Source organism: Aquarana catesbeiana, linkage group LG05, assembly GCF_042186555.1.
Source record: "Aquarana catesbeiana isolate 2022-GZ linkage group LG05, ASM4218655v1, whole genome shotgun sequence".
NCBI lineage: Eukaryota > Metazoa > Chordata > Amphibia > Anura > Ranidae > Aquarana > Aquarana catesbeiana.
The window spans coordinates 517,093,153-517,165,241 of NC_133328.1; the positions used below are offsets into that span (position 1 = coordinate 517,093,153).

A 72,089-nucleotide genomic window follows, 5' to 3' on the forward strand; every position below is an offset into this window, starting at 1 on the left:
TGTCTGTAAAGGACATCCCCCGGGCGGAGCAACGTACAGCGTCATCTCCACGATGCACTCCCTGGAGTGGAACCATCCACAACAGGGCGGAGATGGACCAATGCCGAGGCGCAGCGCTCGGCGGGGGGCGGAGCCAGCGCGACGTGGAGAGATCCCCCATACGTCTAAAGGTCCCGCAGCGCAAAGCTGGCGTGCCCGCTGTCATGGAAACCCATGCCATAGACTGCCAGAGAGAGGGGAGGCCGGGTGCGCTCAGAAGAGAGCGCATCTCAGTCTCCCCCGGGTGCGCTGAGTGAGCTGACACACAGCCCAAGCCTGGGAGAATTGAAGGGGAGAGTGAGGGTGATGGATTGTAAAGTAGGAAGGGGGAGGAGCAAACGACCGACAGTTAGAGAGTGCAGGCATGAAGGAAGGAATGAAGGGAGAGATGGAGATGACAGTAAGTGAAAAGAACAAAGGAAAGGGAAAGGGGAAAGAAAGAAGGAAACAAGTTGGGACTCAGAGGAAAAGAAGGGAGAAAAGCTGGTGTAAGTGCAGGAGAAAAGAAAAGGGAAAAGGGAGGGTGTGTGCAGAGGAGGAAAAGAAAAAAGAGGAAGAAAAGAACCGAAGAGAAAAGGGAAAGGAGAAGAAAGAATGAAAGTGCATGCTGTGAGGATTACCAACACTTGGTGAGTTTATCTGTGTAGTCGAGAGGGGCAGTCCCACTGAATTAGAAAAAGGTCCTAAAATCATAAAACAAGGTTATTGTGTCATACATTGAACAATGTGTTACATCAAGGGCCAGACAGGAACAAGCATATTCAAATTAAAGATACAGTCCTAGTGGTTCATGTGTCCTGTTGGTTTTAAGGACTATCCCCAAGAACCTGGGGTATATTGATAGTCCCGTATAGATACCCGATTGCTATATTCTGAATGAGGGGTACCAAAAGTCCAAGTGGGACAAAGGGCTGCATCAGTTTGATTGAGGGGGTGATTTTATTATAAGGACTCCCATTCGGATCCTCCTGAGGAGAATCCCTCCAGGAAGGGTCTGAAGGAAGTAGTAGCATTAAGGCCAGGTGGCATGGTCGCATTTAAGCGAAAAATCCACCTTTGTTCGGCCTGCATTAATGTTTTATTAGTGTCACCCCCTCTTATGCCAGGATGTATTCTGTCTAGGATCAGGAAGGAAATCTTTGGAGTGATTCCTTCATGTAGATCTCTCGCATGTCTACCCAAAGGGAGGCTTGGGTTACAAGCCTGCATGGATAAGATATGTCGATAGGCACGTTGCCAGAAGGGCTGAATAGTTTTGCCCACGTAAAAACAGAAGCAGTTACATAGAAGTAGGTACACTACATTAGCTGTTTGGCAATTCGCATAGTGTTTAGGGCGGTAGCGTTCGCCATTTGGGAGTGTTATGTTGCGCGTGGTGTTCATAAACCGGCAGTAGTTACACCCACCACAGGTGAATGTACCAGGATATTTGCATGGATCCTGGTGTCCGGAATCATGATATTCACTGGACACCAGGTAATCCTTGAGAGATCTCGCTCTTTTGAATGTGAAGACAGGGTGTTTACTCACATAGGGGCCTACAGTGGGGTCCATTGAGAGAAGATGCCAGTATTTGTTGGCAATTTTTTTAAAAATTTCATGTTGGTTACAATATTTTGTTATAATCGAGATTGGATTTTTTTTATTAGTGTTTTTAGAAGATGGATTGTAAAGCAGTTCTTTCCTAGGTCTCATAATTGCCCGATTGTAGGCCTTTTTAAGGCAAGATTTGGAGTAGCCCCGAAGTAATAGTCTCTCTCTCAGGAGATCTGCCTCTCTTTTGAAAATTGTGTCGTCTGTGCAATTTCTCCGTGTCCTCAAATACTGACTGAAAGGGATGGATGCGATTAAGGGTGATGGATGAAAGCTGCTGGCATGTAATATAGTATTGCCCGCTGTTGGCTTCCTATATAAACTGCTGCTAATACGCCCCCTGTCGTCTTTGTAGATAATTACATCTAAGAAGGTTATGGAAGAGTTGTCAAAAGTCATTGTAAAGCTCAAGTTAAAATTGTTTTTGTTTAGGCATTCTAGGAAAGGTTTGAGAAGATCCTGTGGGCCATCCCAGACAAGAAGGATATCATCGATGAATCTGAGCCATAGGCTCACATTCATCATGAAGGGGGCCATATCATCGGATTGGTTGATCATGCGCTCCCACTCCCCCAGGTACAGGTTGGCATACGATGGGGCACAGGAAGTCCCCATCGCTACCCCCTGCACCTGGAGGAAGTGGGAGCCATTGAAAGTGAAGTGATTGTGCCGTAGGATATAGTCCAATGAGTCCAACAAAAAATCGCCCATTTTAGGATTGAATCTATTGTCTTGTAAGATAGCCTGTCTGATACAGCTTAGACCCTTAGTGTGGGGAATTGAGCTGTATAAGGCCTCCACGTCGATTGCCACCAAGGTCGACGTGGGGGGGATGGCCATTCCGTCCAAGATCTGGAGTAAGTGGGGGGTATCACGAAGATAGCTGGGAAGGTTGGTCACAAAAGGGCGGAGATGCCCATCGATGAAGGAACTGAGGTTCTCTGTTATTGAGCCATTCCCCGACACTATGGGTCTTCCTGTAGGTCTTTTAACACATTTATGCAGTTTCGGTAGGGCATAAAAGGTAGGGATCTTGGGTTGTTTAGTTCTAATAAATTCCCATTCTGATTTGCTAATCACCTGTTGTTCAAAGGCTAGATCTACTAGGGAATAAAATTCCTGTTTGAACTTGGTAATCTTATTGGCTGCGATCTTACAATACCATTTTTTGTTTTCAAGAATTTTCATGCACATCTCCACATATTGTGTATTATCCATGATTACAATGTTGCCCCCCTTGTCGGAGGGCTTTATTGTTATGTGTGGATGATCACGTAGTTTTTTGAGGGCAGCCCTTTCATCGTTAGATAGATTGTCGCTTTCCTTGGTATTGGTTCTAATCCTACAGATTTCCTTTCCTACCAATTTAACAAACGCTAGGACGTTGGAATTGGTATTCAAGGAGGGAAATTTATCGGATTTCTTCTTAAATTTTGATATGGGGGGAGGTTCCGTATGGTCGAAACGACCTAACAGGTGTTCTAGGTCGATCTGGTCGATCAAATCAGGAGATTCGTTCTCCTCCAGTAGACTGACCAAAGTGTCTAGGGCCTTCAATTCCTGTGACTCAAAGTTAGGTTGAGCCGGGATTGACTTAGAGTACATCTGTTTAAGGATCAATTTGCGTGCAAACAATTGGAGATCTTTTATGGCTTCAAATTTGTTGATGTTATGATTGGGACAAAAACTCAATCCCCGTGAGAGGACTTACAGTTCTACATAAGAAAGTTCATATGTGGATAAATTTACCACATTTAGGACATTTAAACCTTGGTCCGACATCTTTAAGGCCCTATCATCTCCATTCCCATGTCATAGTGGGCCGGTATTGTTACCGCCCGTTGCTCCACCGCGCTCATGTGTTGTGCTTGGCTGTGTTGCAGTGGTGCCTGTGGTCGTCAATTTAGGGAAGAGGGAGGTGATCTCTTGTTGGGAGGTTGAGGGTACTGTGTGTCTCGTTATTGAATTTTTTTGGGTTCCCGCAGTGCCCTGATGTTGGGAGGGGGTATCATGGGTTTCCGTAATGCGTCTTTTAGGATATTTCCCGTTGGACCCACTTCCATTTGAGCCGCGTTTAGATTTTTGTGATCTATAAGGTCTATTTTGTCCTCCCACAGAGTGTGAGGATATTGAGGAGGCATCTGATAAATCAGACTCGTTAAAGCGTGGTTTGGTTTTAAAGTTAGACTTGGGTCTTGTTTGATTAGTTTTCCAATTGTAAGCTTTGTGTTCGGAGAAAGCTGTGCGGTCTCGTAGGAATTTGTTTTCCTTTTTTATCAGTATATTTCTGTTAAACTGTTCTAGATGTGCGTTTAGGTCATTGTCAAGTTGGATGAAGGAGGTATGAGTTTTGAAAGGTGTCAGAAGAGCATAGAGGGATTCCAGCTCCTTGTCCGTTTGTTTAATAATCCCTCTGTATTCCTCTATAAGGAGTACCATCATTTCCTGTGAGCAAGCTGATAATTTGCTTTCCCAGGCTTGTTTGAAGGACGGGTCCACATGTTCCATTGTGGGGAAGATCTGGATCCGCAAACCAAACGGATTAATATTGTTCCTTATGTACAGTTGAAAAAAATGTATGTGCCAATGATTTGTCGATTTTTTTTCCAGGAGTCTTCTGAGATTTGTGAAAATCTGAGATAGCTCCGACTCTTTCTGTTCCTTTTCAGAGAAATTTTTGTATAGCCCAGACATGGTGTTGTCCCAATTTTTCCCAGCATAGTTGGTCATGGTGAAAATTATCAGGTAAGGATAAAGTAGTTAGTGAAGTGGAGCAGCGTCTAAGGGAGACTACCAGGCGAGGAGATGGGTATTTTCTACCCTAATTATATAGAAAGAAAGGGAGGTGTCATCCCAGTAGGCACTGTAAGTTTCTAAAGGTGGGCCCCCATCCCAATTTCTAGCCAAACACACGCACCCCCTATCGGAGTGCAATACCTCTAACGGGACTTTATGGCGGGGTCACCTCTGGTAAAGTAGAAAATAGTAGGAAATTTTTAAATTTTGTATAAAAGTATTAAAGTTTATTCATTAAACATTTCTTAAAAAACATTACCATGACCTAACCGTATATACAGTAAAAATGGATGCGTATAATGGGAAGATACAATTGTAAAGGAAAATTGACCAATTGCAATGATACAGGTAAATAACCAATAATCATAGAAACCCAACGTTTCGAGGTATGTAAAAAAGTTGACCTCTTCTTCAGGGGTAACGATAATTAGTCAGAGTGGGTGTTTCATCTAAAAAGTTAACAAAAAAGCAGAACAGAAATAAGTGAAAGAAATTCTCAGATATTCATAACAGGAGGCAGTAGAAAGCATTTTGGTTTGCATTACAAGGTTCAGTTCACATATTCAACAGTTGTTAACATCATTGGTAAATTCTAGGCATCTATAAGCAAGAAATTCATACTGACCCCTTGAAAATTATGTAAAACTTCCTAAGGACATTTCCAGCATCCAGTGCGACTTAAACAAATTGCCGTCCGTCACGGCCACACAGAAATCGCAAGACCAAGGTTGAAGCAGATAGAGAAAAGACCAAGTAAACCGCAGGAGTGAAAGCCAGGGTGGGCTGAGGTTGCTTCACAAAGGATGTCCCCCAAAAGGCGGAACAGACACAGTCCTCCCCTTTTCCCCTATGAGGGCTGGAAAAACAGCCTGCTTGATGGAGTATGGAAGGTGGGGGGTAATAGCCCGCTGTAATAAAAATATACTTCAATGAGGATCTCAGAGAAGAAACTAGTATAAGTACAATATTCATCTCCAGAGTAGAGGTAATATTGGGGTAAGCAGATACAGACCACCCAGAATTGTACATATCAGACACATACCTAAAAAGATATAAAGGTGAGTGGAATCAGGTCACGGATTCCAGTATTGAGCCAAAAGGAGATATTTTGATAAACCTCAAATTAAAGTGGGCCGAGGTCCAGAGGGGTCTGCAGGTTCCCTGGTTAGGTATAGGCCCGCATAAGTCTGCAGATTGAAAGGCACAACAGGGAAATGTTGTAAGTAAATCAATAATCAGACCTCTGCATGGTTAGCAAGAATCCCAGTCAAAAATAGTCCTAAGGTTTACCTGCTTGTCTTAGCTTCCTCCAGGCACGTCTGTGTGGTATAGGAAACAGCTGATGAGTGCAGCGTCAGCAAGGTTTAAATCTGTGTGTGCTGGAGTGGGAGTTGGTGCCCAATCAGTAGCCTGATTGGCTGAGCCAGGGGTGGGGGGCGGTCTAGAGAAGGGAGGCCAGGACGTGTCTGTAAAGGACATCCCCCGGGCGGAGCGACGTACAGCGTCATCTCCACGATGCACTCCCTGGAGTGGAACCATCCACAACAGGGCGGAGATGGACCAATGCCGAGGCGCAGCGCTCGGCGGGGGGCGGAGCCAGCGCGACGTGGAGAGATCCCCCATACGTCTAAAGGTCCCGCAGCGCAAAGCTGGCGTGCCCGCTGTCATGGAAACCCATGCCATAGACTGCCAGAGAGAGGGGAGGCCGGGTGCGCTCAGAAGAGAGCGCATCTCAGTCTCCCCCGGGTGCGCTGAGTGAGCTGACACACAGCCCAAGCCTGGGAGAATTGCTTTCTACTGCCTCCTGTTATGAATATCTGAGAATTTCTTTCACTTATTTCTGTTCTGCTTTTTTGTTAACTTTTTAGATGAAACACCCACTCTGACTAATTATCGTTACCCCTGAAGAAGAGGTCAACTTTTTTACATACCTCGAAACGTTGGGTTTCTATGATTATTGGTTATTTACCTGTATCATTGCAATTGGTCAATTTTCCTTTACAATTGTATCTTCCCATTATACGCATCCATTTTTACTGTATATACGGTTAGGTCATGGTAATGTTTTTTAAGAAATGTTTAATGAATAAACTTTAATACTTTTATACAAAATTTAAAAATTTCCTACTATTTTCTACTTTACCAGAGGTGACCCCGCCATAAAGTCCCGTTAGAGGTATTGCACTCCGATAGGGGGTGCGTGTGTTTGGCTAGAAATTGGGATGGGGGCCCACCTTTAGAAACTTACAGTGCCTACTGGGATGACACCTCCCTTTCTATCACAGTTTGGAAGGCCATAAAATGCCAAGATAGCACAACCCCCCCCCCCAAATGACCCCATTTTGGAAAGTAGACACCCCAAGCTATTTGCTGAGAGGCATGGTGAGTATTTTGCAGCTCTCATTTGTTTTTGAAAATGAAGAAAGACAAGAAAAAATTTTTTTTTTTCTTTTTTCAATTTTCAAAACTTTGTGACAAAAAGTGAGGTCTGCAAAATACTCACTATACCTCTCAGCAAATAGCTAGGGGTGTCTACTTTCCAAAATAGGGTCATTTGGGGGGGTTGTGCCACCTGGGCATTCTATGGCCTCCGAAACTGTGATAGGCAGTGAAGAGTGAAATAAAAAATGTACGCCCTTATAAAGCCTGAAGGCGGTGCTTGGTTTTCGGGGTCCCGTGCGCGGCTAGGCTCCCAAAAAGTCTCGCACATGTGGTATCCCCGTACTCAGGAGAAGCAAAAGAATGTATTTTGGGGTATAATTTCACATATCCCCATGGCATATTTGAGCAATATATCATTTAGCGACAACTTTGTGCAAAAAAAAAAAAAAATTGTCTTTTTCCCACAACTTATGTCACAATATAAAATATTCCATGGACTCGACATGCCTCTCAGCAAATAGCTTGGGGTGTCTACTTTCCAAAATGGGGTAATTTGGGGGGGTTTGAACTGTCCTGGCATTTTATGCACAACATTTAGAAGCTTATGTCACACATCACCCACTCTTCTAACCATTTGAAGACAAAGCCCTTTCTGACACTTTTTGTTTACATGAAAAAATTATTTTTTTTGCAAGAAAATTACTTTGAACCCCCAAACATTATATTTTTTTTAAAGCAAATGCCCTACAGATTAAAATGGTGGGTGTTTCATTTTTTTTTTTTTTTTGCACAGTATTTGCGCAGCAATTTTTCAAACACATTTTTTTGGAAAAAACACACTTTTTTAAATTTTAATGCACTAAAGCACACTATATTGCCAAAATGTTTGATGAGTACATGGATACCGAACATGACATGCTTTAAAATTGCGCACAAACGTGCAGTGGCGACAAACTAAATACATTTTTAACCACTTCAATACAGGGCACTTAAACACCTTCCAGCCCAGACCAATTTTCAGCTTTTAGTACTCTCACACTTTGAATGACAATTACTCTGTCATGCTACACTGTATCCAAAAAAAATTTTTATAATTTTTTTTTCTCACAATTAGAGCTTTCTTTTGGTGGTATTTACTCACCGCTGGGTTTTTTCTTTTTTGTGATATAAGCGAAAAAAGAGAGAAAATTTTGAAAAAAAAACACTTTTTTTTAGTTTCTATTGTAAAATTTTGCAAATAAGTCATTTTTCTTCATAAATTTGGGCCAAAATTTATACTGCTACATATCTTTGGTAAAAATAACCCAAATTAGTGGATATTATTTAGTCTGTGTGAAAGTTCTAGAGTCTACAAGTTAGGGTGCAAATCACAGAAAATTGATCACATCTGATCACACCTGATGTACTAAAGGCCTATCTCATTTCCTGAGACACTAACAATCAAGGAAAGTACAAATACCCCCCAAATTACCCCTTTTTGGAAAGTAGACAGTCCAAGGTATTTAGTAAGAGGCATGGTGAGTTTTTTGAAGTTGTAATTTTTTCCCACAATTCTTGGGAAAATGAAGACTTTTTTTTTTACACAAACTTATTGTATTGACAGGTTATTTCTTGAACAAAGCATGCGCATACTTGCAACCACACCCAAAAATACATTCTACTACTCCTTCTGAGTATGGCAATACCACATGTGTGAGACTTGTACACAGCCTGGCCACATACAGAGGCCTAACATCCAAGTAGCACCTCCAGGCGTTCTAAGAGCAAAATTACACATATAATTTCATGACGACCTATCTCACTTTTGAAGGCTCTGGAGCACCAGGACAATGGAAACACCCACGAAATGAAGCCATTTTGGAAAGCAAACACCCCAAGGTATAATCTATGAGGCATAATGAGTCTTTTCAACGGTTCATTTTTTTCCAGAAGTTTTCGGAAAACGTGGGAAAAAAATGAAAACGCATTTTTTTAACACAAAGTTGTCCATTTATAAGATATTTCCAACACATAGCATGTACATAGCAAAGATGGCATCCCAAAATACATTCTACTACTTCTTCTGAGTATAGCGATACCACATGTGTGACACTTTTACACAGCCTGGCCACATATAGAGGCCTAACATCCAAGTAGCACCTCCAAGCATTTTAAGAGCAAAATTACACATATAATTTCATGACGACCTATCTCCCTTTTGAAGGCCCTGGAGCACCAGGACAATGGAAACGCCCACAAAATGACCCCATTTTGGAAAGCAAACACCCCAAGGTATAATCTATGAGGCATAATGAGTCTTTTGAACGGTTCATTTTTTTCCAGAAGTTTTCGGAAAACGTGGGAAAAAAATGAAAACGCATTTTTTTTACACAAAGTTGTCCATTTATAAGATATTTTTAACACATAGCATGTACATAGAAAAAATGACACCCCAAAATACATTCTACTACTCCTCCTGAGTATGGCGATACCACATGTGTGAGACTTTTAAACAGCCTGGCCACATACAGAGGCCTAACATCCAAGTATCACCTCCAGGCATTCTAAGAGCAAAATTACACATATAATTTCATGACGACCTATCTCCCTTTTGAAGGCCCTGGAGCACCAGGACAATGGAAACGCCCACAAAATGACCCCATTTTGGAAAGCAAACACCCCAAGGTGTAATCTATGAGGCATAATGAGTCTTTTGAACGGTTCATTTTTTTCCAGAGGTTTTCGGAAAACATGGGAAAAAAATGAAAACGCATTTTTTTTACACAAAGTTGTCAATTTATAAGATATTTTTAACACATAGCATGTACATAGAAAAAATGACACCCCAAAATACATTCTACTACTCCTCCTGAGTTTAACGATACCACATGTGTGACACTTTTACACAGCCTGGCCACATACAGAAGCCCAACATCCAAATAGCACCTCCAGTCGTTCTAGGAGCATAAATTACACATATAATTTCATGACTACCGATCGTATTTTTGAAGGCCCTTCATATTTCTAACACATAACATGTAAATACCAAATAACAAAAGATTACCTGTGGTTTTAGTAGTGTAGTGGTCCACAGAGGAGAGCATCGGTCCAGGCAGCAGGCAGGGATGTGGTCAGCAACAGCAAAAGCAATCGTCCAGGCAGCAATACTGTCCATAGTTAGTTCAGGCAAAGATACTGTCAGCACAGCCAAAGCATTGGTCCAGGTAGCAGGCAGAGATGTCCAGGCAGAAATACTGTCTATAGTCAGTAGAGGCAGCAGGCTGAGATATGGTCAACACAGCCAAAATATTGGTCCAGGCAGCAGAAATAAACACAGTCCATAAAGTCCTGGGTCATTACATGCAGCGATATGGTCAGCACAGCCAAAGTATTGGTCCAGGCAGCAGGAAGGACCATCAAGCTTAGGGCCAGGGGGACAGGAGTAGAGGCTTCTCCCACCCAAATCTCTTTGAAGCCTCCAGGCAACCAGACCCTGTTCTGGGAACACAGAAAACCAAAAACTGATTTTCTCTACTCACAACGCTATTCTGAAGCCCCTCACATATGTGAGACCCCTGTGTACTGAAGTAGAAGGGCAAAAGATCAGTCCAAGTGGCAGGCAAAAACATGGTCGATTTAACAGGCCGAGGTCGGTGGACGTGGAAGTCAGAAACGTGGTTAAAACGGCAGGCAAAGGCATCGTCGGTAAACAGGCTGAGGTTGGTGCACGTTAAAGTCAGAAACATGGTTAAAACGGCAGGCAAAGGCATCGTCGGTAAACAGGCTGAGGTTGGTGCACGTGGTAGTCAGAAACGTGGTTAAAACGGCAGGCAAAGACATTGTCGGTAAACAGGCCAGGGTCAGTTAACATGGAAGGCAAATGATGCACACAGGTAATTGAAATGGGGAAATGGCAGTCTGTTACTAATAAGGGGAACTAATATCTGATGGATGTGTGATCATTTTTGAAGCAATCACCGATACACAGGCCAGGTTGGGAGGGACAATCGGGACAATAATAAATTGTATCTCTTCTGGCTCCTCTACTTGAGCATACATGACATTTCTTTTGGCGTCTTCTTCCGGATTCTGCAGGGGGAATGGTATAGGGAAAATGTTGCTCATGAAGTCGACTCACACTATCAGAGCGAATGCTTCCTGGGGCGGGTCCTTGCTGGTAAATAAGGGCAGTGATAATATTTTCAAGATATTTGAGGTAGGTGATGGGTTGGTTTTCGGGTGATTTTTGATAGCAGACAAATGAATTGAACATGGCCATATGAAACAGATGAAATGCAACTTTTTTATACAAATATTTGGACTTGCGGGTTGACAAATATGGTTGCAGCATCTGATCATTTAAATCCACCCCCCCATATATAGATTGTAGTCATGGACACATTCAGGCTTTACTACAGGGCCACGTCTTCTCTGAACCTCCACCAAGGTGTCATTGTGAATGGTAGTCATCATGTGAACATCCTTCTTGTCCCGCCACTTCATGGCCAACACCTCCTCATTCCTCATGAATGCGGCTTCCCCCTTTTGTAGCCGTTTTGAAAGTAAGTTCTGTGGGAAGCCCTTCCTATTTTTTCGGAAGGTTCCACAGGCCAGGGTTTTTTCACGATACAGGTGACGGAAAAGGGGCAGGCTGCTGTACCGTGTCCTGGACATAACAGAAGAATATAGGGGTATGTGGTGGATGGGGTGGGTGGACCAGTAGGCATGCAGTTCGTTTTTCTTTGTAAGCCCCATATTAAAAGTAAGGCCCAGGAACAATTTGAATTCGTCTAGTGTGAGACGTCGCCAATGGAACATATGGGCGTAGGACGAACTGGGGTTGGCAGCAATAAATTGCTCTGCATAGAGATTTGTTTGGTCCACCATGTACTGCAACAAATCTTCCGGGAAAAATAAATAGAAATAGTTCAAATATAAAAAATTCGAAGTGTTGGGCTGCACATCTGGCTGTGCAGTAAAAGGGGGGATTGTAGCGGATCCTGAATTGGCAGGCAACCATAAGGGGTTTGCCAGGGCATCGGGAAGGTAGGACTGGGCCCAGATTCTTTGGGTTGGGTGTGCAATTCCAGTACTGGTACTGGGCTCCTCTTCCTGGGGTCTGGCGCTGCTGGTGGTAGGCAGGTGTTCTGATCTTGGTCCTGATCTCCTTACTCTTTTAGGAGGGGCGGTTTCCTCTGCTGACTCGGACTCCGATCCACTACCCTCCACTGGCTCGTATTCCGAACCAGAATCGGATAATGAGAGCTCCCCGCTGCTCTCATCATCCGACATGGCAAGGATGTTATATGCCTCTTCAACTGTGTAACCTCTTTGGGACATGATGGTGGTACTTTTGGCGGGCCTGTGTGACGGAACTGGTGGTGCTATTGACAGCTCACTGATGGTGGGCCTGTGTGACTGACTGACAGGTTACTGATGACCTGTGTGACGATACTTATGGCGGGACTGTGTGACGGTAGTGATGGCGGGCCTGTGTGACAGATGGGCAATGACAGATGGGCTGTCAGATCTAGATGGTATCGATGGTGGTACTGATGGTGGTACTAATAGCGGTACCGTTAGTGGTACTGATGGCGGCCTGTGTGACAGATGGGCTGTCAGATCCAGATGGTGGCGGTGGCTGTGCTAATGGCGGTGGCTGTGCTGATGGCGGTACCAATGGCGGTGCTGATGGCGGGCTGTGACAGGTTCTGATGGGCTGTGACAGGTTCTGATGGGCTGTGACAGGTTCTGATGGGCTGTGACAGATCCTGACGGGCTGTGACAGGTTCTCTTTATCGGTGGGGGGGCGTGTTTTGTAGACAGTAGACAAATGTTATAAAAGGTGTATCACTCACTGATGGGATCTCTCCTTCTCTCTCCTCACACGATCGGTGTGTGAGGAGAGAGAAGGAGAGATCCCTGGAAACCGCTACTTTGTTAATACTTGTGACTTGTGATTGGACACAGCTGATCACATGGGTAAACAGCCATTTCATTGGCTGTTTACCCTGATCGGGATGAGACTGTGTCCAAAGGACACTCGGCATCTCCGATCGGTGCGCTGAGCGCCCCCCGGCGGCGCGCATTGCGCGCGCACCCGATTTGTTATGTCATGTGACCGCTGTTATTGGACACAGCTGATCACATGGTAAACAGCCAATTTCATTGGCTGTTTACCCTGATCGGGGATGCGCTGTGTCCGAGGGACAAGCGTCATCCCCGATCGCCGTGGTGCGCGCCCCCGGGGGCGCGCAATAGCGGTGAATCCTGTGGACGTCTATTGACGTCCAGTCAGGGTTCTCAAACCACTTTGCCGACGTCAATTTGCAATAGGGAGGGCGGCAAGTGGTTAAAAGCCTTTGCAGGTTACCACTTTAGATTTACAGAGGAGGTCTACTGCTAAAATTACTGCCCTCGATCTGACCTTCACAGTGATACCTCACGTGCAGGGTGCAATTGCTGTTTACATTCGACGCCAGACCGACAGGGGTGCTTTTTTTTTTTTCTTTATTATTTTTTTGCTTTTTTATCTTATTTTTAAACTGTTCTTTTAATTTTGTTTAATCATTTTTATTGTTATCTCAGGGAATGTAAATATCCCCAATGATAGCAATAGGTAGTGACAGGTACTCTTTTTTGAAAAAATTGGGGTCTATTAGACCCTAGATCTCTCCTCTGCCCTCAAAGCATCTGACCACACCAAGATCGGTGTGATAAAATGCTTTCCCAATTTCCCAGTGGCCCTGTTTACATCTGGCGAAATCTAAGTCATTAAATGCTCGTAGATTCCAGTTTCTTAGGCCATAGAGCTATTTGGAGCCATTCTGGTCTCTGATCAGCTCTATGGTCAGCTGGCTGAATCACCGGCTGCATTCTCAGGTTCCCTGTTGGGACAGGAGAGCCAGAGAAAAACATGGAAGACGGTGGGGGGGTTGGGGGGATTCCCTTCCACTGCTTGTAAAAGCAGTCTAGAGGCTAATTAGCCACTAGGATTGCTTTCACATGAAAGCCGACCGCTGGCTGAAAAGAATGATACCAAGATAATACCTAAACCTGCAGGGATCCTTCTGGTATAACCATTCAAAGTCCAGCAACATACCAGTACATTGCTGGTCCTTGTTGGGCATATATTGTTAACTTTTTTTCATGCAGCCTGTGGGCTGCATGAAAAAAGAGATTGATCGGTGGGTATGCCCACCATTGGAATACCTCCCTTCATCCACCCACTTCTAATGATGGGCATACATGCACTGTATATATATGCCGAAACATGGGGGCATCAGCCCCAAAAGGTAGGAGCAAATCGCTCCTCCGCCCCTGCTGCCCCCATACTTTGGCATATATGCTCTTTTTTTTAACTGTGGTGGTGAAATCACCTCCGAAAGCACTGGAGTCACGGCTTCATGTATCGTGGGAGCAAACGCTGTTGCTGTCAAGATAAATAAATCTGCGTTGCAACTGAATGGCGTACCTCCTAAACAAATGATGGTTAACAATAAAACAAAGTAACATTACAGTATAACAGTAAGACTTACCATACCTGCAAAGCAAATACAAAAAAAAACATTTAACGAAACCTGTGCCTAAAATATATATATGCCAAAGCATGGGGGAATCCTCCCACAAGAGTTAGGATCAAATCACTCCTCCGCCCTCTGCTGCCCCCATGCTTTGGCATAAATGCTGAAGTATGTAACTGTGGTGGTGAAATCACCTCCGACAGCGCTGGAGTGATGGCTTTATGTATCGTGGGAGCAAACGCTGTTGCTGTCAAGATAGATAAATCCGCTCTGCAGCTGAATGGTGTACCTGAAAACAAAAAAATGGTTAACAATAAAACACAGTAAACAGCAAAAGTATAAAAAATTGCATACCTATAAAGCAAACATGATAAAAACATAATAACAATAAAACATTGCAGAATAGAATACAGTAAAAAAGAGCACAACAATAGAGAGAGAACAATAAAACTATTTTTGTTTTTTTTATTTTATTTTTTGTTTGTTTTTTTTTTTTCCTTTTTTTGTTTTTTGTTCTTTTTTACACTTTTTTTGTAACTGTAACTTTTGTAACTGTAACCATTTCCAGGTTGGGGTCTCTCAAAATGCAATGGCATCTTGGGAGACCCTGTGAAAGTGTGTCCTAGTCTGTGCAGTGCTGTACCCTGCGCTAATACTCAACTAGTGTATGGTAGCGTTCAAAACATTTACCAATGCAAAGACCAGGATTGTCAGGACAGGAGGGACAATAGCGGGTGTCACACCTATATCCGCGCTTGCTGCAGACATGACATCTTTTTTGGGGGGCTCGTTGGGTAGGGGTACTCGGGAGGACATAAAGAAAATGCCTCTCATGCAGCCGGCTTACTGCATTTGGTTGGGGAAGGTGAGGTCAGGCCCGGATTTACTCCCTTTGCCGCCCCAAGGCCGGGTCCTTCAATGCCACCCCCCATCAGTGTCATCTGCCCCTAAAGACACACATTAGACTGCCTTACCGAGAGCCATTTAGAGCCAGGAAATGTGGGAGCCAGAGTTTGGGGGCGGAGGGAAGCTGCTCTACTGTAATGCTATTTTCCTTCTTTCCTTCCATTGTGCAGAGGGGCTTGGAGAGAAGGCAAAGTAGAGGCAGGTGCTGCATCGCCGCTGTGCCTAGTGTTTTGGCAGTAAACACAGGAATCAAAACACATCCGAACTTGTGCACTCACTCACAGGGCCACTGTTAGGAATCATGGGGCCCTTTCCCCCTGAGGGGGAGAAGAGGTGGGAGAGGGAGGTGAGAAAGGGTGAGAAGAGGAGGTATGGGGGTGAGGAGGCAGAAGAGAGAGGGGGTGAGAAAGAGAGAGGGGGAGGGGATTTGGGTTGTGAGGAGGAGTGGGGTGAGAGAGAGGAGGGGTGGGAGAGAGAAGGGGGCTGAGAGGGAGGAGGGGTGAGAGAGAAAGTTGGTAAGAGAGGGGGGTAGCTGACAGAGAGAGGGGGGTAGCTGACAGAGGGGGAGGGTAGCTGACAGAGGGGGGGTGTAGCTGACAGAGGGGGGAATAGCTGACAGAGGGGGAGAGTAGCTGACAGAGGGGGGAGTAGCTGACAGAGAGGGGGAGTAGCTGATGGGGGGGTAACTAACAGAGGGGGGAGTAGCCGACAGAGGGGAGAGTAGCCGACAGAGGGGAGAGTAGCCGACAGAGAGGAGAGTAGCTGACAGAGGGGGGAGTAACTGACAGAGGGGAGAGTATCTGACAGAGGGGGGGAATAGCTGACAGGGGGGGAATAGCTGACAGAGGGGGGAATAGCTGACAGAGAGGGGGAGCAGCTGACAGAGGGTGAGAGTAGCTGACAGATGGGGGGAGTAGCTGACAGAGGGGAGAGTAGCTGACAAAGGAGATGTAGCTGACAGAGGGGGGGAGTAGCTGACAGAGAAGGTGTAGCTGACAGCAGAGGGGGGGTAACTGACAGAGGGGGGGTAACTGACACAGGGGGGGTAACTGACACAGGGGGATAACTGACGGGGGGGTAACTGACAGAGGCGGGTAACTGACAGAGGGGGGTAACTGACAGAGGGCGGATAACTGACAGAGGGGGCATAAATGACAGGGGGGTAACTGACAAAGGGGGGTAACTGACAGAGGGAGGTAACTGACAGAGGGGAGTAGCTGACAGGGGAGGGGAGCTGACAGACGGGGAGTGGCTTACAGAGGGGGAGTGGCTTACAGAGAGCAGGATGCTGACAGAGGGGAACGATAGGGCAGATGAGAAAGATACCTCAGTGAGGACTCCAGGAGACACAGCAGAGCACACACCAGGCAAGGAGGCGGGACTCCGGGCGGCCATGATCACACACAGTCCAGCCCCGCCTCCACATGTGAGCAATCACAGACTCTTGTGTCCGCCGCCCGCACATGACCTATTCAGCCAATCACAGGCTGAATAGGTACGCCCGCTGCCCATCGCTGAGCTTGGTTCGGATGCGGAGCGCACAGGCAGTAATAAATGTGTAACAGTGATGGCATGGGAATCGGGATGCTGAACTGCTGCTATATGTGCCCCGATTTCAGGCAGCTTAAAAACTGGGCACATGTGTCCAAAACCAGACAGGTGGCAATCCTAGCAGCGCCGCCCATGCACCACTGCCGCCCCGAGGCCTGGCCTCGGTGGCCTTATGGGAAATCCGGCCCTAGGTGAGGTGGAGCACTGTCTGGAAACAGAAGGGCTCTGATGATCTCTTCCTGGAATTTAGGGAAGGATCCAGTCCATCCTGAAGCTCTGTATAGCACATAAGCGTTCAGCAAAGCCAATTTAAATAAATAAACAGACACTTTTTTGAACCAGCGTCTGGCCTTATGGGCAACTAGGTACAGTGCCAGCAACTGGTCATTGAGGTCCACTCCTCCCATGTTAAGGTTATATTCGTGGACACAGAAGGGTTCCTCCACAACACCAGTCGCCGCAGTAATTTGGACCGTCGTGTCTGCATGAAGGGAGGTAAGAACGAAAACATTCTTATTATCCCTCCACTTCATAGCGAGCAAATTATTACACTGCAAGCAGGCTCTCTCCCCCAGCCTAAGACGGGAATCTACAAGCCGCTGGGGAAAGCCCCATGATTAGGTCGCATGGTGCCACATGCTCCAATCTGATGATCAAAAAGGTGACTAAAAAGTGGCACGCTCATGTAATAATTGTCCACGTACAAGTGGTACCTATTTCCGAATAAGGGTGACACCAAGTCCCACACAATCTTGCCAGTGCTTCCTATGTAGTCAGGGCGATTTGTCGGCTCTACATGACTATCTTTTCCCTCGTAAACCATAAAACTACATGTATAGCCTGTGGCCCTATCACAGAGCCTATACATCTTGACCCCGTATCTGGCACGCTTGCTGGGAAGGTAATGTTTGAATGACAAGCGGACAAAAAACTTAATCAGGGACTCATCAACGCAGACAACTTGATGGGGAGTAAACAAGTCTGCAAAACGTTGGTTGAAGTGGTTTACGAGGGGCCGAATTTTGGAGAGCCGATCGTGTCCAGGGTCTCCATGAGGAGGACAGAGTTCATTGTCATTGAAGTGCATGAACCGCAAAATCTGCTCGTATCGTGCCCTGGCCATGGAAGCAGAGAACATGGGCATATGGTGAATTGGGTCAGTGGACCAATATGACCGCAACTCACTCTTTTTGGTTATGCCCATGAGGAGGGAAAGGGCCAGAAAGATCTTAAATTCAGAAACCGTAATTGGTTTCCAATCTCTGGCAAGGGAGGACTGGGGAATAGTGGCGATGTGTTGACCAGCGTACAAATTGCTTTGGTCCACAATAGATCTATAGAGATCTTCGGTAAAAAACAGCGAATAAAAATCAAGTGACGTAAAATCAACTGTTTCCACCTGAATGCCGGGTTGGCCAGTGAATGGGGGAAGTACGGGTGCTGCAGAAGTGGTGGGTTCCCAATTAGGATTGGCGAATGCAGCAGGAAGGGCACTATGGGTACAACGAGCCTGTGTTCATCTTCTTGGTGGCAGCGGGACACTACTTGTGCTTGCCACCTCTCCAGCTTGAACTGCACTTATGGGACTCACCAGGTCACCACGTGATACTGCAGTGCTGGATGTATGACCAGGGTGTACTAGGCTGCTGGTGCTCTCCAGTTCACCAGATGGAATAGCGGCGCTAGTACTGCTCTGCTCCATACGAGGGACCTGCGGTTCTTGCACATCAAAGACAGAAGAAGTTCGGGGTCTGGTACACCTGACCTTGGCAGGGACCACAACTCCGTCGTCAGAGCTATCTGTCATGGAGCCGCTGTTGTCTACAGGATCGTATTCTGAGCCTGAATCTGACAGATGAGTGACTTCCTCTTCACTATCTGTCATGCTCAGAAACGTGTAGGCCTCTTCACTAGTGTACCTTTGATTTGCCATTTTGGGCTCCAAATTTAGTGGTACACTAGTGAGACTCACAGGCAAAAAAGCTTCTGACTGTTAGCGACTGTATCAAAATGCTACCAACAAAAACTGTTAGCGATCGCAGGGATCAGGCCTGACTCTGCGAACGCTGCAGTTATGTGTGTTTAGTGTTTTGTAAGTGACAGTGATCGATCAATACTTTACTTGGGTGGGCTGGGCAGGGCTGGGCCGAGGGGCAAAATGCAGGTGCTAGCAGGTAACTGGGCTGATCCCGCTAACACTGCGTTTTTGGGAACCCTAAACTGCTGGGGACGCTAGTATCAGATATAGATCTGTTCAGATACTATACTACTAAGGGAGGTGTATGGTGCGTGCGTGGGTGTTAGTGGTACTGGCGCTAACCTGACGCTGCCTGGGGCAACGCAGACCTTATCTGACCCTAAAACTTAACTTTTATCACCACTGGGCGATTAGAGGGTTAAACCTTTATTAGGTAATAAACGGCGGGTGCCCTGAAACTATAAAAAACAAACTAACCAACCAGCGTCACCCATAACAGTTATACGGTGATCACTGGTGAAAGGGTCAACTAGGGGGCAATCAGGGGGTTAAAACCTTTATTAGGTAGTATATGGGGGTCCCTGTCGCTATAAAAACACTGACGGCGAACCTATATACTTACCTCCCTAACTCGCGTCACCTGTGACACTAATACAGGCGATCAGAAAAACGATCGCTTAGTGACACTGGTGACGGGGGTGATCAAGGGGTTAAAACTTTATTGGGGGGTTAGGGGGGTATCCTAGACCTAAAGGGGGCTACCACTAACTGCCCTACCACTTATAACTGTCACAAACTGACACCAATGCAAAAAAAACTGCTATTGGTGTCACTGTGACAGGGGGTACAGGCGGGTGATCGGGGGGGTGATCGGGGGGGTGATGGGGGGTGAAAGTGTGCCTAGTGTGTTCTACTGTTAGTGTAGTGTTGTGCAACTCACATCGATGTCTTCTCTCCTCGGCGCCGGAACGAAAAGACCGGCTCGAGGAGAGATGACATCACTTCCTCTGCCGCTGTTTACATTACAGCAGCAGAGGAAGATTGTCATTTGTTGGGAGCGATCGCGAGGGGGCAGCCACGAATTAGTGGCCTCCCCCTCAGCCTGGATCGGTCCTCTAACGAAGCCGACCGCCTCGGGCACCGGGGGGGTTCGATGCACCCCCTGCCCGCGGAAGGCAGATCACGTACCAGGTACGTGATTTTGCCTGTCCGTGCCATTCTGCCACAGTATATCTGCATTAGGCAGTCGGCAAGTGGTTAAGGTTGTTGTCTTGCAGCAGAATACATTTGGGGCCAATTACATGCCACCCTGATGGTATGGCATGATGGTATCTGCCTGTATTTTTCAGCATTGAGGTCAAAATTGACCCTGACCAAATGTCCAACTCCTTTTACAGAAATACAGCCCCAAACTTGCAAAGAACCTACACCATGCTTTACTGTTGCCTGCAGACACTCATTATTGTACTGTTCTCCAGACTTTGGAAGTATAGTATCTGAACGGATACTGCTACAGCCAAATAATTCAAATTTTGACTGATCAGTCCAGAGCACCTGCTGCCATTTTTCTGCACTCCAGTTCCCATGTTTTCCTACATAGTTGAGTTACTGCGTAGCCTTGTTTCCACGTCAGAGGTATGGCTTTTTGGGCGCAATTCTTCCATGTTACAACCTACAGTGCCTTGAAAAAGTATTTATACCCCTTGAAATGTCCCACATGTTGTCATGTTACAACCAAAAACGTAAATGTATTTTATTGGGATTTTATATTTCACTCTCTAGACGTGCAAAGCTGGTAGAGACATACCCAAAAGGACTTGCAGCTGTAATTGCAGCGAAAGATAGTTTTACAAAGTATTGGCTCAGGGGGGCTGAATACAAATGCTTGCCACACTTTTCAGATATTTATTTGACAAATATTTTGAAAACCATTTATCATTTTCCTTTCAATTCACAATTATGTGCCACTTTATCTTGGTCTATCACATAAAATCCAATAAAGTACATTTATGTCTTTGGTTGTAATATGACAAAATGTGGAATATTTCAGGGGGTATGAATACTTTTTCAAGGCACTGTATTTATGAAATTGATGATCATGAGTGCCTACTTGGTATAACTGGTTAATCATACACCTGACTCTAATCCTTTAAAATACCTGACTTTGTGCAAGTTTACAAAGTTTGCATGTGTAGGAATTTATGCTGGTTTGAAGCCAAAGGGTAGCCGCACAAAATATTAATTTGATTTAGATTTTTCTTCTGTTCACTTACTTTGCATTTTGTAATTTGATAAAAAATAAACAATTAAAATATATATTTTTGAAAGTGCTCTTACTTTACAGCATTTCTTCACAACTGCCTAAAACTTTGCACAGTACTATATACTGTATATAAAATATTTTGTAGATAATTACACCATTTTATGTATTCCACAATGTAAGAGGTTAGATTGAATGAGATTTTTCTTAGAAGAGGTGGTATAATCTGTGCCATGTCTTGGAATAGCTTTAATTTTTACCATATTGGATGTTTGTAATACAAAGGAGATATAAATATACACTATATTGTCAAAAGTATTGGGACACCTGCCTTTACACGCACATGAACTTTAATGGCATCCCAGTCTTAGTCCGTAGGGTTCAATATTGAGTTGGCCCACCCTTTGTAGCTATAACAGCTTCAACTCTTCTGGGGAGGCTGTCCACAAGGTTTAGAAGTGTGTCTATGTGTCTAATGTTTGACCATTCTTCCAGAAGCGCATTTGTGACAAAAGGCAGTGATGTGAATGAGAAGGCCTGGCTCGCAGTCTCCACTCTAATTAATCCCAAAAGTGTTCTATCGGGTTGAGTTCATTACTGTGTGCAATCCAGTCAAGTTCCTCCACCCCAAATTCGCTCATCCATGTTTTTATGGACCTTGATTTGTGCACTGGTCCAAATCATTTGGTGGAGGGGGGATTATGGTGTAGGATTGTTAGTTAGTTAGTTAGTTCCAGTGAGGGTAACTCTTTTTTTTAATTTCAAATGTTATTCATTTCAAAAGAGAAAGGAAAACAAAAAGAGGAAAAAAGGAAAAAAAAACCTCCGTGCTAATACAATTAGCTATGGTAATACTAACAAAACAATATTCTCCTAACCAGAACAAAATTATACCCAATTTATTCACTACATATCAACTTGTTACTCAAGGTAATTTTCTCACCCCAGTCATGCACCCAGAAACCCCCAGCCCCATATTCAGGGTCCCCAAATGCAAACGTTTGTATGGAAATTCCCCCCCAAAAAATACTAACCACCGCCTCTCTCCCACGGAAAGAAAAAAAAAACAAAAAACAAAAAACGCAAACCACATAATAATAATTTTCCCTCCTCTCCTCTCCCTCTCCTCCCATCTGCCCCCAGCCTCCATGGGAGTAACGACCAAGGGCATTCCATCCCGAAATCTAACTGATTGAGGTGATAAGATACCCTCATTATTTCAACCATTCGAATTCCCATCAATGAGAGTCTTTCCCTCCTCTGAGTTGATAAAAGAGTTCTAGAGAGACCACGTTTCCTTATATTTCTCCCGTTTCTGCCTTTCTGTCCAGACCATTTTTTCCAGTTGATTCAATTCTTCCACCTTTCTAAGCCACATGCCCACTGTAGGTGGTTGTATCTTTTTCCATCTAAGAAGAATACAGGATCTTGCTGCATTCAAAAGATGGCACAAAATAACATTTTTGTATGTCTCAACTGATATTTTAAAGTCATGCAACAGAAAAAAGGCTGGGTCCTCGGGCATCTCACAATCACAAAACTTTTGAATAATCCTTTGAACGTCTCTCCAGTAACCCTTCATTCTATGGCATGACCGAAAATATGTAGTAGCATCCCATATTTCTCCTGACATTGCCAACATCTATCAGAGACACCTGGTAAGTATCTATGGAGAATGGCCGGGGTTTGACACTATTGAGAGAGAATCTTGTAGTTTGTTTCCTGTATTTTCATACAAACCGAGGATTCTAAGGTAAAATGTATTATATTGTTACGCTGTTCCACATAAAAAGTTCTGCCCAAATCCACTTCCCATTTTTGAAATAGCTGGAAAGCTGGAAATCCTCCCGAGGAACAACCAACAAAGCATACATCCTCGAGATTGTATGAGAGAGCAATCCTCTCTCAGCACAGTATTCTTCAAATGGAGATAGATTATGCTTAAAACTATCAGAGATGTTTAGAGTATATAAGAAATGCCTTAGTTGGGCTGCTCACCAAAAATCCAGTTGGAAAGGACCATTTTCAAATGTCAACACCTGTAGTGTGGGCCAGTCTCCTGATACTAAAAAATGAGATGCCTGGTATACCCCCTGTTTCATCAAAGCTCAAAAATTTCCCTGCCATAAACCTGGGGCAAATTGTGGATTCCCCAAAATTGGAAATAATGGGGATTCTAATTATGAAAGTTTTCCCTTGGAGAAAAGTCCAAAGCATTAACGCAGTGTGGGTCCAATCGATGGGTTTCTTTATACAAAATGGAAGTTCCCTATAGCAACAAGGGGCTCTATGTAACAAAACATTGCTCTGTGCCTGCCCCAGGCTCGGCCATATTTTTAAGTCTCCATGTCAATACCAGTCGATCAGGCATCCCAGATGGACTGCCTGATAATACCCATACAAATCTGCTACAGACAGCCCACCATGTTGTTTGGGGAGGGTCAACAGAAACCTGTTAATCCTTGGTTGTTTATATGCCCAAATAAACTCAATAAATAGTTATTGTATCTGCTTAAAGAACTGCATAGGTATATTAACCTGTTCCCGACCAGCCGCCACAGTTTTACTGCAGCAGAATGGCATGGGAAGGCGAATCACCGTTATGTTACGTTGCTTCCTTAGGCGGCCACTAGGGGCACGCGTGTGCACCCGCTGCTCACCCCCGAAGCCAATGTGAGTACCCAGCGGTCTCGGTGACTGCCAGGCTACTGCGATCACTCGTTACACGGCCAGAACCAGGATCTCTGTAAACACAGAGATCCTGGTTCTCTGAGGGGAGAAGTGACAGATCTTTGTTCATACAAAGTATGAACAGCGATCTGTCATCTCCCCTAGTCAGTCCCATCCCCCTTTAGTTAGAACACACTTGAGGGAACACAGTTAACCCCTTTATCACCCCCTAGTGTTAACCCCTTCACTGCCAGTGACATTTTTTACAGTAATCAATGCATTTTTATAGCACTGATCGCTGTATTAATGCCAATGGTCCCAAAAATGTGTCAAAATTGTCCGATGTGTCCGCCATAATGTACATGCTATAAATCTATCCCCTATTTTGTAGACGCTATAACTTTTGCGCAAACCAATCACTATACGCTTATTGCAATTTTTATTACCAAAAATATGTAGAGAATACATATTGGCCTAAACTGAGAAAAAATGTGCTTTTTTTAAAAAAAATGGGGACATTTATTATAGCAAAAAGTACAAAATATTGTGTTTTTTGTGTTTTTTTCAAAATTGTCGCTCTTTTTTTGTTTATAGAGCAAAAAATAAAAACCGCAGAGGCGATCAAATACTACCAAAAGAAAGCTCTATTGTGGAAAAAAAAAGGACGTCAATTTTGTTTGGGTACAACGTCGCACGACCGTGCAATTGTCAGGTAAAACAACGCAGTGCCGAATTGCAAAAAATTCTCTGGTTAGGAAGGGGGTAAAATCGTCCAGGGCTGAAGTGGTTAATGGGTAGGGCCTGGAACAGGTACAGAAACTTTGGTAGAATATTAATTTTAATAATATTACACCTCCCAAACCAAGAATGGAACCTTTGTGCCAATTCTCCAGAAGTATCTGCACCTTATATAAAAGTGATGGAAAGTTAAATTCAAATGTGCATGAAAGGTCTACTGGGATCATAGTCCCCAGATACTTCAGGGCTTCATCCGTCCATTTAAATGTATAGCTGTATTTTAGTGCCTTTATTATTTCAGAACTCCCAGCCAGCATCTCTCAGCCAATACAGTTTGTCAGGGGGCTGGGGCTTTAACAGACAGACAGAACTCAGAGGAAAGCAGAAGTTCACGTGGGTCAATGTCCCTTCCTCACATTTTTGTTCTGTTTTTATTCGCTAGCGAAAATTGGAATTGATTTGCGTAATAGTTTTCATCAATTGACTTAACAAAAAGAATGTGCGTATTTTTTTTTTTTTTTTTTCGAATTATCTTTTATCATAGACTTATATCATTGTAGATAACCATTCCCATTTCTGTCTGAAGAAGCAGAGTTCATCCGTGAAACATCCTTCAGCACTATCCACCATTGATAGTCCAAATGTTTGGTGCAGTCTGTGATACATAGTGGGCATATCTCTCAACACAAAATATTATCAGATAGATGGAGCATTGTTACTGATTTATACCCTGATTGAAAATCTTTTATGTAATGATGGTTTTAAATGAATATTATAAATAAAAAAAGTTTGGTTTCAGACAAACTATTGTGTACTGCTTTGAATGCAGCATTTGACACCTCCAAAGTGACATACTTTAGTGTTCATTTGGTTCCTTCCTAAAAACATGTCACACATAAAAGGAATTAAGTAAGTTACTCAGGACCCAATGAAAAAGAATAAAATAAAGACAAGCACATAAAGAAGCATGAATAATTATGCATGTAAAAATAAGTATAGAGATACAAGTGTGAAGATAAATGAGAATAATAAATTAACACCAATCTATTTATTTTATGTGAGCAACAACTGCAATTGCAGCTAAGCCCAGACACTGCTAACAATAGGACTTCAAGTTGAAGCAAAATATGTCAGACTCACAGCATCAGGAAAAAGTTGTTCCTCAATTTGATGGTTCCAGTCCCAATGCTACATAGCCTCTGACTTGAAGAGAAGGGGACAAATAGCTCATGAGCAGGATGGGAAAAGTTCCTGATAATATTATGGGCCAGCTTCCTTCACCTGCTCTTGTAAACATTATTGATGGTGGGCAGAAGATTGCTGCCAATAATGCTATGAGCAGTCTTTGCCACCTGCTGCAGTGCCTGCTTATCCACAGCAGAGCAATTATTGTATCAAACTGGAATGCAAGAAGTAAGGATCACCTCCCTTACACACACACCTATTAAACAAGATGAGGAGTGAAGTGCCAAGATGGGCATTCTTTACTAAGCTTTATTGGTGCTCTGTCAGGTTATCAGAGATGAACATTGCCAATTTTTTTTACACAAGAGACTATCTCAATAGCTTAAAACCTGATGTAGAGAGGAGTGGGGATATAATAGTTTGCCTACATTCTACAATTTCTTTCCTCTTTATTTTAATGCAGAAATTGTTACATTTACATCAGACTTTAAAATTCTCAACTTGCTGCATGTTGTGAGTATGGTATGGAATTTTAATGATAATAAATATGGGGAATTTTAATTAAATAGAATTTAGTTTTTTGACGAATGGTAAATTATAAATAAAAGGGTAGTGTCTGAATATAAGTACAGTGAATTTACAGTGCCTCCAGCCAGTTACGGCAATTAATAAAAAAAATGTGAACTTTGTTCAGACAATCAGTAACATACCACAATCATTTCCTGAGTTTATTAATCTATGGTAAATTCTTACCAATGTATAATTATCTCCCAATTAAATTAATAAGTAAATACATTTTATTCATTTACAAGTATAATCATACAACTTTATACAAAACTGGAATTTCTGGTGATTAATATTTCATACACATTACCAAAGACATCAAACACAACAATGAAACTATTTTCCTTAATATTTGACAAATAACCCTAGGGTAGCCCCAATCAAATATGTTAAAAAGGGTGTGGTTAACAGCGCCTTAAATTAAAAAACACAATATCTCCTGCCACTCGGAAGACAATTTTATGACTTTCTACGGCTGGAAGAAAGTCAAAATATGTCTGTGTAGGTAGATATTATCAGTTTGAAAGAAGTCTTAATTTAACAGGGCTACCAGATTGAATTGGGCAATAAAATTTTTTCCCTAGGACCACAATAGCCAAATTAGTTGCAATACAGGTTTATCTTAATTTCACCCACACATGGCTTCAACACACAGCAAGACAAATAATGTGGGACAATTATTAAACACTAAACTACCCTTCACACAGTACTTGATAAGATTAAAATATAAACAGGAAAATACGATTCCTATAATTTTTGGGAAGAAAAAGTTGATCAATATGTATATGGTCAGTATCTCACCACTGTTTAAAGGAAAGGATGTATATTTAATTCGTCCTAACAGCAACTTCCAACGAGATGGGGAATGGTCATTTATTACCAAGCTTGTGTTCATCCAGAAAGTGTATGTCAGCGTGTGGATCTGTGGTCCTCAGTCCCTTCAATCATCTGTGTTTCTCCTTTTGTAGGGTGCAATGTCATTGTTGGATAGTTACTTCCCTCTCCTCATGTTTACCATCTCATGATTGGTTGGTTCCAAATAGGGATGAGCCGGACACCCCCGGTTCGGTTTGCAGCAGAACTTGCGAACAGGCAAAAAACTTGTTCAAACACGTGAACACCGTTAAAGTCTATGGGATATGAACATGAATAATCAAAAGAGCTAATTTTAAAGGCTTATATGCAAGTTATTGTCATAAAAAGTGTTTGGGGACTTGGGTCCTGCCCCAGGGGACATGTATCAATGCAAAAAAAAGTTTTAAAACCGGACGATTTTTGCGGGAGCAGTGATTTTAATAATGCTTAAAGTGAAACAATAAAAGTGTAATATTCCTTTAAATTTCTTACCTGGGGGTGTCTATAGTATGCCTGTAAAGGGCCACATGTTTCCCGTGTTTAGAACAGTCTGACAGCAAAATTACATTTCAAAGGAAAAAAAGTCATTTAAAACTACTCGCGGCTATTAATGAATTGTCGGTCCGACGATACACATAAAAGTTCATTACTAATATAAAAAAATATAAATATAAAAAAAAATGCCTGGGGGTACCTCTAAATTCCATACCAGACCCTTCAGGTCTGGTATGGATATTAAGGGGAACCCTGTGCCAAAATGTAAAAAAAATGGCGTGGGGGTCCCCCTAAATTCCATACCAGGCCCTTCAGGTCTGGTATGGACATTAAAGTGAACCCTGTGCCAAAATTTTAAAGAAATGGCATGGGGGTCCCCCTCAAAATCCATACCAGACCCTTCAGGTCTGGTATGGATTTTAAGGGAAACCCCGTGCCAAAATTTAAAAAAAAGGTGCAGGGTCCCCACAAAAATCTATACCAGACCCTTATCCGAGCACATAACCTGGCAGGCTGCAGGAAAAGAGGGGTGGACAAGAGAGCGCCCCCCTCCTGAACCATACCAGGCCACATGCCCTCAACATTGGGAGGGGGCTTTGAGGTATCCCCCCAAAGCACCTTGTTCCCATGTTGATGGGGAGAAGGGCCTCATCCCCACAACCCTTGGCCGGTGGTTGTGGGGGCTCTGCGGGCAGGGGGGCTTATCGGAATCTGGAAGCCCCCTTTAACAAGGGGACCCCAAATCCTGGCCCCCCATGTGAATTGGTAATGGGGTACAAGTGTACCCTTACCATTTCACAAAAAAAGTGTCAAAAAGGTTAAAAAACATAAGAGACAGTTTTTGACAAGCCCTTTATTAATTTCTTCTTCTTTCATCTTCTTTCTTCTGGTCCACCTTCGGTGTTCTTCTTCCTCCATCTTCTTCTTCTTCTCCATCTTCTTCTTCCTCCGCTCTTCTTGTCCCACATCTTCCTCCAGGCATCTTCTCCACTCCATCCGCATGATCCGCCTCAGTGGGAGTCTTCCACCCTGTGATGCTTCGGTTCTTCTGACATTTCTTATATAACAGAGGGCAGGGCCACCTGGTGACCCCGCCCTCCTCTGACGCATGGGGATTTCCCTATGACTTTCCCCGTGTTGTCAGAGGGGGGCAGGGTCACCCATTTATGTAAATGGGTAATGTGAGCCTAGAGAGAGGGGGTGTCACAGAAGGACAAGAAACTGGCAGTCATGTTTCACAGCAGGGCCCATTCCTGCGCTCAACAAGAGTATCTGTGAGGGGTTACAGTGTTGTGGCACCACCACTACCCAAGGCCCAATTTTTCTGCCCCTGTTTAACAGGGGCATATAATTACAACTTTTGATATAATATTTGTCAGGAAAGGTTCCACCCGCTGGTAATACTATCTGACATTTGGCGTGCAGTACTAATGTCCACCAGCAGGTGTCTCCTGGCAGTTTGGAACTGTCAGGGGAGCTTTCCCCTGCTCGTGTTATGTGATCTTTGGGCCACAGTACTGGCAGTATGGAGCCGATATCACCTCCTGCAGTCAGGCATCACCTGAGCCTGAGTGCAGAAAATGGTATAAATACCCGGCAAGCTTACACACCTTGCCTTGGTGTCATCCTTGTGCCCTGACCTGAAAGCCCTGATTCCTGATCCCTGATCCTGAACCTGTATTTGTACCTGTTCCTGCCTGTCCTGTATCCCTGATCCCTGCCCTGCAGCCCAATCCCTTCCACCTTCTCCCTGTCTGTCTTACTCTTTGCCCCCCATCTGCTGATCTCCCGTTTATGACCCCAGCCTGGCTAAAGATTAGGATTCTGGTATTGGTTTGTTGTGCACTGTGTGATATTGGAGGTGGTTGCATTTATATATTGTTCACTTATCTTAATAAATTACTTACTTTTTCACCTATATACGTTTGGTTCCCTCTGTTTCAGTCCACACAGCTCTGGTCACACCTGATACGTGACAGTACACCAAGGCCATCCCTGAAAAGAAGTGGCTGTACAGGGGAACCATTGTTGGTTCAGTTTGTTTTGCTAAAACATGAATGCCGATGAGGTTGTTTATATTGCTCTGCTGGCGTCAGAGAATAGTCATTATTGCCACTAGGCATTGAAAGAATGGACTAGTGACCAGCTGCTTGAAATTAATCATTTGGCTCACTCCCTGGTCGATCAAGGTTGTATACTGTTTAGGAAGGTGCAGCCTTTAATCCAAATTTGTACAGAGCTGGCCCTGCCCTGTATTCCAAAAGGCCATGATGATTTCTCTCCCCCTTTTAGTATTAATCAGATTGTATCTCTGGTGTGGCTTCTAGAAGATGATCCCACGTACTTTTGTGAGCACTACTCAGCCTGTTCCCAACAGGTGATAACAGAGTGCGTTGTGTCAGTCCTTTGTTAGTCAGTAATTAAAACTACAGTTCAACTACAGGTTGATGCAATCAGCCCCAGCCAAACAAACCACCTCTGCCATCAGACACCTGCCATAGCAAATGTATTTTTCCCCATCACCCATGGCAACCTCAGTCGCAGCCCAGTAAACGCTCCTTCCAACCAAATACCAATATCCAGTTTCTGCTCCCTGCACATATCCTGCCTTTTACCAACCTGCCTCTTCGCAGCTGCCTACAACCCCACAAGAACTTCCCCCATCTACTGTTATCTCTTCCCTGTCATCTTCCAACCCTCCTTAACAGTCTGCTGCACCCCTTATCTACAGTCCTGCAGTCACCTACAGAGCTTCAGTGGCTAAGCCAAAGAAAAAAAAGTTTTTTCCTACCCATACGATCCTGCCATTAACCCAATCTGCCTCCACACCAGCCAATCTGTTCCAGCCTGAAGTTCCGGTGTCAGCGTTCCAGTCTAAAGTTCCTATGCCTGTATCCAAACTTGAAGTTCCGGTGCCTGTATCCCAGCTTGAAGTCCCGGTTTCTGTGTCTCAGCTTGAAGTTCCGTTACCTGTGTCTCAGCTTGAAGTTCTGGTACCTGTGTCCCAGCCTGAAGTCTCAGTGCCAGTGTCCCAGCCTGAAGTCTCGGTGCCAGTGTCCCAGCCTGAAGTCCCATGTTTTAGCCTGAAGTGCCAGTGTTCCAGCCTGAAGTGCCAGTGTTCCAGCCTGAAGTGCCAATGCCAGTGTTTCAGCCTAAAGTGTCAGTGTTCCAGTCTGAAGTCCCGATACCTGTTTCCCGTTCTGAGGATGTGGTGCCTGTTTCCAGATCTGAGGTTGCGTTGCCCATTTCCCGGTTTGAGGTTGCGGTGCCCGTTTCCCGGTCTGCAGTTGCGATGCCCATTTCCCGGTCTGAAGTTCCAGTGCTCATTTCCTGGTCTGAAGTTCCAGTGCCCATTTCCTAGCCTGTGGAGCCTGCTGTCCTGCCAGACGAACCGGAGCCTGCTAGACATGTGCATTAGTTTTCGTCCGAATGCATTTTCGTCCGAATTTCAGGTATTTTCGTTATCGTTTTAACAAACGATAACGAAAGCGCAGATTCCGAAAAACGAAAGATCCGACATAAACAAATGCTTTATTTTCATTTTCGTTGCGACAACAGTTCGATATAGATAGGAGATTCGACATGACGCTAACAATAACAATTTGTGTCTATCGAACCTGTGGTCGAATGTGCCTACCCTTAACTCTATAGTCTATCCACCATAGTAGTCCAAGATTATTCGAAAAGATTCGACATAGAGAGAAGATTCGACATAGAGAGAGAAGATTCGACGTAGAGAGAAAAATTAAGTAAAATAAAAATAATGATGATGATGGTTATTATTGGTCAATTGTAACCAAAGAGGAGGGGCAGTAACATAGCTAGAACCGCATGTACAGCCAACTTAGTTTCACTTACGATTTGCTAGCAGAGAGAGACAGACACGCTGATTCATTTCAGAACAGTCAATCTTAGCTGGTCCGTTTGAATTCATTGTCACTTTATCAGAGATCCTGAACTATTTCATTTGAGCATAAGCTAAGCACAGCAGCAGAATAGTAGTGAAGCAAGCTACATCTGTGTTGTGAACTTGATAGATAGACTAGTGATACTAGTGTTGCTGCTAGTGTTGTGATAGCCTCAGAGGCTGCCCGTGTTGTGGTGGGGGGTGATTTATAGATTGAGATTCTATATACCCTATCTCCACTCCAGTCCATTTTCTGACTTGCAGTTGCTGTAAAGTTCACAAATGTACCGTTCTAATGTAAAAGTGAAGGCTGGTAGAGGTAGTGGTCGTGGTCGTGGTCGCGGTGGATGCCTTGGTAAAAAAAGTGGCAAGGTCTCTGCTACTTGTGCCTCTGACACTTCTGCCGCCACCAACATGCCGTCCACAGCAGTGGGTGTCACCGCCAATGCCACCAGCAAAGCTAGTTCCACCACCCCCAGTTCTTCTAATATTACTTTTCCTGCCAGACCACCAACATCTGCTGCCACTTCCACTGCCAGTGCAGCGCCTCCTTCCACTTCTACAGGTGTCATGGCTGCATATTTTTATGGAATAGGCAAGAAACCTAGTAAAGTGGAGTTGCCTTTACAGTCACCACCACCAATCACACTACCAGTGCCACTGCCCAGCTCCCCAAAGGAGCAATTGAGGGAGACAGCAGCAGAGACAGAGTGTGAGACTTTTTCTTCATTGGCCCAAGAAGATGATTTAGAATGTGATGCTCCTCTTTCCCCAAACACTGCGGATGTTTTATACAATCTTAGCCCACAGGACTTACAGCTTGACCTGGAGAAAGTGCAAGAGGGATATTCTGTGAGGAGTAGGACAGGTAGCAGTCCACTTTTTTCATCTGCTGCTAACTCCCCTTCTCCCTCTGTTATTATGGAAGAATCCTGTGATGATATCACCGACCTCCCAGTCCCCTGCACCCCTGCCATTAGCAGCACTAGTTCTAGTTCACCAAGTGTAACTGTAGTGGCAACAGCTTCCACCACTGGTGTGCTACCTGCTGCAGCTATATCAGCCCTAAATAGATATCCACAGGGTCAAGGGGCTGCATCCCGCCGCAGCAACGTTTGGAAATACTTTCAAACATTGGAAGGCGGGTTCTTTGCCAAGTGTAAATTGTGTGGGAAGCAAGTAAGTAGGGGTAAAAAGTTAGGTCATTTAACCAATGCTGGTATGAACCTACACCTTAAAAATTACCACCACTCTACTTTACTGCGGGCAGAGGCAGAAAAAGAAGATGGTAGCGCAGGAAGCAGCATAACAGACTCTGACTGTACTGGTGGTACCTCCTCAAGCACACCACTTACTCAGAGCACAGGAGGCAATAGAGAGGTTTCAATTAATACAACCCGCCCACGTGCAGTAGTTCCACTGCAGACCCAGTCAGGCTCCTCATCCTCCCAAGGACATCATCAGCCTACCCTCGATAGTTTTGTTGGCTTTAGTTCCAAGGGCATGTCAAAACAGCAGGCCAACAAGATCACCCGCCTCATTGGCCAATTCATTGCTGTTGGAGGAGCCTCTTTTCGCATGATTGAAGGGGAGCCGTTTAAACAGCTCATGCATGCCCTTGCTCCACGATACGTTGTTCCTGCACGAACAACTTTCAGCAGAAAGATTATTCCAGCACTATACCACTCATGCGTTGGATTATTGAAGGAAAAAATGGCCAAAGCCGAGGGTCAGACAATTCATTTGACAACTGATTTGTGGACAGCTCCCAGCGGTCAACACGCTTTCCTGTCTTTGGTGGTGGCGCTGGTGTAAGAGTTCAAACTCCATCAGGAAGCAGGTCTGCAGCGCAAGACCAGCAGGGTTATCAAGCTTTCCTGCTCCACACAGAAGTCCGTGATGACCAACACAGCTCTGCCAACATATTGGGGGCAATTAGATCAATGTTGGCCAATTGGTTTGGAGAGCAGGCAGTCACCAATGTCTCTGTTGGGTTCATTGTGACAGACGGAGGTTCAAACATGGTTAAAGCTCTCCAAGATGGATCTTTTGTCGGTGTGCGCTGTTCTGCACACATACTGCATTTAGTGGTCAAGGGTGCAATCCCAGTGGAGAAAACCAACAAGATTGCTCAAATCTTGGACCTTTGTAGAAAGATTGCAGGGCATTTCCACCGCAGTGTTGGGGCTAGTCAACTGTTGAGGGAGGAGCAAGAACAATCAGGGCTCCCCATACATCGCCTGAAACAAGATGTCAGCACCCGGTGGAACTATACCCTGGAAATGCTGGAACGCATTTTGGAGCAAAAGACAGCCATCCACAATCTATCATCCCGCCACAGCATCGGGATTGATTCCACACTGGGACGTGATGACTGGTGTATAATTGGGCAGCTCGTTTATGTCTTAAAACCCTTTCGGAATGTGACGGAAAACTTGAGTCAGAGCAATGCCAGCCTAGGACAGGTCATACCCTTGTTTACCTATCTCATAGATAAGATGGGATTGTACCTAGAAAACAGTGAGCCTGTTTGTGGCAGCCCACTTCATGCCGATGTAGCGTCTTTCATCAGAAAGCTACAAGCTAACTTAAAAGATCGGCTAAATGACCATGTCCGCAAAAGCCCTGAACTCATGCTGGCTTCCCTGTGTGATCCCAGGATCAAAGGTAAACTGGCACTCAGAGACAACAGCCTCTCCTACTGGAAACAAAAATTGATTGAAAGGGTCCGGAATTTGCAGCAACAGAGATGTACGACGGTTGAGGCTGGTTTGGAAGATTCACCTGCCATGTCTGCTATTCCAAGGCCTGGCAGCATCACTCAAAAACAACAGAGTGGAGCATGTGCATGTTGGGTAGAGGCACTTGACAATCTGGTGGATGCAGGTCAAGCAGCAGGTAATCGAGAGGAGAGCAGTGCCTCTGAAATGGTCAGGGCCTACCTATATGAAGCACCTTTGCTTCCTACAGAGGACCCTTTGACCTATTGGGATGGTAAGAAAAGTTTGTGGCCTGGTCTTTGCCTGGTTGCCCAGCAACTACTATCCTGTCCTCCAACCACTGTGCAAAGTGAGAGAGTTTTCTCTATTACTGGGAATATCGTTAATCCACACCGTTCACAACTAACACCCCATTTGATGGAACAAATAACTTTCCTCAAATTTAACCTCCCCAAGCTGGGTTACCCTACCCTTAATTTGTGAGACCTGAATCATTGTTACCATGTGAAGATAGATGGGACAAGAGTGACTTGATTGTGCGTGATTGCATGAATGAATGTTGTGTGAATGGACAGTGAAGATAGATGGGACTCAGAGGAACCATCCAAATGTTGAGGAAAATCATTTTTTTTATTTTCTTACCACTTGACACAATAGCAGTTGTCTACTTGACTTTGGTGTGACCCCAAGATTTAAATAGAATTATATTGTTTTAAGCAATCCAAATTTTTCCCTTTATTCCTTCCATCACCCTTTTTTGTAATGAATGTTGTGTAGAGTGACTAGAGTGTGCTTGATTGCATGAATGAATGTTGTGTGAATGGACAGTAGCAAGGGTTGAAGCCTTGACGTGGCGCTACTGCTCACGTGTTGCTGTCTTTGTAAATACAAATAGCAACATGTGCTAATTTAACCATTTTTGTTTGGTGGTCTGGAAATAAGAGACAATGATTAAAGATGACCTCAACAGCATGACAGTTCCTCTTGATGGAGAGACTGTCAACTCAAGGATCAGAATATGCTACCAACACAACATAGCACAAAGAAGCATACAGTTGGAAACGTGATTCTATGCAAGATATATTAGTTGGTCACTGCTGAGCTGCATCCAGATGCCCAGGACCCCTCCCATTTACCATCTCTGACCCTGGGGACACCAGGGCCCTCTCTGATCCTCCGCCTGTTTCATGACCATCTGCAATTGTCCATAGTCACTAGTGTGAGTGAGTAATCTACCCTGCTGCCATGTTACTCAAGCCCTGGAAATGATGACTGCCTGTCAGGTCACCTTGAGGCTAGGTGACAGATGCACTCTGTAGGAATCGGAAGTGCACTGCTAGGTAGTGGATCCTAGGACTGACTGCTGTGGATTGAAACCTGGGAGGTTCAGGAAGCAGGTCTACTGGATCACTAACACAGATCCCACTGGGAGCTAGAGCATAGATTCTCCAGGGCGCGGAGTTTAAGAGCCAGTAGGTGTTCACCAGAGCCTGTGAACCTCTGTCCGGTTAACTGTTGCCCTCATGATTGCAAGCCTGCAACCTATGTCCTGTGAACTGTTGAGGACTGTATAGAGTAACTCCTGCTCTAACTATCTGCTGTGTATTCTGGTGGAGGGAAAGCTGAACGGCGTGACTGGACACAATACATTGGATTACCCTTTGCACATTGAAATAGTGTAGAGAGAAATCTCATCAATTTTCTAAGTTCAGCCTGATGGTTAAATGTAGAAAAACTACAATTATAAGGCCTCTAGTAAGTTAGTAACAATATATGGACTAGTTCATTTAGATAAACATCACACAAATCTAACAAGTAAAGCAAAACTCAAGAAAACAATTATTTCTGAACAATTTTTTTTTATTTAACAGTTAACATAAACAAAACAAAAAAAAAAAAAAAAAAAATTAGAGTACATTCTCCCCCAACCTGGTGACCAGTCGCTGTAGGGACATATTAATCCCAGCCAACTGGTCACCAAGGTACCGCGTAGCCTCCAGGTGTCTCCTGAGGCTACGCTGGTACCTCTGCAGAGCCACAGAGTGACGGAGCTGCCGGCGATTGTGGAGGGCCAAAGATCGACGCAGCCTCCGGGTAACTGCAAAATGTCTCTTTTGGACCTCCACAATGCGCCGCAGATAATCCGTCACATGTGGCTCTGGAGGGTGGGGGATGTGTGCCTGTTCTGGAGCGGGTGAAGGATGCACTGGGGAGGCCAGGTGGGGGGATGTTGAAGGGTGGAGGACTGTAGAAACCACTGGGGACTCAGAAGGACAGCCAGTCCAACCAGACGCGGGCAGGTCCAGGTCTTCGTCCACAGGCTGCAGTTGCAGGATGAAGACTTCACCTGTGAAGAAAAGAAAATACATTAGATAGATAGATAATACAATACACATACACATGGCTTCTTCACCCTAACATTATATAAAGGCAACGATTTCCCAGCCCTTGTAGACAATCCTGTAACATCTTGAGATGTTTTCACTTCCATCCATACCAGTTTTTGATATTTAGTGAGATGCACCTAATCAATTTGTGTGTAGGAGATAGTGGTGTCTGTGTCAATTCGCTGCATCATACCAAGTTTGCAGAGCTGTGCAGGAAGGTGTAGTACTACTTTACTGTACTCTGACTGGGGTGGAGCTGAGTGTCCTCCCCGGCCAGAGTACAAAGGGATTCCCCTCTACACATCGAGCAGTGTAAAGGGGAATTTTCCAAAGATTTTATCCGCTTGGTCGCACGGGCGGCTGGAGAAAATCTTAAGGTGTAATGGACGCCTAAGTGCTACTGCTAACTAATCTACCTCATCCAGACTGACTGACTTTGGCAAATATGGAGGATCAGTTGCACTTGCAGAAAAACATATCAGCTATACCAGCTTTTAACATTACACTCACCAAAGAGAAGCCATTCAAGCCATTGCATTTGGGATGACCTAATAAAAAGTTGTTTAATAAAATATAGCAGGCTATTTTTTAAAGTTGATAATTTTGTAAGGCCACTGATTGTTGAATAAATTAAGCCCCACTTCTGTTCTAGGCTAGGTAGGTTACTCACTCCTGGTCTAGGCTAGGAGGTATAACAGGTATAACATCATGAGAAAAGTGTTAATGCATGCATTAGGGGCATGCCAGAGATTGAACATGTCCAGGGACTGCCAGCCAATAGCTGGAGATTCTTTTCTGACACCCCCCCCCCCCAGCCTGCTGTGTTATTCATAATGATTAACAGTGATTGGCTCAGACTGGGAATCTAAACTGCAGCAAGAAGGTGGCATGATCAGGGACATTGGGGAAATATTAACAAGCACAGGTCACGCTAACAGGAAGACTGGAATCATCTGCAGAGGGGAACTAATATAATTAATAGTTCCAGCTAAACCGAAGCCTTGCAGAATAAATCACAAGCTATTCTAGACAAGGTATGCCATCAGCATTTCATATTTAAAATACTATATTTGCCCGTAAAATACAAAAAAAGTTATGCTTACTCCCTGGATCTGCCGCATCTGGCTGTTCCTCCGCATCCCCAGCAGCCTCTACAGGGCAGGTCTCCTCCACCTCCTGCTCAGCAGCTGTTGAGTAATGATAGAAAAGAACATTACAATCTGCAGTGTACAACAATCTCACACATTAGTACAAGAACATTGAAACATGTATGATCACTCAGCAGATACCAGCAAGATTATACTAACTTACATGTGGGCGTTGCTGCCTCAGCCTCCTCCTCAATCTCCCCCTCTGACTGGATGACACCTATTTATAAAGGAGAAATGATGAACGTTAATAAACGTAAATAAATATACTGTAGTGTAAATAGATAAAATTAATTATCCATTAGCATGGCAATACAGGGCAGGTCACTAACGTTTATCTACAAGGCAGGGACATGCATTCACCATTTAGAAAAAATCATTTAAAAAAAAAACAAATACGAGGCACTTACCTGTCCTGGTTCCAGCAGCGCCGGCGAGTGCTAGGTGCACTGCCACTGATCAGGCACCTCAGTTCAGAGCGGCCACGTTCTGTCAAATTACGTAAGTTACGCAATCGCTTGCGTTACCTGACAGAGCGTCGCAGAGGCTCTACCTGTCACTACATGAGCGAGAAACAATGACGCTGGAATCAACAATGGAAGGCTGGACAAATGGAAAAGGAACCACTGTATTAGTGTCACTACTACAGTACTTACTGCATGATGACGTGGAGGACTCCTGCTCCTCTGCCCTCTGCCTCCGGCGGCGCTGGGCCTGGAGACGATCTTTAAATAAAATCAAACACATCATGGTAAATGACTATGTCGCGTCGCATGGTTGACAAAAAAAATTTCCTACACACAATGCAATGCTGACACCAACCCTGATGAGCAAGCAGTTTTTTTATCTCATCCTCCCCTACAGCTGCTAAGAGCTCCTTCTCATGGGGGAGGAGAGATACCTGCTTTCCTCTGCGCCCCGACTGCCTGCGTTTACGCGCTATGGAACTGCAAAACAAAAAGAGAAGAGAAACGGGTTCCACAATTAAACTACAATTGTAATCTGAAAATGACATCAACACATGAAACACATGTAGAATGAACCCGTAGAATGAAACAATGCAAATGGAATTTTTGGATTAGGCACATTTTTTCATGTAGCACAAGGTTTGCACATTTATTTATTAACCAAATTTATTGTAAGAAAAACCTATGCTTTTTTGGTGCACAATAAATAATAAAAGGCAGGATAGGGATTGTGCCGAGTAAATGTCCATTGTGTCCACTCCAGTCCACCTTTCTATTACGCGCTTGTGTGAACTGTGTATAGTGTAAAATTTCCTTCCTTGTTTCTTTTGCAAAGCATTAGCCCACTTGCAGATGTGGACCCCCCCATAGTAACTAAAAATATGGCGGGTCCACAAGCTGGTTAAGTCCAGCCACCGTAACACTTTTTTATATATATACATATATATATATATATATATATATATATATATATATATATATATAACTTTTTTATTTTTCAATAACAAAAAATGTAAAACCCAGCGGTGATCTAATGCCACCAATAAAAGCTCTATATATGGCGGGAGAAGAGCATAAATTTCATTTGGGTAATACATCACAGGAGCGTGCAGTTTAAAGCTGCAATGCGCTAAATAGCAAAATATGGCCTGGTCAGAAAGGGGGCGCAACCTACAGGTGGTCAGGTCGAGTGGAACTTAAAAGCACTTACTGCTCAGTTTAGTGATAACTAACTAAGAACAAATAACGGCATGGAAATATTCCTCTTAAAATGATTGTGGCGATAATATATAACATGTGCAACTGCAAACTATGTGTAGGCTAGGCACACCTATGCGCAAATTTGGTTTTTCACAGGAGGGAGGATAAATTGAAAATTATTTATTCCTTTTTAAAAAAAAAATTCACCTAACTTTACTGACATCAAATTGTGATAGCAATAACATATGTTTATATGTGTGTGTGTAAAATCAGTGCATTTTTTGGAGCTTTTATCATTGTATAAATGACAATGGTCCCGAAATGGCATCAAAAGTGTCCGATGTGTCCGCCATAATGTCGCAGTCACAATAAAAATCGCTGATCGCCGCCATTACTAGTAAAAAAAATTGTTAATAAAAATGCCATAAAACTATCCCTATTTTGTAGACGCTATAACTTTTGCACAAACCAATCAATAAACGCCTATTGCAATTTTTGTTACCAAAAATATGTAGAAGAATACATATCGGCCTAAACTGAGGAAAAAATTTGTTTTTTATATATTTGTTGGGGATACTTATATAGCAAAAAGCAAATAAAAACCGCAGAGGTGATCAAATACCACCAAAAGAAAGCTCTATTTGTGGGAAAAAAAGGACATCAATTTTGTTTGGGAGCAACGTCACACGAACGCGCAATTGTCAGTTAAAGCGTCGCAGTGCCGAATCGCACAAAGTGGCATGGTCATTTGGCAGCCATACCTCCGGGGCTGAAGTGGTTAAAATGTAAAAAAAAAAAATAATCAGACACGTTACTTACCGTTTTATGTCGCTGAATTTTTTGCGACAGGCAGTCGGGTCACGCCGATGGCGATATGTCTCCTCCACCTTCCTGGAAATCTCCTCCCACTTTTCTCGCTTCCACTCCGTAGTGGTTTCCCTGGAGCAGGGGCCACACAGCTGCATCCAGCAAGGAAGCGTTTCCCTTACCAGGACCTGGGACTCAATATGAGTCCACATTAGGTTACGCTTCCTGCTGGATGCAGCTTGTGTCCCCCTCCTGCGCCCATTTTTGGATGCTGCCTTAGAAGGCCCAGGAACAGCCTCCTCCATGCTGCTAGTGCTGGAATGGGTTGCTGCTGGTGCTGCCATTGCCATTATCTCTCTAATCCACACAGCGTCGGATTTTGCGGCCGCACTTCCGCACTTCCGATTGAGAAACGAATGTGAAAGTTTGGTTGCCTGACTGCTGGGGCAGAGTAGACCAATGCAATGAGCATGAACGATGAAGATTCGACACAGAAACGAAAACATGCAAACGTAAATGTGGCTTATGGTGTCTGTCAAAAGTTAGAAGATTCGACAGAGCAGCTAAACAAACTGTACGATGCTGCTATCGAACATTTCCGGTCAAATGCATCCCAGAAAATTTGACCGGAATGTACGATTGCGACGTCGTACAGTTTAGCTGCTCCGTCGAATCTACTTTGAACATTCGACAGACACCATAAGCCTTTAATGACCGATTCGACCTTAATTCATTTCGATTTTCGGACGAATGCAAGTTTTTAACGAAAAACGAAATAAAGAAAAACGAATTTCGGGAGTAACTAAATAAATTTATATTTCGGACGAAAACGAAATTCCGAAACGAAATATTTCAGTGTGCACATGTCTAGAGCCTGCTGTCCTGCCAGAAGACCCCGGAGCCTGCTGCCCTGCCAGATGACCCGGAGGCTGCTGCCCTGCCAGACAACCCAGAGCCTGCTACCCAGCCTGATGTGCCTCTCTCTGCTGCCCAGCCTGATCTTCCTCTGTCTGCTGCCCAGTTGGATGTGTCCCTGTCTGCTGCCCAGCCTGAAGTGTCCCTGTCTTCTGCCCAGCCTGAAGTGTCCCTGTCTTCTGCCCATCCAGATGTGTCCCTGTCTGCTGCCCAGCCTGATGTGTCCCTGTATGCTGCCCAGCCGGATGTGTCCCTGTCTGCTGCCCAGCCGGATGTGTCCCTGTCTGCTGCCCAGCCTGATGTGCCTCTGTCTGCTGCCCAGCCTGATCTGTCTCTGTCTGCTGCCCAGCCTGATGTGCCTCTGTCTGCTTCCCAGCCTGATGTGCCTCTGTCTGCTGCCCAGCCTGATGTGTCCCTGTCTGCTGCCCAGCCTGATGTGTCCCTGTATGCTGCCCAGCCTGATGTGCCCCTGTCTGCTGCCCAGCTCGATGTGCCCATGCCTGCTGCCCAGCTTGATGTGCCTGTGCCTACTGCCCAGCTTGATGTGCCCCTGTCTGCTGCCCAGCCTGATCTGTCTCTGTCTGCTGCCCAGCCTGATGTGCCTCTGTCTGCTTCCCAGACTGATGTGCCTCTGTCTGCTGCCCAGCCTGATGTGTCCCTGTCTGCTGCCCAGTCTGATGTGTCCCTGTATGCTGCCCAGCCTGACGTGTCCCTGTCTGCTGCTCAGCTTGATGTGCCCGTGCCTGCTGCCCAGCTTGATGTGCCTGTGCCTACTGCCCAGCTTGATGTGCCCCTGTCTGCTGCCCAGTCTGATGTGCCCATGCCAGCTGCCCAGGTTGAAGTGCCCGTGGCTGCTGCCCAGCTTAATGTGCCCGTGCCTGCTGCCCAGCCTGACGTGCCTCTGTCTGCTGCCCAGCCTGATCTTCCTCTGTCTGCTTTCCAGCCTGAAGCGTCCCTGTCTGCTGCCCAGCCTGAAGTGTCCCTGTCTGCTGCCCAGCCGGATGTGTCCCTGTCTGCTGCCCAGCCTGAAGCGTCCCTGTCTGCTGCCCAGCCGGATGTGTCTCTGTCTGCTGCCCAGCCGGATGTGTCTCTGTCTGCTGCCCAGCCGGATGTGTCCCTGTCTGCTGCCCAGCCTGATGTGTCCCTGTCTGCTGCCCAGCCGGATGTGCCCCAGTCTGCTGCCCAGCCTGATGTGCCTCTGTCTGCTGCCCAGCCGGATGTGTCCCTGTCTGCTGCCCAGCCTGATGTGCCTCTGTCTGCTGCCCAGCCAGATGTGTCCCTGTCTGCTGCCCAGCCTGATGTGCCTCTGTCTGCTGCCCAGCCTGATGTGCCTCTGTCTGCTGCCCAGCCTGATGTGCCTCTGTCTGCTGCAAAGGCTGATGTGCCTCTGTCTGCTGCCCAGCCTGATGTGTCCCTGTCTGCTGCCTAGCCTGATGTGTCCCTGTCTGCTGCCCAGCCTGATGTGCCCCTGTCTGCTGCCCAGCTTAATGTGCCTGTGCCTGCTGCCCAGCTTGATGTGCCCGTGCCTGCTGCCCAGCTTGATGTGCCCATGCCTGCTGCCCAGCCTGATGTGCCCATGCCAGCTGCCCAGCTTGATCTGCCCATGGCTGCTGCCCAGCTTGATGTGCCTGTGCCTGCTGCCCAGCTTGATGTGCCTGTGCCTGTTGCCCAGCTTGATGTGCCTGTGCCTGCCACCCAGCTCGATGTGTCTGTCGTCCAGCTCGATGTGCCTGCTGCCCAGCTCAATCTGCCTGCTACTCAGCTTGAGGTTCCTGTGTCTGCTACCCAGTTTGACATACCTTTTGCCTAGCCTGATGTGTCTGTGCCCGCTGTCCAGCCTGATGTGCCCATTGCCTGGCTGGATGTACCACTGTTCGCTGCCCAATTTGATGTGACTCTGACTGCTGCCCAGCTTGACGCTATGGACTTTCCCCAGCAACGGCTAGTTGGAGCGTCCGGAGGTCGCTCCTTTGAGGGGGGTACTGTCAGGAAAGGTTCCACCCACTGGTAATACTATCTGACATTTGGCGTGCAGTACTAATGTCCACCAGCAGGTGTCTCCTGGCAGTTTGGAACTGTCAGGGGAGCTTTCCCCTGCTGGTGTTATGTGATCTTTGGGCCGCAGTACTGGCGTCCACCAGCGGGTGGTTCCTGGCAGTATGGAGACGATATCACCTCCTGCAGTCAGGTATCACCTGAGCCTGATTGCATGAAATGGTATAAATACCCAAAAGCTCACACACACATTGCCTTGGTGTCGTCCTTGTGCCCTGACCCGAAAGCTCTGATCCTGATCCTGAACCTGATTCCTAATCCTGAACCTGATCCTGATCCCTGTATCCTGAACCTGACCCAGATCCTGAACCTGTATTTGTACCTGTTCCTGTCTGTCCTTTTTGAGGTTGTGGTGCCCGTTTCCTGGTCTGCAGTTACGATGCCCGTTTCCTGGTCTGAAGTTACGGTGCCCATTTCCTGGCCTGAAGTTCCAGTGCCCGTTTCCCAGCCTGTGGAGCCTTCTGCCCTGCCAGATGATCCAGAGCTTGCTGTCCTGCCAGAAGACCCCGAGCCTGCTGCCCTGCCAGATGACCCGGAGCCTGCTGCCCTGCCAGACAACCCATGGCCTGCTACCCAGCCTGACGTGCCTCTGTCTGCTGCCCAGCCTGATCTTCCTCTTTCTGCTGCCCAGCCTGATGTGTCCCTGTTTGCTGCCCAGCCTGAAGTGTCCCTGTCTGCTGCCCAGCCGGATGTGTCCCTGTCTGCTGCCCAGCCTGAAGCATCCCTGTCTGCTGCCCAGCCAGATGTGTCCCTGTCTGCTGTCCTGCCTGATGTGTCCCTGTCTGCTGCCCAGCCGGATGTGTCCCTGTCTGCTGCCCAGCCTGATGTGCCTCTGTCTGCTGCCCAGCCTGATGTGCCTCTGTCTGCTGCCTAGCCTGATGTGTCTCTGTCTGCTGCCTAGCCTGATGTGTCTCTGTCTGTTGCCCAGCCTGATGTGCCTCTGTCTGCTGCCCAGCCGGATGTGCCTCTGTCTGCTGCCCAGCCTGATGTGTCCCTGTCTGCTGCCCAGCCTGATGTGTCCCTGTCTGCTGCCCAGCTTGATGTGCCCATGCCTTCTGCCCTGCTTGATGTGCCCATGCCTGCTGCCAAGCTTGATGTGCCCATGCCTGCTGCCCAGCCTGATGTGCCCATTGCCTGGCTTGATATACCACTGCTCGCTGCCCAGCTTGATGTGACTCTGACCGGCTTGACACCATGGACTTTCCCCAGCAGTGGCTAGTTGGAGTGTTCGGAGGTCGCTCCTTTGAGGGGGGTACTGTCAGGAAAGGTTCCACCCACTGGTAATACTATCTGACATTTGGCGTGCAGTACTAATGTCCACCAGCAGGTGTCTCCTGGCAGTTTGGAACTGTCAGGGGAGCTTTCCCCTGCTGGTGTTATGTGATCTTTGGGCCGCAGTACTGGCATCCACCATTGGGTGGTTCCTTGCAGTATGGAGCTGATATCACCTCCTGCAGTCAGGCATCACCTGAGCCTGATTGCAGGAAATGGTATAAATACCCAAAAGCTAACACACACATTCCCTTGGTGTTGTCCTTGTGCCCTGACCTGAAAGCCCTGATCCTGATACTGATCCTGAACCTGATCCCTAATCCTGAACCTGATCCCTGTATCCTGAACCTGACCCAGATCCTGAATAGGGATGAGCTTCGAGTTCGAGTCGAACTCATGTTCGACTTGAACATTAGCTATTCGCAAGTTCGCCGAACAGCAAACAATTTGGGGTGTTCGCGGCAAATTCGAATGCCGCAGAACACCCTTTAAAAGTCTATGGGAGAAATCAAAAGTGCTAATTTTAAAGGCTTATATGCAAGTTATTGTCATAAAAAGTGTTTGGGGACCCGGGTCCTGCCCCAGGGGACATGGATCAATGCAAAAAAAGTTTTAAAAACGGCCGTTTTTTCAGGAGCAGTGATTTTAATAATGCTTAAAGTCAAACAATAAAAGTGTAATATCCCTTTAAATTTCGTACCTGGGGGGTGTCTATAGTATGCCTGTAAAGGGGCGCATGTTTCCCGTGTTTAGAACAGTCTGACAGCAAAATGACATTTGGAAGGAAAAAACCCATTTAAAACTACCCGCGGCTATTGCATTGCCGACAATACACATAGAAGTTCATTGATAAAAATGGCATGGGAATTCCCCACAGGGAAACCCCGAACCAAAATAAAAAAAAAAAAATGACGTGGGAGTCCCCCTAAATTCCATACCAGGCCCTTCAGGTCTGGTATGGATATTAAGGGGAACCCCGGCAAAAATTAAAAAAAAAAATGACGTGGGGTTCCCCCTAAATTCCATACCAGACCCTTCAGGTCTGGTATGGATTTTAAGGGGAACCCCGCGCCAAAAAAAAAAAAAAAAAAAGGCGTGGGGTCCCCCTAAAGATCCATACCAGACCCTTATCCGAGCACGCAACCTGGCAGGCCGCAGGAAAAGAGGGGGGGACAAGAGTGCGGCCCCCCTCCTGAACCGTACCAGACCACATGCCCTCAACATTGGGAGGGTGCTTTGGGGTAGCCCCCCAAAACACCTTGTCCCCATGTTGATGAGGACAAGGGCCTCATCCCCACAACCCTGGCCGGTGGTTGTGGGGGTCTGCGGGCAGGGGGCTTATCGGAATCTGGAAGCCCCCTTTAACAAGGGGACCCCCAGATCCCGGCCCCCCCTGTGTGAAATGGTAAGGGGGTACTTACCCCTACCATTTCACAAAAAACTGTCAAAAATGTTAAAAATGACAAGAGACAGTTTTTGACAATTCCTTTATTTAAATGCTTCTTCTTTCTTCTATCTTCCTTCATCTTCTTCTTCTTCTGGTTCTTCTGGCTCTTCTGGTTCTTCCTCCGGCGTTCTCGTCCAGCATCTCCTCCGCGGCGTCTTCTATCTTCTTCTCCTCGGGCAGCTCCGCACCCATGGCATTGGGGGAGGCTCCCGCTCTTCTCTTCATCTTCTTCTTCATCCTCTTCTCTTCTTCCTTCTTCTCTTCTTCTCTTCTTCATTTTCTTCTCCGGGTCGCTCCGCATCCATGCTGGCATGGAGGGAGGCTCCTGCTGTGTGATGGCGTCTCCTTGTCTGACGGTTCTTAAATAACGGGGGGCGGGGCCACCCGGTGACCCCGCCCCCTCTGATGCACGGGACATGACGGGACTTCCCTGTGGCATTCCCCGTGACGTCACAGGGAAGTCCCGTCAAGTCACCGTGCGTCAGAGGGGGACGGGGTCACCGGGTGGCCCCGCCCCCCGTTATTTAAGAACCGCCAGACGAGGAGACACCGTCACACAGCGGGAGCCTCCCTCCATGCCAGCATGGGTGCGGAGCGGCCCGGAGAAGAAAATGAAGAAGAGAAGAAGAGAAGAAGGAAGAAGAGAAGAGGATGAAGAAGAAGATGAAGAGAAGAGCGGGAGCCTCCCCCAATGCCATGGGTGCGGAGCGGCCCGAGGAGAAGAAGATAGAAGACGCCGCTGAGGAGATGCTGGACGAGAATGCCAGAGGAAGAACCAGAAGAGCCAGAAGAACCAGAAGAAGAAGAAGATGAAGGAAGATAGAAGAAAGAAGAAGCATTTAAATAAAGGAATTGTCAAAAACTGTCTCTTGTCATTTTTAAAATTTTTGACAGTTTTTTAGTGAAATGGTAGGGGTAAGTACCCCCTTACCATTTCACACAGAGGGGGGGTGGGATCTGGGGGTCCCCTTGTTAAAGGGGGCTTCCAGATTCCGATAAGCCCCCTGCCCGCAGACCCCCACAACCACCGACCAGGGTTGTGGGGATGAGGCCCTTGTCCTCATCAACATGGGGACAAGGTGTTTTGGGGGGCTACCCCAAAGCACCTTCCCAATGTTGAGGGCATGTGGCCTGGTACAGTTCAGGAGGGGGGGTCGCACTCTCGTCCCCCCCTCTTTTCTTGCGGCCTGCCAGGTTGCGTGCTCGGATAAGGGTCTGGTATGGATTTTTGGGGGGACCCCACGCCGTTTTTTTTTTTTTTTTTGGGCGCGGGGGTTCCCCTTAAAATCCATACCAGACCTGAAGGGTCTGGTATAGAATTTAGGGGGAACCCCACGTCATTTTTTTTTAAATTTTGGCCGGGGTTCCCCTTAATATCCATACCAGACCTGAAGGGCCTGGTATGGAATTTAGGGGGACTCCAACGTCATTTTTTTTTTTTAATTTTGGTTCGGGGTTTCCCTGTGGGGAATTCCCATGCCGTTTTTATCAATGAACTTCTATGTGTATTGTCGGCAATGCAATAGCCGCGGGTAGTTTTAAATGGGTTTTTTCCTTCCAAATGTCATTTTGCTGTCAGACTGTTCTAAACACGGGAAACATGCGCCCCTTTACAGGCATACTATAGACACCCCCCAGGTACGAAATTTAAAGGGATATTACACTTTTATTGTTTGACTTTAAGCATTATTAAAATCACTGCTCCTGAAAAAACGGCCGATTTAAAAACATTTTTTTGCATTGATCCATGTCCCCTGGGGCAGGACCCGGTTCCCCAAACACTTTTTATGACAACAACTTGCATATAAGCCTTTAAAATTAGCACTTTTGATTATTCATGTTCATGTCCCATAGACTTTAATGGTGTTCGCGTGTTCGAGCGAACGTTTTTCCTGTTCGCATGTTCTGGTGCGAACCAAACAGGGGAGTGTTCGGCTCATCCCTAATCCTGAACCTGTATTTGTACCTGTTTCTGTCTGTCCTGTATCCCTGATCCCTTCCACCTTCTCCCTGTCTGTCTTACTCCTTGCCTCATCTGCTGATCTCCCGTTTATTACCCCGGCCTGGCTAAAGATTACAATTCAGGTAATCCCTTTTGCTGTATATACTTGTCTGATTATTGTTATTTGTGGGTCTTGTTTGATTTTGATTTGTTGTGCACTGTGTGATTTTGGAGGTGGTTGCATTTATATATTGTTCACTTATTTTAATAAATCACTTACTTTTTCACCTACATACGTTTGGTTCCCTCTGTGTCACAGTCCACACAGCTCTGGTCACACCTGATACGTGACAATATTTCACAGCAGGGCCCGTTCTAGCGCCCAACATGAGTAACTGTGAGGGGTTACAGTGTTATGACACCACCAGCACCACCAACAAAGGTCCAATTTTTCTGCCCCTGTTTAACAGGGGCATGTAATTACAACTTTTGATATAATAATTCACAGCAGGGCCCATTCCAGCACCCAACACAAGTATCTGTTAGGGGTTACAGTGTTGTGGCACCACCACCACAGGCCCAATTTTTCTGCCCCTGTTTAACAGGGGCATGTAATTACAATTCTTGATATAATATTTCACAGCAGGGCTCATTCATGTGCCCAACATGAGTAACTGTGAGGGCTAATGCCTCGTACACATGATCGGACATTCCAACAACAAAATCCATGTTTTTTTTCTGACGGATGTTGGCTCAAACTTGTCTTGCATACACACGGTCACACAAAGTTGGTCGGAAATTCCGAACGTCAAGATCGCGGTGACATACAACACGTATGATGAGCCCAGAAAAATGAAGTTCTATAGCCAGTGCTGCTCTTCTGCTTGATTCCGAGCATGCATGGCACTTTGTGCATCGGAAGTGTGTACACACAATCGGAATTTACGCAAGCGGATTTTGTTGTCTGAAAATATGAGAACCAGATCCCAAATTTTGTGCAACAGAAATTCCGATGAAAACTGTCCGATGGAGCCTACACACGGTCGGAATTTCCGAAAAAAGGCTCCCATCGAACATTTTCCATCGGAAAATCCGACCGTGTGTATGGGGCATTACAGTGTTCTGGTACCACCAACACCTAAGGCCCGATTTTCTGCAGAGTATATAGGGCAGGTCGTATAGTATATATACACTGCTGTTCAGAGTATATAGTGCCTGGGGGCCTGGGGCACCCCCACATCATTTTTTAAAAATTGGGCTCACCTTAATAACGCTTTTTTTGTATTCTTTGTATTTTTATCTATATTGCCGGGATCCGACAATACATTACAGCCGAAAGCAGTTTTGTATTACATTTTTTCCTTTATAAATGTAATTTTGCTGTGGCAATGTTAAAAACATAGGAAACATGCGTTACTTTACAGGCATACTAAGGACACCCCCCAGGCATGATATTTAAAGGAATATTTCATTCTTATTGTTTCACTTTAAGCATTATTAATATCACTGCTCCTGAATAAACGTCCATTTTTAAAACTTTTTTTTGCAATGATCCATGTCCCCTGGGGCAGGAACTGGGTCCCCAAACACTTTTTATGGCAATAACTTGCATATAAGCCTTTAAAATGAGCACGTTTGATTTTTCACATTCGTGTCCCCACAGACTTTAACCACTTGCTGCCCGCCATATAGCATAATAACGGCGGCAAAGTGGTTTGAATATCCTGACCAGACATCATATGACGTTGCCAGGATATCAAGCCTCCGTGCGCCCATGGGGGGTGCGCATCGCGGTGATCATTGTTGCGGTGGGTAAGTCTGACACACCGCAACACCGATCTAGGTAAAAAGTCTCTGACGGAGACTCTTTACCATGTGATCAGCCGTGTCCAATCACGGCTGATCACAGTGTAAATAGGAAGTGCCGTTGATTGGCTTTTCCTCACTCGCATCTGTGAGACGGTTGACGGGGGTTCTGTGCTGATTGATTATCAGTGCAGCCCCCCTGAGGATGCCCACACTGGACCACCAGGGACGCCACTAGCACCACCAGGGATGTCACCACCAGGTATGCCACCCTTGACCACCAGGGATGCCAAACAATGCCCACAATGGATGCCAATCAGTGCCCACAATGGATGCCAGTGTCCACAATGGGCATCACTGATTGGCAGGCATTATTGTTTGGCACTGATTGGCATCCATCCGTACCATCAATTAGTGTACATCAGTGCCACCTATCAGTGCCCATCCATGCCCATCTATACCACCTATCAGTGCCCATCTGTACCACCTATCAGTACCCATCCATGCCACCTTTCAGTGCCCATCCGTGCTGCCTTTCAGTGCCCATCAGTGCCACCTATGTGTACTCATCAGTGCTGCATATCAGTGCCCATCAGTGCCACCTATCAGTGCCCCATCAGTGCCGCATATCAGTGCCCATCATCAGTGCCCATCAGTGCCACCTCATTGGTGCCACCTCATCGGTGCCCATCAGTGCCACCTTATCAGTACCCATCAGTGCAGCCCCATCAGTGCCCATCAGTGAAGGAGAAAACTTACTTATTTACAAAGTTTTGTAACAGAAACAAAAAAAATTTCCTTTTTTTATTTGTTTAGCAGAAAATAAAAATCCCAGAGGTGATAAAATACCACCAAATGAAAGCTCTATTTGTGGGAACAAAAGGATAGAAAATTTGTTTGAGTACAGTGTTATATGACCATGCAATTGTCATTCAAAGTGCGACAGCGCTTAAAGCTGAAAATTGGTCTGGGCAGGAAGGTGTATAAGTGCCCTGTATTGAAGTGGTTAATGGTGTTCGTGTGTTCGAACAAATTTTTTGCCTGTTCGCACGTTCTCCTGCCAACCGAACTGGGGGGTGTTCTGCTCATTCCTACTTAGCATTATCTTTACATTGATTAACTTTTGGTCAACTTGATTGTGTGAAGAACCAGTTTCTCTCTATCCTTGTTTTAAGTGGTTTCAGGAGGAGAAGAATTCAATTATTGCAAAATCATTGTTCATTGGTTTTGTAATTTCATATAGAAATATCCTGACACTGTACATAGGCTAATCACAATGTGATTGGCCAGATACTTAGCTGAGCAATCATCGTCAGCAGTGTGTACAGTAAAGTGCTCAAGATACATCTCTGGGGGGAAGTGGTATTGAGGATAATAAAAAATGAATAAATATTGTCAATTGTAACAAACTTTGTCCTATCTGTTAATAAGTTCAATGTCCATTTGCAAAAAAAAATAACTTATTCCAAGTAGTGTCAGTTAACATATCAGGCTTTGTGAAATAATATTATTGAAGACTGGACTAAAATATAGAAAAAGTAGAATTTAGGAAGGACAAAGATAGTCAACTGACAGCACCACATCCCATAATTGACTGTGAAGACAAGGGCTATATTAGCCTGTAAGGGGATAGGGGAAAAAGAAAAGAAATATTCCCTTTTCCCCTGGGACTTTTAAGGTGCTTCTTAACTCAACGATTTAAACAATAATTTCCGTACCAGTTATAAAATTATTATTTTTATTTGATAAAGATTAAAAACATCTGTGTCTCACATGGAAAGAAAGAGACATAATTCTAAAAATGCTTAAACATAAATAATTAGACCAAAATTCATTCATATTATATACAGTGCTACATAAAGCAACTACTTAAAGGTGCCATGACAATCTGCCGCTTGCTCGACATGTTTTGCTCAAATGTGAGCTTCTTCAGGAGTATTTAAAGGCAAATGATTGTAGTGGACTCTGAATGATGAGAGAATGAGCAAAAATCAATACATCAATAGTTTAAATATATACAGAATATATACAGAATATAACCCAAGATATTGGATTTGGTTAATAAAGTAAGTACAGAACACTATAGTATAGATACATACATCAAATAAACCAAATAATTATAAGTAAAGAATTGTAAGTAAAGAAGATTTTAATTTGCATATCTTACCAAGCTGTAGTACAACCATGTAGCGTAAATGCCCGCATAAGATAGAGCTAATGCCAACTTAGAAATGGGGGATTCTCATAAAGGTGGAGCCTCACTGTCATAGGATGACCACAGGGGTATATAAAGTGTTTAAACAGGCCCTTTAAGAAATGGCAGATAGAGTGTAGATTAGATAAGGGATCGCATCGGATATCACTTTGATACCAAAACACCCTTAATTTGAAGAGTGTATTACCTTAAATAGAACCAATTGTTAATCCTGACCCGGAACATGAAAGTCTCCAAGCCAGTGCAAATTCTACAAATGGAGATGAACATCAAAATTCTAATGGTCTAATTCCTGGTAAAGGCACAGTTGACTTGTCCTGAGGGAGCGATTCCCTTCACAGCAGTTTTTTTGAAGGCATAGAAAAAGTAGTCTAAAACAAGAATCCTAGATCACCTCTGTGTGTATGCATGTATAAAACCAAAGAAGCACCACACTCCCATCCAGCTAACCTACTTGTTTTATTCATATGTGGCAGTGGCAATGACAGTGGCTCCCCCCCAAAGTGCATGAGGACACCGCGCTTGGTTGCAATGTTTACTATCTGGATGCTCTCTCTGTATGGACTGTGAACTTATACAGCACTGCTTTTATCAAGCTCTATGCGAGTACTTTTAACCCTTTGTTTTAATAAAAGCTCTTTTTACGGTTTTACACTATTTGGGCCTTTTCTTTCATTTTGACTTTTGATGATTACCCTGCACTGTTATATCCACCAGAGACACACTTGGACTGCTTGAGATTTCCGGTGCTTCCTAGACATGTGCGATTAGTTTAAATCGAAAATTTGTACAAATTTCTGTAAATTCATACATTCGGGAGGATCCGAAATACGAATTGCTATGCTTCCGAATTTTGTACGAAATACGAAATTTCGTTTACGAATTTCGGATCCAAATTCCTAATGAACATTCATAATTGTTACAAAAAGTTAACAAACCTAAAAGTTAAAAATCCAGAAAGTCAGCACAGCACAGGGATGGTGGGAGTCCCTCATAATGATAAATTCATCATAACGAACATTTGTAATTGTTACAAAAAATAGCAGGCAAAGAAATTGGGACTTTATAGGTGCAAATCAATTGGTGAAATATCAAATATAATATATAAAAAAATTCTTTATTTTGAGGCGCAAAATAAGAATGTACACATTAAAAGATCAGGAAAGGGGGTAGATACAAAAATGGCAAGTACAGTTAATTACAGACACAGTAACATAGCAATGAAAGATTGAATTCCCAACATGTTTCGCCCATGTGTCAGGCTTCCTCAGGGGATGCTGGTCACATACAGAGTACAGTGTCTTCTATTAAAAAACACACAAACAATTGAATGGGCACATGGGCAAAACATGTTGGGAAGTCCATCTTTCATTGCTGTGTTACTGTGTCTGTAAAATAGAAAATAAAATAGAATGGAAAAGAATAGAAAAAACAAATAGAAAAAGAATATAATTGAAAAAAAATAGAATAGAATATAAAGAATATAACCATTTCCCAAAATTCAAATAGAATCAATCTGAATTTGAATAGAATAGAAAAGAATAGAATAGGAAAATGGTTATATTATTTCTATTCTATTGTTTTTTTAATTCTATTCTTACCTATTATATTCGAATTTGCGAAGATGGTTATACTCTTTCTATTTTAGTATATTCTTTTTTATTCTATTCTATTCCTTTCTATTCTATTCTATTCTGTTCTTTTATTTTCTATTGTATTTTATTCAGTTTTACTCTATTCTATTCTTTTATTTGCTGTTATATTCATTTCTATTCTATTATTTTTTTCTTTTCTTTTCCCTTATTTTCTATTCTATTTTACTCTCTTTGGAAATTTGAAAACTATTTGAATTTGAAAACTTTAAGAACTCCAAAACTATTTGAATTTTAAAACTATTCGAAATTGATTTGAAAATGTTTTGAATCAATCCGAATTCTAATTAGAAAATTTGAATCGATTCAAATACATATAAACAAAATGAATTCCGAAAACAAATTAAACAAATTTAACTAAACAAACTTATGTAAATAACGAATCGAAATGAAACAAAACAAATTTTTTAATTCTGCACATGTCTAGTTACAAGCACAAATTACTCTGTAATAGTGTCCACTGGTTCCGGTAAGTTTCCACTTTGAATGGTGATGGATCACGAGGTGAAATTGGACTATTTATTACCATTTCTCTTCACACATGGTGATTTATGAATCAGGAGTTTCAATATCACTATTTGTATATTCAGATCACAATTGGACTGTTTTATTTTTGTTTTGTAAATTTGATTTTCCAGGTTTTATTGCCAAAGCTTAATTGAACGAGATGAAGTTAGAAGCTGATTGGTTGCTATGCACAGCGGCACCAGATTCTGAGTGCGCCAGTTTTAGTAAATCTACCCCAGTGTAACTAGGCCACACTGTAATAATCTTTGTTGTTGGTATATTGACTTTCAGCAAGGGGTGGTAGGCAAGGACCAACATGATAAAAATGTGATCAGAAAAACCAAGGTGGAGACAAGGGGTAGCCCATCTTTTTGTATTTATATAATCAAATGTGTCACTCCCTTGATTACGATTGTGATGTGCTGAAGAAATTAGGAAGAAAGTTTGAACGTTGACCAGAAAGAGCAATGGAATACCTGGCCTGGTCATGTTAGTTATACGTTTAACCAACGTACCAATCCATTTACCCTTCTTCTTGCTTTTAAGTCGATGCAATCTGATACATCAGTCTGCTACCACTTGGTCCTGTGTCCACAGTAGCTGCAGTCTAAGTATTACTCTAAGCTCTGATGCAAATGAGGCAGGTAAATTATTAATAATTTGCACATATTCAGCTGAACTGTACCTTCTTGGCCCAGTTACTGTACAATGTTCATATCATCTACACTGTTTACACATAATTGGAAGCCGGAGAAACTGCTGCACTACTGTAGTAAAACAAGTTAAGAAGTAAGAAGGGGACTATAGATTGTATTACACAATGTCATTGTTAACATGGTGGTAAATGGTTAAAATTCTGCAAACTTTGCCCTGTTTTTATATTATGCTTGTGCTGATGTAGCCAGGATAAGGCCCCACTATTGGCAGTAATGAGTCCCTTGACTGTATGAAAAAAAAATGAACAAATCTTTCTTATTGATAATATTGCCCATATGAAGGGTAGCACATGGTAAGGGCTTGTGTTGTTGGGCAAATACAACCTGCTTTTAGGCACATTAAACATACATACAAAATAGAATCAGATTTAAATGAAAAAAGTTCCCACATGAAAACATGCTGAGAAAAAGCAGTGAACCTGCCTTAGCATTTTGCAAATTGGGCTGTTTGGGCTGTTTCTTCTATGGATTATTCTACTCCTAGAGCACTAGAGAGCAATTTTGTAGCGCAAGGGCTCTATGTTCAGTTCCCACTAGATTTTCAGTACTACAGTGGACTATCTGTTTGGAGTTTGATGAATGTCCTTCTTGTACTCTGATTTTCTGTAATAGTCTAAAAACAAACTGGTAGGGTGAATGGCTTCTGTTTAATTGGTACACTACTGCGTGGAGATAGAAGTGTTCTCCACAAGCGAATCACACCAGGTTGCGCACACCACACAGGTGGTTATCAGCAATCTCACCAGATGTGAGATCTCCATTAACTTTGTTTTCTCATATTTTCATTCAACTTTTTCTAGACAATTACTATACTATTAAGCTTTCCTTCTGCTCTTTTCATTTCTCTGTATGCCTTCCCACTTACTCATCCTGAAAAATGCAACATTTATCAAACTGATAGGTTGATTGGCTTCTACGTATATAGTAATTGGTAAAAGTGTGTTTTTTATGACTGTGGTAAGGACATTATATTCACTCTATGGTAAGGATATTAGATTCACTGAACAGGGACTGATATAAATGGTTAAAATAGATGTATACTCTGCAATCTATGAATCCCACTCTGTTATTTTTAACATGTGGCATGTTTTTTTGCCCGCTGACACATATTTTTAACTCAAGTCAGTGCATTTTTTTTGCATTTCTCTGCATGCATAGAAAACACACAGAAATGTAGTAGAAATAATGAAGGCTGCATTTTTTGTAACAGACTCCCCTGAAGCGCAGCAATATAAATGGACCTGATCGATATGTATCATGATTCTATGTTTGCTTCAATTTCCCTGCAGTAGCTGACTGCTGTGAACCGCTTAGATGTGATCTATCTCCTGTAGCATATGTTAGTTCTATATAATGAAATAAAATTAACTGAAATAAGACCAATACAGTGTCTCAGAGTAAAACAAGCTTTTTCCATCAGCTGCAACAAAACATTCAGTTTTCATGTCCTGCTTATTGATTTCTAAAATGAATATTTAATTTGGAGGGAAAAAAAAGCCTTTGACATCATTTCAAAATGTAGATTTCTTGTATAAAATAATTAATGTTATAAGCAGGCAATATATTGTTTGTTATTATAAGCTTGCCTTGCCTGCATAGACTTAAGTGAAATAATTATGTCATTTTTAAAATCATTATGTAAACACAACATAAGTAGAAGCAGCTGGTAAAACAGTGAGACATAAGGTTTTACATATTTATGGTAATATTTAAAATAGTTCATAATGTACATTTATGCTGAAGTACTGTTTCATTCTAATAAAGATTTTTTTTTTTTTTACCAAATGCATTCATTTGGGTTTGTTTGCATTATAGATCATATAGTTATTGCAAGCATACCTCAACTTTATTATGTTAAACTAATCAAGAATCTATTTGCAAAGATTCATATTTCATCAACCAAATGTGTAAACTTGTATAGATTTACCTTTAATCAACACTCTCTCTCAGATCGGAATATGATTAAAATATTTATTTGACTGCATAATGTAAATATTTTACTTTATTTTGTTATGGTAATTTAGATTACTGCAAGAATATCAAAACAGCAAGTGTCTACAAAGTCGATATAAATCCTAAAAAAAAGTTTAAATATGTGTGGTTTTGAATTTGTAAGAAATTATTTTGTGCAGCAATGCTAAATTCTGGGAATTTCTTAATCTGTTGAGTATACAGTATTTATGGTGCTTTCTTACCACTATACTGCATGCTTTCACTAATGTTCAGGTTTCTATAATATTTGTATTATGTGCATGGCAGCACAATACAATGCTGTCAGGATGAATTATTGCCCCATAGACTTTACAAAGTAATTATTTGATCAAGGTCTTGAGAAGGTCAAACTGGAACATTGCATGCATACTCATAGGCTTATTGAGGCACAGGGAGACACTGTAAAGGAAATGACACATTCATATGTAGAGTAAGAGATGCTTGTTAGACAATACTATTATGGCTGAATAAGGATTACAAAAAAAGAAAGGGGTACTTATATTTACACTTGGATTTTTAATAATTGTATTGCTTTATTAGTTTTGCTACCATATTAACAAGATAATTTGTAAAACATGCAGGAAATTATCTGGAAAAATATTATAGCATTGTCTCCCTCATATTAATAACACTAGCATCTCTAAATACAGATACAAGAGTAAGTCAGAAAGCCAAAGCTTCCTACCCAAAGCAGGTCTTCATGGTGGTGCAGGGAAACATTTAAACTACCAGAAAATATCTGGGCAAGCCTGCTGTTCCCTCAAAATGTCAATTTAGTGACTGCAGTAGTCCTGAACCTGGAACTAGAACTATAAAATTATAGAACAGGAATGTGTTGTATGTCAATTAAAGGTGGTCTTACAATTGCAACAGAGGACATTGCTTCATAAACTGCTTTTCATAAACTCCAGGCTACTCTGGATCAAAAGAGGGCTTACCATCATTATACACACAATTTAAGGAGACATCAGCCAAACTTACCCATATAAGCACAAAGGGACAAGATTTAGATAAACATGAAGGAAAGGGGAAAAGGGTTTGGTGGGACTTTAAATGAGGCACATATTCCCATGTGCCTCCATCCCTAAATTAATTAGTTGAACAAGAAGTTTGGGACTTTGAGTGTGGCAATTGACCGACAGTTAAGAATTATAAAATATGACATATTTATTGTCTTGAAATTCATAAAGCATTTTACAGAAAATATAAAACCATTTCATACATATACATACATAGCATTAAAGGCCATTTCATATATATATCTATATATATATATCTATACAGATATATATATCTATATATCTATATAGATATATATATAGATATCTATATATAGATATCTATATATATATCTATATCTATATCTAGATAGATAGATAGATAGATAGATAGATAGATAGATAGATAGATAGATAGATAGATAGATAGATAGATAGATAGATATACATATATCTATATAGATATATACAGGTATATATATACACATACATAATAGGATTACAGCCAATTCCCATATATACATAGAATTGATACAGCAACACATTCCAGTTACTAATTATAAATTAAAACTGCATATAAATTATTTAATTTAGCCAGAAAGTTTATAAAGCTCCATAAAAGGATATTGTCTTTATTAAGACAAGGCGGCCACCCCCAAACTTTGGGAATGCTTTAGGGGTGGCCGCCTCATCTGCAGGTTCATTATCTCAGTTCCCAGGACATACTACATTCCTGGTGGCCCTTGTGTTATTATACTGCATACCTGTGAACTGTAACTCCATGTGAGTAATTAGGACCTGATAATTGTTTGATTAAATTTCCTGTCAATTGATATATGCATTGTAATTAGTGCTGATTGGTATTCTGTATATAAAAAAAATTCAGCATCACGAAACGCGTAGGGAATTTTAGAAAAAAACAATTATCTATTATATCCAATTATTACATGCACCCAAATAAAGACAATATCCTTATATGGAGCTTTATAAACTTTATGGCTAAATTATATAATTCATATGGAGTTTTAATTTATAATTGGTAACTGGAATGCGTTGCTATATCAATTCTATGTATATATGGGAATTGGCTTTAATCCTTTTATGTATGTGTTATATATATATATATGAAATGGCCTTTTTATGCTATGTATCTATATGTATGAAATGGTTTTATATTTTCTGTTAAATGCTATATGAATTTCAAGACAATAAATATTTCATATTTTATAATTCATAGCTGTTTGTCGATTGTCCCAAACTTCTTGTTTGACTAAAATATTTAGATAAAACTGTCACATTTAAAGTTTTACACAACTGGATTAGTAGAATACACAAGGGTATAATTAATATGTTTATGATAGAAGCGAGTTATAAGATGATATCCAGATTATACCTTATAGAGCCCCAACCATGTATCCTGACACCCCACTGACATGGTTTAAAGGATAAGTTCACCTTTTTAAAAACAATAATAAATGCACATCTTTTTGCAGGTAAAAAAAATTGCAAGAGCAGACATGCATTGTTAGAGCTCCACACCGCTGAGGAGAGAAGAGAAGGACAAAGCGGAGCCTGCAGGCTCAAAAGGTATCCATTTGAACCTTTTTGCCCCAGGGAACAAACTGTGAAAGTTTGGGCAGGAAATATGGTACTGGGAGGAAACCGTGGCAGAAATAAAAATCACCTCACAAAGAGCTCACAGGCACTCACTGCAGCTGAAGCAGCTCCAGTCACCTCACAAGATACAGCACCAGGGCGCTCTCACAGACAGAAAATGTCACAGCAAGACTCTCCATTTGAGTCAGATACAGAACAAATCCTCTCACAAACTTCTCCACAAGCCTCCTCAGTATCCCCAGTAATATTATTACAATTTGAAAAGATGCTTCATAAGGCTTTAAAACAAACCTCAGACCAAATAACAAAAAGCCTAACCAAAGAAATAAGAGAGCTGGGAAACCGCACCGCAGCCTTAGAAATAAAAATGGATGAAATTGAAATTACAACCCAAGAAAATATAACAGAATTGGAACAATTAAAAAAAGAGAATTTAATACTTCAAACTAAGCTCGAAGATTACGAAAATAGAGCCAGACGTTCAAACTTGCGCATAAGGGGAATACCTGAAACTGTGACAGACCTGCAATCTACTATTACTGCTCTATTACAAGAACTAAAGCCAGATATCCCTATTGAACGTTTAGAACTGGACAGAGTACACAGAGCCCTCACAGCCAAAAAGAAAGATGGACCCCCACGTGATATAATCACAAAATTTCATTATTACAGAACGAAAGAACAAATACTAATTGCTGCAAGAGAAAAAAAGGAACTTAATTTTCAAGGACACAATTATCAAATTTTTGCTGACCTATCCCAACTTACTATTACTAAAAGACGATCCATGAAACCCCAACTAATGGAACTGCAACGCCACAACATTATGTATCAATGGGGCTTCCCCTTTTCAGTCAGATTTAACCACCAAGGTACAATTTACAGAAGCAGATCAGCAGATGAACTACAACAAACCCTTTTAAAATTAAATCTGACAGAATCCACAAGCAGCAACACTCCCACACGCAGAAGAATGGCGTCATCTTCACCTTCAGGCAGCACCCAAAAAATTTCAGAACAAAATGGGAATCATCATTCTCACAAAAGAGGCCGTTATGCCACATCATCCATGGACCAAGAAGATTCAATGGACTGACATCCTAATTCCTGATATCTCTTCATTTATTATACTAAGAGATGGTTCTCTGTAAAAAACCTATATTTATAACTGAATGTAACTGCATTCTGATAGTCACACACTGTGTGGGATCATGTTACATTCCAGTTATATTTCTTATTACTTCTGATTCATATAGCCTTAGAATATATAAGTGAAATAAGGAAATTCTTGTTCAGTTATATATTATCAGGTAATAACAATAGATTTATTACTTTTTAGGACAAATATGTTCAATAATCCAGAAGTAATGGAAGCTTTTTCTTTCTTTTCTTAAAACAAATATATTATTACCTAACTAGTTCCTAGAATTATGTTTTTGTTTATTCTAATCTGAAGCAATACAACCTCAATTTTCTGAGTTAACATATCTAAACAGTTACATATGAATAAAATATGTAATTGTTTACTCTAAAAGGGTTAAAATCCCAAAATAATTCAAACTATCTTCATCAATGCCAAAGTTATTAACAGTACCTTTCTAACTGAATTATTTAGCCTAGGGCAAGACTAACCATATACAACCACCCTGGAATAAATAATTTCAACAAAAACTATATTCTGCACTCCAATTAATGAAACATCATTTTGATGTCTTTTGACATAGCACTTCTCTCCTGTAAGCGGAAGATCTGTGTACCCCCATTAGCCCTCCTCATTCTCCCAACCATATTATGTGGGAGTGTGACGAAGGCACTTATTCCCCTGAGAGAGATATTTATTCTCTTTCACGGGTAAATTGTGATTACTTGCAAAAAATAATTTATACAATGTATCATCTAATCTCATACGTTTTTTGTTTACTCTTTACTCCAAAATTCACTGGTTTCTTTTCTATCTATTCATCTCTTCAGTCCACACAGGTTGATCTGCGCAGTCAGCTCTGCATAACAAAAAGTAAGTCAAAACTATTTGATCTATTGCCATGGCACCACTGAATATACTTTCCCTGAATGTTCAGGGAATAAATGTCCCTCAAAAAAGGACCAAAGCCTTCCGTACTTTCCATAACAAGAAGGCTCACATAGTATGCCTCCAAGAAACACACTTCACCAAAGATTCTACTCCAAAATATATTTCTCCTTTTTATCAACAAATTTACATGGCTTCTGCCTGTACCAAGCAAAGGGGAACTCTAATTGCATTTCACCGATCCACACCATTCACCTTATCATCAGAAATTAAAGACCCAGAAGGTAGATACCTGATACTCATGGGTTATATAATGGATACAGCAATCACGGTGATTTCCTACTACGCTCCTAACAAACAACCTACACCATTCCTCTCACATATATTACAAGTGATTAATACACACAAAATAGGAACAGTGATAATGTGTGGGGATTCGAACCAGGTCCTCCTCCCATTTCTAGATAAATCACCTTTTACACCATCCAAAATAACCTCTAGATTACCTTTTTCTCAACTTCTTTCCAAATACAATCTGGTAGATTCATGGAGAGAAAGTAACCCAATGAAAAAGAAATTCACTTATTTCTCGCACCGTCATCAAACCTTCACCAGAATAGATCATATTTTTCTAACAATAGGAATGATACCAGAAATTATTGCATCAGATATAATTCCGATTCCGTGGTCTGACCATAATGCAGTATACACTACTATAGCCTCAGCCATACCAAAAGCGCATGACCCAACATGGTACTTACCGGACATAATGCTCAAACACCCACTACATCAGATGGCCATTGAACAAGCTTTAAAGGAATACATATCAATTAATAATACAACAGACATCTCCCCAATAACACTGTGGGAAGCTCATAAGCCTGTCTTGCGTGGTACAATACAAAGACAAATGGCACTATTTAAACGGGAACGCAAAAATCTAGCAAAAAAACTAGAACTCAATTTTAATGCAGCCTACATATCATTTCAAGATAATCCATCTCAGAGCACAAAATCTCATCTGGAAAAATCTAGATTGGAATACGATCTATTTCTCACTGAGTCAGTTGATAAATCCCTCAAACGCTCCAAACACAATTTCTACATGAATACAAACAAACCAGGTACATATTTGGCTCGGGCATTAAATTCAACTAACAAATCTTTCAAACCAATACGTTTGAAATTATCAAAAAATGTTTACACTTGTAATCCAGTTAAAATAGTCCATAAATTTCACTCACATCTCGCAACTTTATACAAGACAAACAATGAATTTAATCCTACAGAAGCTGAATCCTTCTTCTGAAAAATAACCTTACCTGAGTTATCTCAGAATCAAAAAAGCAGTTTGGATGAGCCTATAACTATAGATGAAGTTGCTAACGCCATAAAAGACCTAAAACTTAACAAAAGACCAGGCCCAGATGGCTACTCGGCTTTATACTATAAAACATTCTCAGAAATACTCTCTCCCATTCTCACTGAAACTTTTAACAAACTTCTAGATGGACATTCTTTTCGGCAAGAAACACTAATGGCAATTGTTTGTATGATCCCAAAACCCCTTTCTGATGATACTTCCTGTGTGAATTATCGGCCTATCTCTCTGTTAAACCTCGATATTAAATTATTAGCAAAAATAATAGCAAAACGCCTCAATAGCATTATAGGAAAATTAATACATAGAGATCAAGTAGGCTTCATGCCAAATAGACAGGCAGGCGATAATATACGCAGGGCAGTGTTATTGGCACATATTGCTAAAAAACGGAAAATCCCTTTATGTTTTCTATCACTCGATATTAAGAGGGCATTTGACACAGTATCCTGGCAATATATGCAATATTCATTACAAAAATGGGGTTTTGGACCCCACTTTTTAACATGGATCAAAGCATTATATAATAAACCCAAAGCCTATATAAAATATGCCGGATACAAATCTGAAGCCTTTAATATCGAAAGAGGTACCCGACAGGGTTGCCCATTATCTCCCTTATTATTTGCCCTTATACTCGAACCCATGGCCCAATACATCAGAACAAACCAAACTATAACTGGCATTGAAGTAGGAGGTATTACACACAAATTATGTATATTTGCAGACGATATATTACTTTTTCTATCATCACCACAGGTCTCTGGTCCTAATTTAATACCAGCTCTTGATGGATTTGCAGCCCTATCCGGCCTTATGATTAATCCTAAGAAATGCCTAGTGCTTAATATTTCACTCACAAACATGGAATTGATCCCGGCTAGGGCTGCACTCCCATTCACATGGGCAGAAAAATCAATCCCATATCTTGGAATTCATTTAACAGCATCTCATTCTGACTTATTCTCAACCAATTATCCTCCTGTATTAAGACAGATCACAAATCTAATAAAACAATGGTCGCAACTTCCTTTATCCTGGATAGGGAAGATTAATGCAATCAAAATGACTATTCTACCCAAATTGCTTTATCTATTCAGAGTCCTCCCTATTCCAATTCCTTCCTATTTTTTGAGAATAGTACAAAAAAGAGCAACTTCGTTTATATGGGGCTCTTCTAAACCACGTATACCTATACACACACTACATCTTCCCAAAAATAAAGGAGGCCTGGGATACCCTAATTTTACTAACTACTACAGAGCAGCACATTTGGCCAGTCTGTCCAAATACCATGCAAAACAGGAAATCCCATTATGGGTATTTATAGAGGCTTCAGAAAATGACCCTCTATTAATATCAAATTTATTATGGCTTGATCCTAAAGACCGCTTTAAAATTCATAATCCCATAACTAAACACTTCTTATCTCTCTGGGATAAACTAAAAACCAAATATCAGTTACAATCTCCACACAATCCTCTCCTTTCTTTTATCAGAAATCCGGCCTTTTATCCAGCATGGATCTACCCAAATTCTTTTAAAGCTTGGACAACATCAGGCATTCAGACACTAAATGACTTCATAGCATCTAAATCATTCCTTTCATTCCCATCGCTTAGAGAAAAATATGATCTACCAAACTCTGAGATATTCAGATATCTCTAAATCAAAAATTTCTATACACCATTCCTAAAGGGGGATACACCATTATCCCAATTATCCATTTTTGAATCAATCTGTACAAAAGATCCATTTGCTAAAGGTACAATTTCATCACTTTATAATCAATTATATGGAGTAGCAAATCTTAATAGACCCTCTTACGTTCAGAGGTGGGAGGAGGACCTGGGACGAACTTTAGAAGACACGGACTGGTCTAATATATGGCTCACATCTAAGTCATCTTCACCCAACATCTTGGCACTGGAGACAAATTATAAAGTCCTAACTCGCTGGTACCTTGTACCCGCTAGAGTGGCAAAATATTCACCTAATACCTCAACTCTTTGTTTTCGAGGATGCCCAGAAATAGGCACATATTTACACATATGGTGGACGTGCCCAGTAATCCAAACCTTCTGGAAGGAAGTCTTCGTGATTGCATCTAAAATATTTAAAAAAATAATACAACCAGATCCATATTTAACTTTACTTAATCTAAAACCGGAATGGTTAACACTCTCTCAATTCAAACTTATGATCCAACTAATAACGGCTGCAAAACAAACAGTGGCCAAGGCATGGAAATCTCCTACATTGGTACTAGCAGAAACAATTCACAGAATGAATAATACAATGTCCCATGCTAAGATGGTAGCCATCGATCAAAATCAAATTCCAAAATTTGAAAAACTTTGGCATCCTTGGATAAAACAACAGTTCCTGTCAAATTTCAATGACTCTGTCCTGTTGCCATGGTAACAGATTAAATGACTTACAGAGACACCCATTCTAAGGCTTCAAAGAGAACTAAAAAGAATAATAAACTGACGAGCGGGACAACCTTGTGGACCATACCTCTACCTTTCAACCCTTTTTCTTCTTTCTCTTTCCTTTTCTCCACCTTACGATTAAAGCTCATTATCAGAATTTATTTGACCTATATACACTCTACTTGTAAACAATATGTATAGTAGGTATAAATCATTTAAATACCTACAAAAGTAACTAAGGAAATGATATATATCTTTAATTTAGGTTTACGTGAACCCAATGTTTAATATTTGAAATTTCATGATATTTACCTATATAAAACCCTACTGTAAAACAATGAGCTTACTTTATAGATCCTTGTAAACTTACTTTATGTATCTTTATGTATCTTTATAACATTGTATACTCAATAAACTTCTTTTGACAAGGAAAAAAATTGCATTTATATTTTTTTTACTTGAAGCCTGCAAAGACCTGATCATTGCTGATCACGAGTGCCATGCAGGTCTCCTGCAGACTTGTCAGTGTATCTGTCTGCTTGTACCTCATACAGTCAGGCAGATACACACTGACAGGAAGAGAGAATGAACTACCACAGCGTTCAACAGTGCATGTGAGGGTCTTTTTTTTACACATGTGCTGTAGACTGCACTGCTGCTATTTGTAGTCTCTGCCTAAGGATATCAAGCATGTCTCATTCTCTTCCTGACTCTTCCCTTTCCACCTGTGCTCCCACTATACAAGATTACCCATCATTAGCCCCAGTGATAGGAATAAAAATTTTCAAATGGATTTCAGATTTACCACAGTGCCACAAAAGCAGGGGCAAGCTTAAGCTTGAACCTTGCTCTGATTCTGCCAACCTCACTCCGCCATTTCCAGCTGTAGTATTCAGCTGGCAAGTTTCTCTGCCCCAGCTGCTGGAAAAGAGGAAGAAGTATGTCCCCAACAAAATGTCTGGCTTTACAGCTCCTGCCTTTCCTGATGGTGGTATCATCCCCTTTTATGAAATTACAGCCTGTGCTGTACTGCAGTAATAGGTTGTCAGCTGCACTTGTTCTCCCATAAGGTCATACCTGCCCTCCATCATCATGTGGAAAGTAACATTTCTATGTTGCTAGACCACAAAATCAAAAGGAGGCTCCACCTGACCACAGACACATGGTCCAGCAAGTATAAGCAGGAACATTATACAGCATTCATGGACCACTGGGTGACTCTGCTGAGAGTCAGGAATGATGCAGGATGGGGCACACCATTGGAGCTAGTTTGCCACATGGGACAGTAGGCAGGAATAACCCTAACCACCAAACATATTTAACCTAAATGAAACACAGACAAGAGTTGGATATAAAAGGCCACAGCTGTTTATTATCGGTTTCAAAACAATATTACTTCAACATATAAAGACTAAATAGATAAACTTTAAGCAACCTAGCCACTACGACTCAGGCTGCATATAATATATTATCGACTTCAATAACTTTCCACACCATATAAATATAATTTAATGACTTTAATAAATTAAATACTAGTCCCCCTTTACAAGTAAATAATACAAAGGTGACACCACCACATAACTACATTCGCAACAAAAAAGGGGAGGGGGGAGGGGAACACTATAGCTACGTCTTCTGCTGCGATTGAGCCTGACTGGACAGAACCCCCTTTTTATAGCCCTTTTAGGGGCCACATTCCACCAGATTTAACTGGATTTTCGTGGGCTAGCACACGAGACCCAGGAGAGCTCACCTGTGACCTCTCCTAAGCCATGTGAGTACCCGGAGCTCCCACAGGGAACTTGAAACTGCCTAATCCTGCCGCTCTTCCCATGAGGGGAATTGAAACCGCCTTTCCCTTTTCCTATCATGGGACAGCAGGCAGGAATAACCCTAACCACCAAACATATTTAACCTAAATGAAACGTTTCAAAACAATATTACTTCAACGTATAAAACTAAATAAATAAACTTTAGGCAACCTAGCCACTACGACTCAGGCTGCATATAATATATTATCAACTTGAATAACTTTCCAAAAGACAGGTGGTTTATAACCACCTGTCCCCTGAACCCTGCAACGCGGCCATTTCAACACACAAACTCAAGTCAGTATTGAAAATATCTAAACCAATGTCAAATAAATGGATTGCATCCTTTCTGTACAAACCTTTTATACCCCCCTCTAAATCTACATGTCTGAAATATAAAATACCTAACCCGAATAATAACTTGGATACTGCTCTATTCACCCTTTTTCAATTTTTTTTCCAAGGGGCGCAAAGAGGGAGGATAAAGCCAACAGAGCCTTTGCACTACCTCAGAAAAAATGATAATGGAGTGAGGAAAAGATGACTGAATTCTGAGTAGATCATCTATAATTCTTTAAATGATATGTGATGTTTTTTGTTTTCCAACATCATTCCCTCCAAGATGAATAATCAATACATCCAGTGGGGGAAAATGCTGAAGAAGCTTACCTAATTCTATATTTAAATCTCCCCACAGCATAGCCCTCCTACCATTCCAAAAAACCCTAAACTTATTTGGATCCAAACCCAGGTTTTCAGTATATACTCTTTCTTTAGCTCTGAGTTGTGCCAAAAAAAGTATGAATCTACAACAATCCAAAATATTCGGTATTTACCTGTAATGAATCAAAAAAATTCATTAGGACGAATATATAACAAATAGCTATTAGCGTTCCATATACCTACTTTCTTAATCAAATTTTCATCTAATTCCAACCTTGAAGCCTCAGTAGCTGCACCAATTCTAAATGACAGAGACATAAGCTGAGAATTTAGCAAATTTAAGGTTTTAAAATATTTCTTCAGGACGCAAATGAATTGATATTTAGTAAGAGGGCAACCTGACTAGTGAATGAAAAACCTTGACCCCGCTAAAGGTTTAATAAGGAAATAATTGTTTAATCATTTAACTGGACAAATGGGAGAACCCCCACAGGCGTATAAATTGATCCAAGTACCTTTTCCCATTTGATCCATTTTTGACCTACTAATAAACATTTTCACATTTGTATTGGAAATAATAATGTCAGAATATCGAGTTGAAAATAACTCAGAAACTCTAAGAGCAGCAAAAAGGTGACAGCAAATACTGCTTGAAACAGCACTGACTCGAATGAAGAAAAACAGACCTTATCCGCAACTGAGCAAATTTTTTCCAACACATTAGGGGTAATAGGTTTATGTGTATCCGTTTTAAAATTAATCTTTTATAGCATTTCAGAGCCTGTGGTTAGAAGGTAAATTATTAATTTAAAAAAATACTGCAGACAAGAAGGTAAATTATTAATTTTTAGAAAAAATGAGACTCCAGACAACATTTTTTGAACATATGACCATGAATATTTTTTAGTAAATAAAAAATTCAAAAATAGCAACACTAAACCTTCAGAAAAAGAACCCCTAGGTTCTTGGATAGTTTAAAAATGAAAACCATAATAACCAGGCCGATTGATATCCAGCCCAGGTCGAAGGTGCCACAGAATTCTTAATACATTCATTTATGGTCCTTAAACAAGGTCCCATAAATTGGGTGGACACTGCACTCCCACTTGGTCTGCATCCGGAAACAGCTGGAAGAAACGCTCCATCTGTAGATGAGATAAAGAATCCGCCAAGTCATTGTCCTTTCCAGCAACATGGATTGCTTTCAACCAAATATTCAAACTTGGCATTTGAATATGAAATGGTGCAATAGGACAATGACCGGCGGAAAACTTAGATGTTAAGCAATTGACGGCATACATTACTCCCTTATTATCAGTTCTTACCAAAATCTTGTTATTTTTCAAAATACGGGCCCCAAAGCCACAATATTTGGAAATAGTTCTAAAAGTACGATATTTTTAAAATAACCATTATTTTGTCATTTATGACTCCAATGTTCCGTGCACCAATAGGATGGCCAAATTGCAGTGAAACCAAAAGATCCAGCGGAGTCAGTAAATAGAAAAAAGTCTTTGTCTAAAATAAATTCTTCCTGCCATATAGCCCTACCATTAAAATGAGTAAGAAATTGCAGCCAAACTAGGAGATCCTCCCTCATGTTATTTGTAATCCTAATATGAGAAAATGGGGATTTTAAGCCAGAAATTGCAAGATATAATCTTCTAAAGAACACTTTCCCAACTGGCATAATCCTAGATGCGAAAGCCAAAAGACCTAGAAGTGACTGCATTTCTTTTAAACACACTTTCTTTTTGTGAATTATAACCAATAGTAAAGCCCTGCGCTTGTTTACTTTTTCTTCCGGTAGTCGAAACTCCATTAGATTTTTTTCTAAAGCCAAAAGAATACTGAAGTGAGAGCAGATTTTAAAAAAATGTATTTAATAAAAAACATTCAGGAGAATTAGATGGGCCTAAAAAAAAAGAAAATCGTCTAAATAATGAATTATACATTTTAAACCTGATTCTAAACTAACCAACCATTCTAAAAAAGTAGAAAATGATTCAAAGTAGAAGCATTAAAGAAAAAACCTAATGAATTTAAACATAAGGGGTTAATTAGTAAAAGGCGAAAAGCCGATTTAACATCAGCCTTTGCCAAAAGAGCACCCTTCCCTAAACATCTAAGCTTTTTTAGAGTTTCTTCAAAAGAAGCATAAGTCACTGAAGCAAGGCTATCTGCAACTGATCATTAACCACTTGCCGACCACTGCATGCCAATATACGTCGGCACAATGGTAGCGGTGGGCAAATGGGCGTACCTGTATGTCCCCTTTAAGAGGCGATAGCAGGCCCGCCGGATATAGCGTGACCGTGCCCGCTTGACCGGCGGACTTGATGTCCACCGGTCTTCCGGCGATCGTATCACTGAGCCTAAGAACGGGGACGTGCCTATGTAAACGAGTCATGCCCCCATTCTGGCTTGTGTCATGACAGAGATCACTGCTCTCTGTCATCGAGAGCAGTGATCGCTGTCATGTGACTTGAAGCCCATCCCCCACAGTTAGAATCACTCCCTAGGACACACTTAACCCCTTCATCACCCCCTAGTGGTTAACCCCATTCACTGCCAGTGTCATTTACACAGTAATCAGTGCATTTTTATAGCACTGATCGCTGTATAAATGACAATGGTCCCAAAATAGTGTCAAAATTGTCCGATCTGTCCACCACAATGTTGCAGTCCCGGTAAAAATCGCAGATCACTGCCATTACTAATAAAAAAAATTAAAAATAAAAATGCCATAAAACTATCCCCTATTTTGTAGATGCTATAACTTTATATAGGCTTATTGTGATTTTTTTTACCAAAAATATGTAGAAGAATACATATCAGCCTAAACTGAGGAAAAAATTTGTTTTTTTATATATATTTGGCGGATATTTATTATAGCAAAAAGTAAAAAATAATGTTTTTTTTTTTTCAAAATTGTCGCTTTTTTTTGTTTATAGCGCAAAAAATTAAAACCGCAGAGGTGATCAAATACCACCAAAAGAAAGCTCTATTTTTGGGAAAAAAATACGTCAATTGTGCTTGGGTGCAATGTCGCACGACCGTGCAATTGTCAGTTAAAGTGATGCAGTGCCGAATCACAAAATGTGCTCTGGTCAAGAAGGGGGTAAAATCTTCCGGGGCTGAAGCGGTTAAGCGATTGACCCTTAGGAAATGACAGATGATGTATTAATCTGAAAGAAGTGTTATCTTTTTTAGGGACAATACCCAAAGGAACGGAAGCAATCTGTGCTAACCCCAAAACCCCACAATAATAAGTGATTCAATTAATAAATACAAATCCATATACACTCAAATTATCATGGAATAATAATGAAAAAAACACTGACAAAAAGTGCTTCACCCCAAAAAAAACCCTGAATATCCAGTTCCAACAGTAAAAAAAAATTAATTTAAGGTGTGCTACAAATGTCAGAAAAAAGTGTTTGAAGGAGTGTTTAAAAAAACATCTTCAACCTAAACACCATAATGTAACATACTAACATCCTGGTGGGTGAATGTGAAAAGAGACAAAATAGCCTCCTGAAAAATGAATACAAAGTAATATCCAGTTATAAACAATCAGACTCTGTGTATCTGTGTGGGTCCTTGCTTCATCTAGTAACATTCCATCTCCCCTGGTGTTTGCACACACCCAACAGCGGAAAAGAGAAGGGGGCGCTTACCAGATGAGATGGACCCCTACCACGGGGGTCTTACGAGCTCTGAGATATCAGATCCAACAGGCGGGAACAGCTGCTTCAGCAGGCAGGAACAACTGATTGTACTTGCGGGCTTGAGATTCCACTTCAGTCCTTCCCGAGCACTGGGATTACCGTAGGGTCTGTGCCTCTGAGATTGCTCATGACATGTAGTGAGAAATCAGATAGACAGATGATCCTCCATGGTGTAGTACTTAAAAATTCTTTATTAAAATGATGGATTGCTGACATTAAATGTAAAACAGAAAGTTCCAAAGAAACAGACAGCTCAGCCGCGATAAAGCTAGCTGGCTGATGTGTGGTGACGTCAGGTCCGTGGCTCCGTCCCAATGCTCTGGAAGGACTGAAGTGAAATCTCAAGCCCGCAAGTACAATCAGCTGTTCCTGCCTGCTGAAGCAGCTGTTCCCGCCTGTTGGGTCTGATATCTCAGAGCTCGTAAGACCCCCGTGATAGGGGTCAATCTCATCTGGTGAGCGCCCCCCCCTTCTCTTTTCCGCTGTTGGGTGTGTGCAAACACCAGGGGAGATGGAATGTTACTAGATGAAGCAAGGACCCACACAGATACACAGAGTCTGATTGTTTATAACTGGACATTACTTTGTATTCATTTTTCAGGATGCTATTTTGTCTCTTTTCACATTCACCCACCAGGATGTTAGTATGTTACAATACCTAAAGGAGCAATCATAAAATTCCTAAATGGGGGGAGCTAAAAGGGCCCTCCAACCTCCCTTCTTTAATTTCTTTAAAAATATTTTCAAGAACTATA

At 42.6% G+C, this 72,089-nt stretch overlaps 3 long non-coding RNA genes across 3 annotated transcripts in view; all 3 read right to left on the reverse strand.

Annotated features, from left to right (window-relative positions):
* The window catches only part of LOC141146016 (uncharacterized), an 867-nt gene extending 863 nt beyond the window's left edge, over positions 1 to 4 (reverse strand). Inside the window, exon 1 of the long non-coding RNA XR_012244715.1 lies at positions 1 to 4. This exon is cut by the window's left edge and continues 173 nt beyond it. This is a non-coding gene — a long non-coding RNA (uncharacterized lncRNA).
* A 5,024-nt stretch (positions 5 to 5,028) lies between these two features.
* On the reverse strand, positions 5,029 to 6,100 carry LOC141146017 (uncharacterized). Its single transcript, XR_012244716.1, has 3 exons — positions 5,719 to 6,100; positions 5,471 to 5,615; positions 5,029 to 5,336 (listed from the first exon to the last, which is right to left on the reverse strand). It is a non-coding gene; the product is annotated as an uncharacterized lncRNA (long non-coding RNA).
* Positions 6,101 to 37,872: 31,772 nt separating this feature from the next.
* On the reverse strand, positions 37,873 to 38,949 carry LOC141146018 (uncharacterized). Its single transcript, XR_012244717.1, has 3 exons — positions 38,499 to 38,949; positions 38,333 to 38,401; positions 37,873 to 37,896 (listed from the first exon to the last, which is right to left on the reverse strand). It is a non-coding gene; the product is annotated as an uncharacterized lncRNA (long non-coding RNA).
* Between the last annotated feature and the right edge of the window lie 33,140 nt (positions 38,950 to 72,089).